The sequence below is a fragment of the Rhinopithecus roxellana genome, chromosome 20 (assembly GCF_007565055.1).
Source record: "Rhinopithecus roxellana isolate Shanxi Qingling chromosome 20, ASM756505v1, whole genome shotgun sequence".
In the NCBI taxonomy this organism is placed as follows: Eukaryota; Metazoa; Chordata; class Mammalia; order Primates; family Cercopithecidae; genus Rhinopithecus; species Rhinopithecus roxellana.
In genome coordinates, this window is record NC_044568.1 from 31,614,631 (window position 1) to 31,686,719 (window position 72,089).

Consider the following 72,089-nt stretch of genomic DNA (forward strand, 5'->3'; position numbering starts at 1 on the left):
TGCCAGAAGGACCCTGTTTCACCCAGGTTGTGTGTGTCTCACTGAGGGGGCTCTCTCTGCAGGTCTCCCCCTCACATAAAGCCCCTTTGAAACAAGAAAGAGGGCCCCCGGGCTACAAAATGGAAAGCACAGCCTCCAGGATGCGGAGGGGAATGATGGTGCTGTGCTCAAGTTCCTTCTCTCTGCTGGTTGCTGGCTGTGACAACCCTGGCCTGACTTTATTCATCTCTGGTTTTTCTTGCCACCCCTCTGTCCCCCTCCCATCTTCACCCTGAGTCCAAACAGGCCCTGCCATTGACCTCCTGTCCCTTTGCACACTTGTAATCCACAGGCGAGGGACAGGACCTGTTGAGTCATTAGTCATCATGAGTGTTTTGTCAACTGTTGGTTAATGCGTTTGGGATATTTGCCCACAATCAGGGGTTGAGGAAACGAGTAATTAACTGTGGGCAAGGAGCTCTTGCCTGATGAATCCTTTTCCTTTTTGGCCCCAGTTTGGGTGAAAGCGGGTAGAATATCTTGTATTGGGCAGTTTGGGGGCTGGGGAGGCAGAGAATCTCCTGGGGAATTGATCTTGGGAGTCTTGGGGGTGATGCTGGTGCATTCTGTTTCCTCTTGCTCTCAAAGTACAATGCGGATTTGGGGACCAAAGGTCAGGGACACGACATGGAGATTAGAAGACCTTCATTTGGGAGAGTGGTCAGTGGTGAGAGGAGGGCCCAGAGCAGCAGGAAACAGCCTGTTGTGGCTCAGCTTAGTTTTCCTTCCCAGACAAGGGGAGCCAGCCATAGAATCTTGCAGGCAGGCCCTCCCTCTACTCTTTCTGTCCTCAAAATAGGGGCCATTTTCTTACACATCCCCAGAGAGAGGAGGGACCTTTGCACTGGTGCTGAGGGGCCCAGACTCTACCAGAGCCATCCATCCCTAGAAGATCAGAGAGCCCTAAGGGCTGGTCTTCCCTACAGTTCGCAGAGGTCTTTCAATCAATCTACTCCCAGGAAGGAAGATGCCTGGAAGCTACAATGTGAATATAACTTTGTGGACCAATAATAAAACGCAGGAAGCCCAAGGGTGAGAAAAGTGAACTCTTCTAACACTGCTTCCTGTTTCCTCCCCTTCATGTCCCTCCAGGGAAAACTACTTTATTGCTGAATTTCTGCCTTTCCCCCCTCATGTAACACTTTTGGGCATTTTCTTGTAGCTGGAATAAACAAAATCCCACCCCACAAACCAGTATTTAAAAAGAAACAGAAATGACCGTGTGAGATGTGCCTCTGTGCACATCATTGGGGTGTGTCTCTGTGTGTGTGTGTGTAGCCACTCATTCATCTCTTTATATGGGGTATTGCCTTTTTTCAGTCTGTTTTGGTGTTCCCCTCTAGGGCTTTGCTTGGAATCAAACCTTTCTGTTCTGTTACATGATTCTGAACACTTGATTTGAACCACAGGGAATCTTTCTGCTGGTGACTCAAATGAAAATATAATTTAAAAAATAAAAAAGTTTAATACAACCGGTATATAAGGAATAAAACAGAAATTGTTTACTTAAAACATTAATATATAAACAATATTTTAAAGCATTGTCTTGAAAAAGTTTGATAACCTTTCCATTTGAATAATGCATGAGCTGCCAAGTACAGCATATCTTTCACTGCTAATAGAAAATAATCTAAACTTTCTGTGAAAAGAAGGAGACCCCACATCAAAGAAAAGATAGATGTGTTACTAATTTAAGGCGACATGGAGATTTTTTTCTGTTTGTTTTTTTGAGACGGAGTTTTGCTCTTATTGCCCAGGCTGGAGTACAATGGCGTGATCTCGGCTCACCACAACCTCCACCTCCTGGATTCAGGAGATTCCCCTACCTCAGCTCCCAAGTAGCTGGGATTAGAGGCATGCACCACCATTATGCATCAGATAATTTTTTGTATTTTTAGTAGAGATGGGGTTTCCCCACGTTGATCAGTTAGGCCAGTCTCGAACTCCCAACATCAGATAATCTGCCTGCTCAGCCTCCCAAAGTGCTGGGATTACAGGCATAAGCCACCGCGCCTGGCCAGATTTTGGTATTCTTGTCAACACTTGGTGGTGTCAGTGTTCTGGATTTTGGCCATTATACTAGATGCATGCTGGTATCTTGTTCCAGTTTACAGTTCTATGAAAATGATGTGGCAAATTATTTTATATGCTTATTTGCCATTTCTATATCTTCTTTGGTGATGTGTATGTTAACATCATTGGACCATTTTTAAATTTTTATTTTGAGTAAGGTTATGTGTTTATTGTTTAGTTTCATTATATATTTTGGATAAAAGTCATGCATTAGATATGTTTTCCACAAATATTTTCTCCCAGTTTGTTTTCTCTTTTTTTGCGAATGTCTTTCACAAGTCAGAAACTTTTAGTAAAGTCTAGCTTATCAATTATTTTATGGATTGAACCTTTGATTTTGTATCTAAACAGTCATTGCTAAACCTAGGGTCATCTCAATTTTCTACTATGTTATCTTCTGGAAATTTTTATAGTTTTGCATCCTACATTTAGGTCTATAATCCATTTTGTGTTACTTTTTGAGGATGTAAGAATTGTGATTTATGTTTTTGTATGTGAATATCTAGTTGTTCTAGTACCATATGTTGAAAAGATTATCTTTTCTCCATTGTATTTTTTTTAATCCATTGTCAAGGTTCATTGATTATATTTATGTAGGTCTACTTCTGGGCCCTCTATTCTATTCCATTGATCAATTTGTCTTTTTTTTTTTTTTCTTTTTTTTCTTTTTTCTTTTCTTTTTTTTTTTTTTTTTTTTTTTTTTTACCAAGATCACACTGTATTGATTAATGTAACCTGATGTAAATTTTTTTTTTCTCAGCTTTTTAAATGTTTGAACATAGCTACCATTTCTCAGCCTTTACTTCTGGTTATTATAATCTTTTTTTTCATTTTATTTTTTTTTATTATACTTTAAGTTCTAGGGTACATGTGCACAACGTGCAGGTTTGTTCCATATGTATACATGTGCCATGTTGGTGTGCTGCACCCATTAACTTGTCATTTACATTAAGTGTATCTCCTAATGCCATCCCCCTCTCCCTACCCCATGACAGGCCCCAGTGTGTGATGTTCCCCTTCCTTTGTCCAAGTGTTCTCATCATTCAGTTCCCACCTATGAGTGAGAACATGCAGTGTTTGGTTTTCTGTCCTTGTGATAGTTTGCTGAGAATGATGGTTTCCAGCTTCATCCATGTCCCTACAAAGGACATGATGGTAAACTTTGAAGTTGAGTAGTGTTGCAGTTGTCCAATTCTGTTCTTCTTTCAATATCGTGTATTTTCAAAATGGCCTGTGTTCAAGCTTACTAACTGTTTTTTCCTGCTTGATCAATTCTGCTATTAAAGGACTCTAATGCACTCTTCAGTATGTCAATAGCAATTCTCAATTCCAAAATTTCTCAATTTCTAGAATTGACAATTGCTATTGACATACTGAAGAATTATTTTTACATTTCTTTTTACAATGTTTTAGTTATTACTTTGGCTAAATGAATAACTATTATTTTACAGTTACATGTGATCCTATTTTGATTGTATTTTAAGCCATTGATTTGTTTCACAGGCTTACCAAAATCAAATGTCAAAATCAAAGTTATGTCTTTTTGACCTCAAACTAACTATGGGTTGCTACAGAGGGCCCTGAAGGATCCAAAAGAATGATAAACAGGCTTATTCAATATGTTAAATTATATAAAAAGCACTATCAAAATGTTCACCCCTTTTGAGTTATATTTTTATGTGTATATTATTTATGTATCTTCCAAAATTGCACCAGAGTCATAAAATTCTGGATATGTCTTGGCATGTCATAATTACGGTTGTTATGTTAAATTATTGCAGAACACAGAAATAACCAATTTTTTATCGATTGAGTCTTTGACCATTTAAAGTCATTTGTATAGTTAATTTCTTAATTCTGATGCATTTTCTAAAAATTTCTTAGAAGCAAATATAGTACTAGAGTCTTAGGTACTAAAGTACTGTGTCTTAAAAAGGATTCATGGAGAGGATAAAAGGACCCTGAGAAGCAGTCTTGATTATAGGGTATTTTTTTTAATAACTTTAAGATTATGTTATTTGGATTGGATAAAAATTTGTGGAACTTTAATGAAGAGACTGACTCATATATAAAAAAAGCCTGCCCAAGCAAGACATAATTTAATACCAAAAATCTCTGTGAGATTGTCATGCTAAATCTGCTGGTAGTAAAATTGTTTGTATATGCAATCTGAATAAACTCCAGGATCCATGTCAAATCACATATGATAATTCATCTAATAAACAATGATACTCACCTGAATTGGAGAAAAGAAATTGGTGTTTAAGAGCATATAAATTCAGAGTAACATGTGGACTCATGGAAAACCTGAACAGCCACATTTTTTGTCATGAGTCCTTAAAGATTTCATTATTAAAAGCTCCACAGTTCATGACACATCATGGAAGAGATCAAATCATCCAGATAGAATAGATGGATAGATGAATAGATAGATAGATAGATAGATAGATAGATAGATAGATAGATAGATAATAGACAGATATGTGGTAACTTTTCTAACTTGTTAAATAATGACCAACGTTTGTTTCATTAAATCGTGAATCTCAGAAGACAATCAAAACTTACAGTATATTTATGGTACCCAATGGACTATGTAGCTATTTATAGAGGGTTTCCATTTAATTGCAATTTTCTTGTCTTTTTTTTTTTTTTTTGAAATGGAGTTTCACTCTAGTTGCCCAGTCTGTAGTGCAGTGGCATGATCTCAGCTCACTGCAACCTCTGCCTCCTGGGTTCCAGCAATTCTCCTGCCTCAGCCTCCCAAGTAGCTCGGATTACAGGCATGTGCCACCATGCCTGGATAATTGAGACTGAGTCTCACTGCCCCCCCAGGCTGGATTGCGGTGGCGCGATCTCGGCTCACTGCAAGCTCCACCTCCCAGGTTCACGCCATTCTCCTGACTCAGTCTCCCGAGTAGCTGGGACTACAGGCGCCCGCCACCACGCCCGGCTAATTTTTTGTAGTTTTAGTAGCGATGGAGTTTCACTGTGTTAGCCAGGCTGTTCTCGAACTGCTGACCTCATGTGATCTGCCCGCCTCAGCCTCCCAAAGTGCTGGGTTTACAGGTGAGAGCCACTGCACCCAGCCCGTTGTCATTTTCATTTAATACTCTTTGGCTATACAGACGCTCTCCCATGCAAGAGAGCTGATACCGTAACAATAGCTAAACATTATTTAAAAATGTATTTTCAGTCGGGCGTGGTGGCTCACGCCTATAATCCCAGCATTGTGGAAGGCTGAGGTGGGTGGATCACCTGAGGTCGGGAGTTCGAGACCATCCTGGCCAACATGGTAAAACCCCATCTCTACTAAAAATACAGAAATTAGCTGGGTATGGTGGCGGGTGCCTGTAATCCCAGCTATTCAGGAGGTTGAGGCAGGAGAATCACTTGAACCTGGGAGGCAGAGGTTGCAGTGTGCCAAGATCACGACACAGCACTCCAGCCTCAGCGACAGAGTGGGACTCCGTCTCAAAAATAAGAAAAAAAAAGGGAGGGAGGCTGATCTTTCTCATGTGACCTTTCTGGAGAGATCTTCAGTGATGAAGGTACTTGTCTTACTTGATAAGTTACAAAACAATTAAATATTACAGATAAAATAACATTAGACTAAGCTAACTGAATTGACTGGATTGTCTTGATCAAAGGTATTACATATTGATGAGAATCAGATCCACTTGCAGTGGAAAACATAAGTTACCCCTTATGAAATAGTCACCAGAAGAGCTATGCTCCTAATAATAGAATCTCATGCATCTTCTTCTAAACTCTGATATGACCAAATGCCTCCAAGCCTTAATGCATTATGTATTTTCACCAAGTAAAAACAGTTTGTTGTGGTACACCAGTTGAGGACAATCAAACCATTCATGATCTGAAACCCAGAGATTGTGTCTTCTGGAGACAACATCGGGGAAATACTGCCCTTGTCACTCACACTGTAGGGGAGTTTCAGGACCAGAAACCTTGGGTTTATAATCTAACAACTCAGAAGGTCCCATCAAGACTTTTGGAACTGTGCACTCATTAGAGACCTTAATTAAGGTAAAGCTAACGAGGAAACTTTCTCCCCAGATGCAGATAACATCCTGAACATAAACAGCCTTTCCAAGATTACAAATCAAGACTTCTCTACTATTATGACACTCTTACCTCAATTTTTTTCTTCCTCATGCCTCTATAAACAAAGTACAAAATGGATCTTGTGTAAAAGGGATATACTTAATATTTGTTTAGGATTTTACAACCAAGCTTAAAAGGTATGACTTTACGCCTTGATATGTAAATGATGAAGAGAGAAAATGGGTGAGAAATGGAAAAAATATGTATTTGTTGCCTCAGACTCAGAAACAGAACATTGGTCTACTTCTCTGAACTTACATCATAGGTTAGAGAGAGCAGTGCCAAGAGGCCTTCACTCTTCTGGCTGTGCATTGTTTGTTTGATCTCTTTTTATGGTTTGAAGTAAATGAAGCAATGATGAAAAGTTTATCTCTCATAAAACTCCCTGAAACAGATTCTACTGTAAAGGCTACAGTTGCACAACAGGCTTCTCGCAATTATCTAGCTAAAGTTGTACTAGATAACATACTCTCTCTAGACTACTTACTGGATGAACAGAAAGGAATCTATGCAGTTGCTGATGCTTCTTGTTGCACACAGATGAATACAGTAACTATTGTACAGACCCATTTGTAGCTTTCCCACCTCTGCACCACCTCCACTAAAGATGCAAATGCATGCATGCAGGCTGGGAGCCCCACACCCATGATTGTCCCACTCTCACCATCGCAGGCATAACTGCAAACATGGACACCAGCATCCCCATCCCAGCATGCACCCCATAAGCATGAGCAGGAGCAGGAGCACTGCAGCCTCATTTGTGCTGGTATCTTTCCCCAGCCAGTGAATATCCATACTGTTGCACTGCCATGACTGCTGCATGCATGGATGAGAATGAATCCTGCTGCCATCATCCTGATGAAGTGCTTTGGCTAGCACCACCCATCAGAGTGTTGTGGCCAGAGGACTGAGAACAACTCTAGTCCCTCCAGCACAGCCGCTTTTTATCCTCGAGAGGCCGGAGAACAAAGCCAAGGTTCTACTATCAGCCCCCAAGTGTTAGACTATGCAGGCCAGGAGTGCTGAATTCAGCCTTGGCCCCTTAAAATCTTCCAGAAATGAACCCAGTCAGCTGCACCCACATTATGGTACAATTAAACTCAATAGGGAATCATGCAAGATGAATAACAACAACAAAAAAACCCTGCAATGGACAACAACTTGAACTCTTTTGCCACTTAGAAGAGAAAAGTGCAGCTTACTGCAAGCATTCATAATTCTACATAGACATACTCTTTGAGGCTGAAGCAAATCTGACTAATTTTCAAAGTGAAAATAAAATAGAAAAACTGTTCTTGAAGTTATTTATAAACAGCAAACCTCAGAATCATTTGAATAATCAGAATCATCTATTTCAGAAAAATCAGATTTATCACATGAATCTTCAGCCAACAATTGTTTGAGAATGATGTTAACATCACTCATAGAAATGCTGTTTTCTAGGATTGGTCATTTTCAGCAATCAAGAAATACTATATATTTTAATGAAAATACCACTACTAAAAACAAAATGCTAAAAATATAATAATGTCTTTTGTTTCCAAAGTCAATATACAAGAGTGATGCAAGAATAATAATAAAAGTGAGATATTCTGTGACAAAGTTATCTTGGGCTAAATGCTGCAGCCACAAGCACTGCTGGTGAGTATTCTCAGGGCAAACAGGAAAAGGGTTAAAGATTGAAGGAACACTAGCCCACACAGATGAGAAGAAAACACTGCAAGAACTGCAGCAACTTAGAAAGTCAGAATGTCTTTGTCCCTCCAAAGGATCATACTAGTTTTTCAGCAATGGTTTTTAATTAGGTTGAAATGGCTAAAATGACAGAAATTGAATTAGAATACAAATAAAAATGAAGATAATTGGCATCCAGGAGGAAGTTAAAACCCAATACAAGGAATCTAAGAAACAAAACAATAGAGGAGACAAAAGACAAAAATGGACATTTTAGTAAAGAATAAAACTGATCTGATAGAGCTGACAAACTCACTTCAAAAATTTTATAATACAATCACAAGTATTAACAGTGAAATGGAGCAATCTGAGGAAAGAATCCCAGATCTGAACGACTTCTTCTCTGAAATAACTCAGCCAGACAAAAATAAAGATAAAGAAGTATGAACAAAACCTTTGAGAAATATGAGATTATGTAAAGAGAAAAAAATCTATGGCTCATTGGCATCCATGAAGGAAAGGAAGATAAAGTAAGCAACTTGGAAAACACATTTGAGGATATCATCCACAACGATTTCACTGATCTTATCAGAGAGGCCAACACTCAAATTCAGGAAATGCAGAAAACCCCTGAGAAATGCTTTCATATTCTCCAAGGTTTAAATGAAAGTTTACATTCAAATGTAATTTTATAACCCAGAAGAGATTAGGGGCCTCTATTTAGCATTTTTTAAGAAAATAAATTCCAACCAAGAATTTCTTGTCCAGCCAAACTGAGCTTCATAGATAAACAAAGGAGAAAGAAGACCCTTTTCAGACAAGCAAATGCTACGGGAATTCCTTTACCACCAGGCCTGTCTTACAAGAGGTCCTGAAGGGAGTGCTAAATATGGGAAGGAAAACCGCTACTTGCCCCCCACACACAGACACACACACACACACACACACTCATACTCATACTCATATACATAGACTATAGAGAGTATAAAGCAACCACACAATCAAGTGTCTGCATAATAACTACCTAACAACAAAATGACAGCATCAAATCCATACATGTCAATATTAAACTTGAATATAAACAGGCTAAACGCTCCCCAGTTAACAAGCAGAGTAGCAAGTTGGGTAAAGAAGCAAGATCCAACTCATCTCAAATGCAGTAACATTCATAGGCTTGAAATAAAGGGATGGAGAAAAATCTACCAAGCAAAAGGAAAACTAATAAAGCAGGGGTTGTTATTGAAATTTCAGTCAAAACAGACTTCAGACCAACAAAGAACAAAAAAGACAAGGAAATTACATAATGAAAAAAAACCTATCCTTAATATATATGCACCCAACACAGGAGCACCCAGATTCATAAAGCGAGATCTTACAGCCTTATGAAGAGACATAGATAATCACAGAAAAATAGTGGGGGACTCCAATACCCCATTGACAATATTAGATCATCGAGGAAGAAAGCTAACAAAGATATTTGGGACCTTAACACCTACCTAATGGTCCTAATAGACTTCTAGAAAGCTCTCCACCCCAAAACAACAGAATATACCTTCTTCTCATCTGCACATGGGCACATAATCTAAAATTGAACAGACATCCAGCCATAAAACAATCCTTAGCAAATTTTTAAAAACTAAAAGCATACCACACACACTCTGAAAACATAGTGCAATAAAAACAGAAATGAGTACTAAGAAAATCTCTAACAACCATACCATTACGTGGAAATTAAACAACCTGCTCCTGATTGACTTTAGGGTGAAGAATAAGATTAAGGAATAAATCTAGAAAATCTTTGAAAATAATGGAAAATAATTTGAAAGAATGAATGAGATTAGTAGACTGCTAGTTAGACCAATGAAAAAACCCAAAAGATTCAAAAGAGAAGATCTAAATAAACACAATAAGAAATGACAAAGGGGACATTATCACCTACCCCACAGTAATACAAAACTTGTGTGATTTAAAACGCACACACACGCACAACCTCTATGCAAACACAAACTAGAAAACAGAAGAATTGGATAAATTTCCTGGAAATTGACAATCTCCCAAGATTGAACTAGGACAAAATTGAATTCCTTAACAGACTTATAATATGAGTTGTGATATTGAATCAGTCATAAAAAGCCTACCAACTAGAAAAAGCCCAAGAACAGATGGATTCACAACCAAATTTTACCAGGTGTATAAATCAGATGTAGTAAGATTCCTACTAAAACTATTTCAAAAAATTGACTGGGAGTGTTGGATCCCTAGCTCTAGGGGATATTCAAGCAGGATACTAAAGCAGACCTGTGGAGGGGTCTAGGTGGAAAGGAACACAGACCTCCTGCCAATAGCCATGTAACTGAGACATCTTACAAGGCGATCTTCCAACCTCAGTCAAGCCTCTCAGTGCCCCCTAATATCTGATTTAAAACTAATGAAAGATCTCAAGCCATAATTCTACAGTCAAGTTGCTCTCAAATTTCTGACCCATGGCAACCATGATAGATAATGAAATTAACCAAGCTATAAAATTTCAGGGAAATTTGTTATAAACTCTTCTAGCTCCACCCTTATTACTTAATCACCTATCAAATACCTCACCTCCAAATGTCATCACACTGGGTGTTAGGTTTGAATGTATGAATTTTGGGGAAAAGGCATAAACATTCATCCTATAGCACAATAAAATCATGTCAATGTAAAAGCATTAAGAGAAAGGAGAGTCCATGTATTTTGTGATTCACATATTGACTTAACAAAATATGTCTAGTGAAAGTGTAGAAATACTACAAGTTAAGATGAATATTTCATTATAACTTTATAAAATAAGTATGTTGTTTAATAAGGCTATCATATTTCTCTTTAAATTGCCTTCACATATTTTCACTTACCCGATTTTTCTTAAAAATCATATTATGTGGCCGGGTGCGGTGGCTCAAGCCTGTAATCCCAGCACTTTGGGAGGCCGAGACGGGCGGATCACGAGGTCAGGAGATCGAGACCATCCTGGCTAACACGGTGAAACCCCGTCTACTAAAAATACAAAAAAAGCTAGCCGGGCGAGGTGGCGGGCGCCTGTAGTCCCAGCTACTTGGGAGGCTGAGGCAGGAGAATGGCGTAAACCTGGGAGGCGGAGCTTGCAGTGAGCTGAGATCCGGCCACTGCACTCCAGCCTGGGAGACAGAGCCAGACTCCGTCTCAAAAAAAAAAAAATAATAATAATAATATTATTTACTGTGATTGTTTTAATGCGTGTCCAGAACCAATTCATTATATTTATTATATTTCGATTTATAGAAACAAAAGTCTTAGGATGATGAGTTTAGGATAAACGCTCAGCAAATAAGCTTCTACTTCCAAGTGTAAACTAAGGAGTGGTGTCCCCTCGCCCTTTTTCCAGTCTTCTTCTGCTTTCAGTTGCTTCTCACCATCACTGTGTGTCATCATGAGTACTGGCATTATCATCATCTTCCCTAACAAATATTGTTCTGATTTTTCTGTATGAACAAACTTGCATAAAGCGCAAATGATTTTACTTGTTAAAAATATAAGTAACGTCTTTAACCTTTGATTGACTCTTTTTCTAATTAATGTTATTGACAGTACGCTTCTTAAAATGAAATAATTTTCCTAATCTTTCACTTTTTGATGAGGAGTAATTCAACTAAAAATTGGAAATATTTATCCATAATGATGAGATGCCCAGAAAAGCATCTTTAAGGTATTTATCATCGAGCAACAGGAATGTCAAAATGCCATCTGTTAGTGAATCATTGTTCTTTAAAAGATTAGTGACGGCTGTGTAGTCTTTCCGTGAATACTTTGAAATATCAGTTACAGCTAGCTCTTTTAATTTGAAAAATATAAAACAGTAATAAATTAACAGCTAGAATTCTAAAATACATTACATAGAGAAAGAAGGAGAATTAAATAAAGCAGTGTCTCACATATTCAGCATTTTGGGAAGACTCATACAAGGGAATTTTCTAGGATGAATATGTGTATTTTTGAAGTGGTCAGATTTAAAAAATTGTAACTTTATTTTTCTTTGTTTCTTAAACATTATACACTAAAATCATGTCAGAAGTATACCATATTCTAACATAAAATAGTTCTGTCTCTACTGAAGGTCAATCTCCTGACAGTGTGACTATTTAATATAGATAGTGAGATTTGTGATCGCTGCTTCCAATTTGCTGAGAATGAGAAATTTCCAGTACGGTTGGAATTCAGCATAAACGGAGAGTCACCGTGCTCTGAATGATGGTCTGAAGGCAGGGATGCTGGTGCATAAGGTAGAATTTTGCTATAACATTGGATGCATTAAAATATGTATCTTTCGGATTATGTTTATTACATAAACAATTCTAGCAACCTAATTTCTTATGTTCCCTTCTGTTAACTCAGAGATGTGCCTTGACTTATTTATTTTTTTTCTTGGTAGTTATCTGAGCTGTTTAATCTTTCAGACAACCAGTTTGTGTCTGAACATATGTATGTGTATGTGACGCATGCACGTCACAGAGTGAGCTGTTGCTGTGTGTGTGTGTGTAGATGGTTGAGAGGCACCAGTGACAGCCTGTCCGGGTGCAAGCAGGCCAAGCCCCACTCCTCAAGATGGAGGAGGAGCTGCTGCCCCCTGCGGGGACTCCCCAACAGGCCACTGGGGGAAGCCCCACGACCCAGACAGCAGGTAGAGAACAGCAGCTGGCCAGAGACCAACTTCAGCAAGAAACTGTGCGCCAAGGCTGATCTCACTGCCCACAGCCTAGGGCCCCACCCGCCCAGGACTTTGGAACCTTTACCTACCAGCTCGCCTAGCGACCAGGCCAAGAGAATGGTCTCTGAGGAACCCGCACAGGAAGGCAAGGCGACGCCCTTGGAGAAGGATGTGGAGCCTGTAGATCTGAGACTTCTAGGAGGGGGACCTGCGCTGGGCCCCGCTGGCGGCCCCAGCGCCCAGCACCTCAGGACCTGGAGACGCTGCTGAGCACCAGGTGGCGCCAGCGGATTCCTCCAGGGCGCCTGCAGGCAGGCATGGGGTGGCTGTGTCGGGATCCTGGAGTGGCTCCTGGCCCGGAGCAGGCAGGGGCCCCAGAGGCAGCTCATGCAGCAGATCCGCAGCTCCGGGTCCTCAGGAAAGCCCGCTGTTGCCTCCCTCCACTCAGCCCCTAGCGCTTCCGCTGTGGCCCAGCCAGCTGCCCTCGCTGAACCCCCGCTAGGCCCTCTGGCTCTCCGCTAGGGTCCCTGCCCACCCCGCGGGCGGGGGCTTGGGCTCAGGGTTCCTGTCCCAGTTCCAGCCACTACAGTGCCGCAGGCTCCCCAGCGCTCCTCCCCACTCCTAGCCTTGGCCACTCCCCAGGGCAGAACCGACCCCGCCCCTGCCTCTAGCGTCGCACGTCTCGCCTCTGGCAGCCTCTTTGGCGTTCGCGCCTCAGCGCTGAAGCTGGGGCTTCTCCTGAGCTCGGTGCCCAGCCTGCCAAGCCCACTTCTACCTCAGCCGTCACTACAGCGTCTTAGGTGCCCGCTGGTGGGCATCGGGCTACAGCCAATGTCTCCTGTAGCTCTCTGTCCTAGGGAAGCTCTGCAAAGGCCAGCGCCCAACCTGTCGCTGCGGAAGACCCGGGCACAGACCCTGCCCTGGTGCTGGGCAAACGCTTCCGCCCTCAGTCCCCTACCTGGGCAACTTGGAGGACCCCAGGGAATAGCGCTCAGGACCCGGAGGCTGGACAGCCCGCCCGCGCGCCCTTGGCCACTGGGCGCCCAGGACCTGACCACCGCGCCTGTCAACTCCACCTGTGGGCAAAGAGGGTCCCCTTTCAGCCTACAGTTCCTTAGCAGAGAGGAGGGCCCTCCACAGGCCCTGCGCCCAGTCCCACACTAGGGAGAACCAGTTCAGCGGCACTATCTGTGGCAGGGTCTTCACCAGCAAGCGCAACCTCCAGGTACACTTGGCACTCACATGTAGAATAAGGACCCCCCACATCCTCCCCCAAGGTGAGCTGCCTGGGTGAAACAGTCCATGGCTTTGCTAGGGAGTGATGGCCTGAAGTTCTCGGAAACATTCCAGAAGGATCTGACAGCCCGAATAGTGAAATGGCGACCCCAATTTTTGGAACCAGGAAGTTGCAGCTCTCCCCCAGGAGCTTGCTGTAAAGAATGAGATTTCCCTCATTCAGAGCACAGGCTTTTCCCAGCTCCCAGGAAGTTTTGGCTGCTGCACCCTCCCTCTGGGTACCCTGGGATGCAAAAAGCGCAAAATAGCCCTCCCACTATCAGCCTGGACAAAGCAGGCAGCAGTCTGCACAGCAGGCAGCGTCCATTCACCAGGTCACCCAGGAGAACAAGCAGATGATCTAAACTAGCTGAACATACAGGACTTGGGTCCTTCCACAGTGAGTCAGACTGTTCTTGAGAACTCCGCAATGTTTTAAGTAAAAAAAAAAAAAAAAAAAAAAAAAAGTGATTGGAAAACGGCCTCAGGAACAGAGAGCCCAGACAATCACTTCTTTTCTACTAAATCCCAGTAATCCCTAGAGGGAGAAAGGGCGTCCCCTGCAGAATTCCAGTGAAACTGACTTGCTGGTTTTGCTCGAATTAGATACTTGAACTATGTTTTCAGAGCTCTTCATGTTAAAAGAGGTGGTTTAGTAGTCCAAATGCTGTGTACAATGTCTTCCTCTGACGTATTTATAACACTAAGTTTATGTGGGTAACAGACAGTGAAACAGCCCCAACCTTAAATGAAGTTTATCTACTTCAGAATACATCTGGCTAGGTAAATTTTTTTAAACAAGATTTGTTTTACTATAAGTAAGTGGATTATTTCAATGCAATGTAAAGTTCTATTGGGAAAGATAGCATGCTTTGTCTCTGCAAGTACCTGTCAGTAACAAGCTTTTTCTTAAAATTTAAATGTTGTAGCCTCTATGTGGACATTTTCTAGTGTGGTCTGTAGCCCAGTGATTGAGGAACAAGTTACAGACAAAATATCGTAAATTATTGACCGTATTCTAAGCAGTTGTGAATAAATATTTTCCATTATTAAATCTGTGCAATAATAAGATAGTGTTTCTGGGTGGGCACAGTGGCTCACACGTATAATCCCAGCACTTTGGGAGGCTGAGGCAGGTGGATCACCTGAGGTCAGGAGTTGGAGACCAGCCTGGCCAATATGGCGAAACCCTGGCTCTACTAAAAATACCAAAAAAACCAGGTGTGGTGGCAGGTGCCTGTAATCCCAGCTACTGCGGAAGCTGAGGCATGAGAATGTCTTGAACCTAAGAGGTGGAGGTTGCAGATCGCACCCCTGCACTCCAGCCTGGGGGATAAAGTGAGACTCCGTCTCAAAAAAAAAAAAAAAAAAAAAAAAAAGATAGTGATTCCTCTAACGTGATTGCAAACTTTTAATGTGTGCTCCTGTACTTTTTGTATTTTGTGTTAGAAAGGTTTGTTTACAATTTGAACATTTAAAATTATGTGAAGTATTTCATGAATTATACTTTAAGGAAAAGTTAAAAAAAAAAATGTTTCATTTGTCTTAAGATCAAACAATGTTAGAAATCTATGCTACTTTAACAGAAAAGTCACCAAAACTTGTTAACTCCTCAATGCAATAGGGGCTGCTGTTTCTTAAAATGATTTAACGTTTCTATACAGCCCATTTGAAAACTGTGATCATCCCTAATGAAACTTTGATGAATTACTCTTAGGACTGTGACATCCGTACAAACCAGGAAGGAGCTAGGACAACACTGTTACATTTTACTGTAAGCAGATCTGTCTCTCTCTCTCTCACATTCCCACAGACAAGACTGTGGCTGTCTGGTAGCACTGGTAATGTGTACAGTTAACCTGAGAAAAATAGCCAGTGTCTGACATTGTGATCACTCATGGCTTTGACATTTTCTGGTTTCCTGATTTATTTATTATCTTTTTAGATGAAAGCAAAACCCAATGTCCTCTGATTGATCAGAGAACAAACACTCTGATGCTGATGTCCTGTCCATTGCATCCAGTGAGAAAAGAGGTTAGGACACTGAGGCAGGCTGAATCAAAATTCAACAGGAGTGTTGTGTGTCACCTCATTTTCACGCATTTCAAGTGTGCTGGCACCTGACATTATAAACTTCCAACAACAGAAGTGTTCAAGAGATATTCCCAGTAGCTGAGTGACAGTGCAAGAGGTGCATGGTTCCTGAAGAAAGAATCAGGCAGTGAAGACTTCTCAGTTGAGACAGACAAATAGAAAATCTCTTTCTCACATAACTACAGCAATAACAGAAAATATTGTAAGAGGATGAGCTATTTCTGCCAGTGAATCATTAAACAAAAAAGTTTCAAAGACTCATTAGCTGTTTACTTCTGTTGGAAATCAACGCTGAGCTCTAAAAGTTTTCCGTGGCGTTGAGATGTAACTCCCCCATGTCGTACATGTTGTTCCCTGTATTTTCATAAGATAAGGGATTGGGCGTATTGCAAGTATTTGGAAAAGAAAACCGAGGTGCCTTAATGTTGCTGTGTTTCAGCAGTTGAATGTTTTATTATTTATCTGTGTTTTTTTGGGTTTTTTTTTTTTTTGGTTAGTATTTGGTACCATGTAGTGCTGTGTCTTCTCCCAGAAAGATGTGTATTTAACTTAGGAAAGAGATGTAAAGTGTGGTGAATAAGACGGCTCATGAAGGTACAGTGAGACTGACCCCATCCTATATTCAGGGATAGGCCATCCCTCTCTGACAGTGAAGAGAGACACTGTCTTTATACCATAATACCACATAGAGCTAGGGATTCCCTGATACATCTGGGGATTGTTACCTACACCCAATATTGTTTATTATTAAATCTGATGGCTTGAAATATCTACTGATTGAAATGGATGTCTTAGTCTAGGTTACTATTTTTGATATATGTAATTTAAAAAAACAGGATGTATATTTTAATTTTTTAAAATTTACCATTTTATTTTAAGTTATTGTACCAAGCTCATGAAATGTACTACTATTTGTCACAAAAGTGAGGTTATGGCACATGTATTCTACGATGTAATACATTGTTTTTAGGGAAGTTGAAATACAATATCCTTAATTTTAAATATTATACAACTTTTAAACAATTTGGCTTAGTTGGAGATGGCTGGGGTATACTTAAGAATGTTATGTGTTCTACGTTACTCCTTAAGAAACAGATTTTCAAGCTGGGTGTGGTGGCTCATGCTCATAATCCCAACACTTTGGGAGGCCAAGGCAGGAGGATTGCTTGAGGCCAGGAGTTCGAGAGCAGCTAAGGCAACAGAGCAAGACCTGGTCTCTAAGAAAAAGAAATAAAAAAAGAAAACATGCTTTTGAGATAATAGTGATAACACCTGACTCTGTCACATATCACTAATTGAAGGTAAGGAAAATCGGTTCTGGAGACAACAAAGTAGACAGAACACATTCATTATTGATGTAACGTAGTCAGTGTTTGAGGAAACTGTTTATGGAAAGTGAAGCCAAAGTACTTTATTTTACCGAGGTACCTATTAATAACCCAACTGTTAGATAAATAAAGCTTTTTTAAAAATTCCAAGCAAATGTTACTCATCACTTGGAGTCTGGATATCCCAGTTCACAGGGTCACTCCTGAAATGTAGAGCACATGCAGCCTTCTGATCAAAGGAGAGTGAGGGGATTGCCCCTGGCAGGCCTCAGTTCAGGCCCAGGACGCCATGGCAGCCCATGGTCTTGGTCCATGCTGTGGGAGCAGTACAGGATTTATTCGCTCAATAAACATTCACTAGGGGCTTACCATGCCATGGAGCCTAGGGGTCTATAAAACACATCCAGCTGAAACCCTCTTCTTACAGTAGGCTTTCAATTATTCAAAGACTACTCTCAATTTCTTCACTGAAATGTCAGTCATTCTCAGGGTAAACATCACTTGTTTCTTTAACCAGTCCTCACTCATTGTGGTTCTCAGTTCCTTCATAATCCAGCAGTCCTGGAAGGAAATGGGAGAAATGGGGAGAGGGCTTTCCAGTCACTGAATGGAAGTTGGGCTTCCAGTACCAAGGACTTTGGGAAGCAGGTCACACCCTTTGAAGGAATACATTATAAATGCAGTAATTCACACAAGTATTAGACATTACCTCATATACCGACTAAGTTTTTGTGGCTAGAGGACTCACTGGTGTATTCACGGGGAAGTGAATACTTTTGTGAGTGAGCTGCTTATCCTGCAGAAATGCTTTCAGACCACATCAGGCTGCATCACATTGACTGTCTCATGTTATTTCTCAAAATTGTTATAGATTCCATGTGGTTAAATCACCCATTTTGAAAGCAAAGCCAAGTTTTTTTCCTATGACCATATTTGACCATATGGTCATATTTCCTGTGACCAATATGACTGTATTATTCCACATTTCCTGTGACCATAGGAATACCTCAGGGAATCACTAGACAAGTAAATTATGGTTTTGACAAGTATCCACTGATATAGAATAATTGAATGCTTGAGCTGGTCAGGGCTTTAAAAAGTCATCTATTGCAATGCTGATAATTTGCGAAGAAAGGGCTGAGAATCCTAGTGATTACGTAACCTGCCCAAAGTCACCAACAGTGGTTAAGTAACCACATTGGGACTCATAACTCCATACCTTGAATTATGGACCAGAGCTCTCTTTCCTAAAGCAATGTTAGAGGCACTCTGTTTAATTATAATAATAAAAAGTAATTTTTTATGCAGACTGGGTCTCACTGTGTTGGCCAGCCTGGACTCGAACTCCTGGCCTTTAGTGATTCACCCACTTTGGCCTTCCAAATTGCTGGGATTACAGGCAAGAACCACCCCACACCTGGCCTTTGGAGGGACTCTTGCTTCGTGTGTTCGGGCTGATCTTCCTGTGTAGTCAGTAAGATGTTCCTGCAGTGTACTTTGGGATCTTTCTGCACAAATTCAGTGAATTCTGTGATTTTTCATGTAATAAAATGTATTACAAATAAATTTGCAATAAATAAGCTAGACAATTAATTCACAGTTAGTAACTTATGGCCTAGAAAATTTCATTACTTTATCCACACATGTTTATAAGGAGATGATTGAAGAAGTAGTCAAAATATGCAGATTCCTAATCATCCCCAAGAAGAAGGGAACCACTGAAAGGCAACCTGGAAGGGTGTGTGGGATTGTTCTGAAGTTGTGAAAGCCACTGAAATTCACACACAAGGGTATAGAAAAAGGGAATCCACATCTTTTGAGTACCTTCATGTGCTGGGTATAACTTGGTTTTCGTTAAGATGACGCACCACTTTTGGAGTCATTACTATACGATCGTGAATGCATTTTTAACTCCTCTGAGTCTCAGTTTTCTCACCTATAAAAGATGGGGTTGTTATGAGGCTTACATATGGTACATGTGTAAAAATCTAGACACAATGCCTGTAATTTTGTAAGTGTTCAATATATGGAGGAAGGAGTATTGTATTTCCCTCATTTAATTTTTCGAGCAAGTTTATAAAATTTGTGTTATTCATATTTTTTAGATAAACCAAGGATGAGAAAGATTACATAAATCACTCCAGCCTGGGCGAGAGTGAGTCCCTATCTTTAATATATATATATCCTATGTATAGATAGTTTTAAGATTATAGATAAAAAATATCGCCAAAATTTAGATACCTGTTCTGAATTAATCAGTGTCCCTGCTAGATGATTTAAGTTAAAGTTTTACATCTGATACTTGCTTTAGTTGTCTAAAAATTCATGCCCTTAGACTTGATCCTTCTAGATAAGCAGAAGTGTAACTCTAGGCGTTGTTCTTTGTGTGGAGCTATACACCTAGTACATAATTAAAAGTGCTTACCTGTCTGACCGCAGTGGGTCATCACGCCTGTAATCCCAGCACTTTGAGAGGCCGTGGCGGGTGGATCACCTGAGGTCGGGAGTTCTACACCAGCCTGACCAACATGGAGAAACTCCATCTGTACTAAAAATACAAAAATAGCTGGGCATGGTGGTGCATGTCTTTAATCCCAGCTACTCGGGAGGCTGAGGCAGGAGAATCGCTTGAACCCAGGAGGGAGGTGGAGGTCATAGTGAGCTGAGATCCTGCTTTTGCACTCCAGCCTGGACAACAATAGCAACCCTCCGTCTAAAAAAAAAAAAATAGCAATTATAATCACATTTAAAATCTTATTATATGGTGATTTTCTCTCTCTCCTTCCTTCCCCTCCCCTCCCCTCTCTTCTTTTTTCTTTCCTTCTTTCCTTCCTTCCTTCCTCCTTTTTTCCCTCCCTCCCTCCCTCCCTCCCTCCCTCCCTCCCTCCCTTCCTTCCTTCCTTCCTTCCTTCCTTCCTTCCTTCCTTCCTTCCTTCCTTCCGTCCTTCCTTCCAGGTAGTGTCTTGCTCTGTCACCCAGGCTGGAGTGCAGTGGTGCGATCTTGGCTCACTGCAATCTCCGCCTCCCGGGTTCAAGCGATTCTCCTGCCTCAGCTCCCGAGTACCTGGAACTACATGCGTGTGCCAGCACACCCGCCTTTTTTTTTTTTTTTTTTTTGTATTTTTAGTAGGGACGGGGTTTCACCATGTTACCTAGGATGGTCTGGATCTCCTGACCTCGTGACCTGCCCTCCTCGGTCTCCCAAAGTGTTAGGATTAGAGATGTGAACCACCGCACCTGGCCTGGTTTTCTTTTACATAAGCCTCTTCCTTTGTTGAAAAGGTAAGATCTTCCTCACAGCGGAGAAACCTGAATGCTCCCGGCAGCCAGCAGTGAATGAAAGGTGGGGGCGGGACTGCCAGCAGGGCGGGGCCTGGGGTGCCTAGGCTCCCACCTCACAATGGGGGCGGGGGTCGCGTGGAGGGTACTCTGGGCCTGACTGGTTCCTGGGAACCAGGAGGGAGCTCTGGCGGTTGGCAGGGCAACCTCCTTCAGTTGGTGGGTAAGAGTGGAAGGAGGAGGAGGAGCTCCTCTGCTCTCTTCTCCCAATCACAGCTATTAGGCTTGTAGCATCTAGACCCATTCTAAATAAACCAAGCAGGTTCCCAAGGGACCCTTGCAGACAAGTCAGCTCAGGGGAGGCGGTTGAGGCGGGGTGCGGGCTGCTAGTCGGGTGCAGCCCCATAGCCAGGGGCTGGCCCTGCCAGCGTGCCTTTGCTAGGAAGAGGTGGAAGTGCTGAGCTCTGCAGACTTGGAAGCAAGGGAAGGCCCAAGCTGCTGGAGAGGAGCGGGGCTACCCCATGGGGAACTCGCTGAGCTGTTGCTTGGGCACCAAGGCCAGCCCCAAGCGGGGCCAGCGCAGGAGGTCTGGGGAGCTGTACTGCAGCGCTGACATCTATGAGGCAACATCAAGCAAAGGTGTAGGCCAAGGCAGAGAGGAGCACAGGCGCTGCAGATGGAACCTGCTGCTCCCTAATGCCAGCCCCAAGCAAAACCAGCGCAGGGTGCGGTGGGCGGAACCGCCCTGCAGCTATAACATCACGGAGGCGGAGGTGGCAGTAGTCCACACCCTGATGCTGTGGAACCTGCACAGCCGGATTTGGGAGCAGACAAGGGCCATGACCTGCAACACATCAGTGACCAGGAAATGCCCAAAGGTAAGGAGGCAACTAATACTGTTTGTCCTCAGGCGCGCTTCTGGCCAACGCTGACACAAGGTCCCCCCCTAGAGGCATCCACAGCCTGGGTTCCTCGCTCCTGCCCCTAGCCAGCTTTCGGAGGCCCAGGCACCAGGCAGGAGGACTGGATCTGCCTCCTGCCTATCCACTCCCACCATTTTTTTTCCCTGCTGCATCTGGCGTTTTCTCTCCTCCTTCCTACCCCAGTGGCCAGTTCTGGCCCCTTTCTCATCCCCCAAGACTAGGCAAAAAATAAGTTTTCAAAATAGAAAATGTGTGCTACAGATTTCATTCCTATAGAGGAAGTGTCTCACAGCTCTTCTCTTTAAACTTTGGCCTTTCAATTTATTTAAACAATAGAATAATTAAGCTTCACGATGAATGTGACTTTCTAGCTGGAAAGTACTGTACTCTCGGAATATTCAAAAATCGTGAAAGAATGAACAAAGATTAGAATGTGAATGAATTGTACCTTTATACACAAAGCGTGCAAATGCTTGTGAATGTTCGTTGTTTGGTGGTGTAAGGTAAGCCTCTCAGTGGTTTTACACACTAGGTAGTAGATGGGTAGTGTTGGATGAGAGTCCAAAATAGACTATATCGTTCTTTAGGATTTACAACACATTTCCATGTATGTCTCATTTCATCTTGGCTCTACAAAAAAAAAAAAAAAAATAGTTAATACTTAGCCAGGTATGGTGGCTTGCACCCATAGTCTCAGCTGCAAGAGGATCTCTCGAGCCCAGGAGTGGGAGGCTTCAGTGAGCTATGCTGGCTCCATCGCACCATTGCACCATGCCAGCCCAGGCAACAGAGTGAGACCCTGTCTCTTTAAAAAATTGTTTTTTGTACAAAACAGCGCTTTGTTTTAACATATTTGACATATTGAGCCGGTGTCTGACAGTAATTGACCACAGCATCACTTGCTGCTTGAGACTTTCCCTGAAATGTGCTGGTAATAGCAGCGTAGAGGAGGGCCGGTATATTTGATAAGAAGAAGGAGGAGGGCATGTGTATGATTCATCTACAAGTTGCATCGGTTATATTTAAGTGCAAGTGTTAAAAAGAAGTCCCAGACACAGACTGGTTTTATTCCACATATGTGGAGAACTTCTGTGATTTTTGCATTCTCCAGTAGAATTGGGACATTGTGGCCTTTATTTTCTTTACATTTATTACTAAAAACTTTTCTCAAGACTGTTAAAAGTGATTAAAAGGGATGGGTAGCTTTAAAAAGCATCTTTTCTACTCACTTAAATTATTACATTTTTCCTTCTTCCTCTACAGATTTTGGTTCTGACCATCCAAGGGAAAGCACACTCTTCCTGAGAAAATATCAAATGAGTGGTAAGACAATATTGCTTCTTCCTCCAAGCAAAAAACTACAAACTTTCTGTTTTGCGTATTACAGAAAGTATTTAGAGGAACTCAGATATTAGCTAAAAGTTTTCAACTTTTCATATATTTACTTGTCTTATGTTAATATGTGACATAATTTCCTTTAGTTGACACTGTTCGTGGAAACATTCAGACTTTGTGTTTACACATTTGGTGACATTTTTATCAATGCAATTAATTGGCCGTATGATTTAGTGTAGTAGTCATGGATTTATGCCTTTTTCTTCATAGGTCTTTGCCATTTTTCCCTTGCTCCAAAAAGTACGTTTTAATGATGAGTGATGGGATTTAGGGTACAGCTTGGATTTCACTTGAACAAATCAAAAGAATTTGTTGTTCTAGATTGGATCTGTGATGTTGGCCTCCTTTTTACACAGTGCTCTAACCACACGAGCCTATCACATCCATGCTCATGCTTCTCAGAACTTTTTTTTTTTTTTTTTTTTTTTTTTTTTTTTTTTTTTTTTTTTTTGAGACGGAGTCTGGCTCTGTCGCCCAGGCTGGAGTGCGGTGGCCGGATCTCAGCTCACTGAAAGCTCCGCCTCCCAGGTTTACGCCATTCTCCTGCCTCCGCCTCCCAAGTAGCTGGGACTACAGGCGCCCGCCTCCTCGCCCGGCTAGTTTTTTGTATTCTTTAGTAGAGACGGGGTTTCCCCGTATTAGCCAGGATGGTCTCGATCTCCTGACCTCGTGATCCGCCCGTCTCGGCCTCCCAAAGTGCTGGGATTACAGGCTTGAGCCACCGCGCCCGGCCATTCTCAGAACTTTTTCATTCGAATGTAATGGAAATGTAAACATGGCCTGTGCTGTTTTCCAGGTTAGCCTTAGTGTGTGAAAGTAGTGTAAAGTTTCCACATCCTGCTTGTTTTAGGAAGATAATTAGAACTGTAGGAGTTTTCTGTACTCCTGCTTATTTTTTGTAACATTCTGTTAAATCTTACTTTATTTTCAAAAAAACCATGCACCATGTTTTTCAGTTACTTTCAACAGCAAGAATACAAGAAGTGGGGGTTCTATAACATCTGACGTAATGCTGCACAATAAAAAATGGGTTTCTCCTCTGCATTTTCGTAGTTTGTGTGGACTTTGCCTGTCTTGAGCTGGTAACTTCTGGTTAGGATTGTTGTATTTCTTCCAGAGCCATGGGATTGTCACACATAGAGTGTATGGAAGTGAAAGAAAACCTACCCCATGTCCCCGTCTCTTCAGCAGTTAGAAATGTGTGTCAGTGAGACCAGTTCAACTTCAAAGGAGGAGGCATTGTAGGGAACAAAGTGTGGCCCAAGTCCCCCTTGTAGCTTTTATTCTTCTGACCTGTGTTAGAACAAAATGGTTTTGTGTGCTGAGGATGCCATGTTCAGTTAGGCTGGCACACTCATTTTAACATTTGATTTTAAGATAGGCTACTTTTCAGTTGTGTAAAGACCCATTTATTTTTTCAGTAACATATTAATAGATGCCCGACAAGTCATTTGGGATGCTTGCAGGGATTCTAGTGCATCTGGAGACTGACTCCTGGTCAGAAACTGGTTCTTAGAGCTGTCAGCTATTAGATCCTGGTAATGAAAGTAAACTATGTGTAAATGTAGAATTAGACAACACTACTACTTAAGGGTTCAGATATACAAAGGTAAATTTTTTATTAGCTAAATTTCCCATCTCTCCTGTATTTTGGCCGTATTTTGGCCTGTCTTTTTATTAGCTAAATTTCTCATCTGTCCTGTATTTCTATGAAAGAATATCTGAGACTGGATAATTTATAAAGAAAAGAGGCTTTATTGGCTCACAGTTCTGCAAGCTGTACAGGAAGTGTGGTGCTAGCATCTGCTTCTGGAAATTGCTTCAATAACCTAATAATCATGGTGGAAGGTGAAGTCATCTCTCACATGGTGAGAGAAGGAGCAAGAGAGAGTGGGAGGTGCCGCCTGCTTTTAAACCAGCAGATCAGGCCAGGTGTGGTGGCTCACGCCTGTAACCCCAGCACTTTGGGAGGCTGAGGCAGGGAGATCACTTGAGGCCAGAGTCTGAGACCAGCCTTGGCCAACATAGTGAGACCCTGTCTCTAGAAAAAATTTAAAAATCAGCCAGGTGTGGTGGTGCATGCTTGCAGCCCCAGCTACTCCACAGGCTACGATGGGAGGATCACTTGAGCCCAGGAGGTCAAGGTTGCAGTGAACCATAATCACAGCACTGTACTCCAGCTTGGGCATCAGAGTGAGACCCCATCGCAGAACAACAACAACAGCAAAAACCCAAGAAAGATTATGCGTGAACTCAGAGCAGGAACTCACTCATCACCAAGGGGATGGCACTAAGCAATTCATGAGATATCTGCCCCCGTGATCCAAACACTTCCCCACTTCCAACACTGGAGACTACATTTCAACATGAGATTTGGGGGACACACACGTTGCCTAATTTGTTTTGCCTTTCCTTGTGTACGTGGGGATTCTTTCAGTTTTTTGTAATAGAATTTCTGTTAGGTCAAAAATAAAACTATATTTTTAGATTTTACTTTATGAGATTCATCATGCCAGTTTACTTAAATTATAAATTTTGTTGGTAAGAATTTTATAAACAAAATTTTATCTCTTTTTGATAGTGATAATCAGATGATTAGTAACTACTTTTTTATTCTATGGTATTTATACCAGAATTGATTATTTTTTCTTTCTTAGTGCAAGAAAAGAGGAGGATCTCTCACCTATATTATGTAAGTAAGCTTTTGAAAAGTTAAGAAATTGTTTGAATTAAAAGTCTATCTGTCGTGATTCCTTAAAAATTTAACAGAGAGTCAGTGCTGTTAGTATGATCCTTTTTTTGGTGGATTTTCTAAATCTCTTGTATTTTCCTAAATATCAGATTCATGCAGGAAAGTCTTTAGTTTACTGTGCCCATTTTTAAGGATGTCTGACATTTAAGTTACACAATTAGGTTGTGATGTAAATATCTGCCTTAAATATTTAAGCTTTTGTATTCAAATAAAAGTAAAAATAGCTGAGTCTACTTTCTTCAACACTTTCTGCTGACTTCCTGTCATAGCAGGTGAAAGCGTAGCTTCCTCACTCCACTGTGACCTTATTTCCCTCCCCGTTTCTTCCACCTGTAACACATTTTTTGTTATATCACTAATTGATATTTACATGATTATGACTATGAACATATTATTCACAGCTGAGTCATATAGTATTCTGAATATGCCTCTTCCTTGTACATCCTTCATTGTTTCTCTTAAATATTTCTGAGATCTGAGCACTTCTGCACTTCCCCAGATAACCCCCTTTTTCCTAACCCATGATAGCTCATAAAGCCAAATGCTACCATTAGCCCCCAACTGGCCTCTTTGTTTTTGCATCCTTCATTATTTTGTGTGTGGAATTAATTTTCCGACTATGTTCCTTTGCCTCTTTTTTGACAGTTACTCTTCCCCAAGTGTTGTGACATTTGTCACATGCCTATCAAAAATAATGTTTTATCTACTAAAACATCTGTTCCATGTTTTTTCTTGAAGCAATTTTCCTTGGCCTTTGGTTATCCTCCTCCAGTGTTTCCCTAGGCTGCCGTGAGCCTGTCTGCCTGGGAGCCCTCTCTGAACTCTTCTGCGACCACTCTTGTTGGATCCCTGAGTCCTAGACTGTGCCTTGCCCTCTGCCTTGTGTTACTCCCCGGTGGTGCTGGAGCACAGTTTCTGAGGAAAGACTCATGAACACACATGTATAGAGATCTAACCTCTCTCAAAACCCCTCCTTTGTTATAGAGTGTAAAATTCTAGAGTGAAAACTGAATTTCATGGCTCTGAAGACATTTCTCTATTGTGTTTTCGTTATACTGTTCTTGAAGCTATTGCCATTGTGTGATACATAATATGTAACCAATTTTTACATTTCTCAAGCTTTTTAGGACCTTCTCTATTCCTGGGATTCTGAAATTGTATAATATAGCTTCACGGGGACCTTTTATTTTATTGTGGCCATTAAGCCTGCAGAATATCTCTTTTAGAGAATTGTCCTATTTTCTCTATTTTATTATTATTATTTTAGTATTCTTATGATTCAGATGTTGGGACTCTTAGACCAGTATTTCTGCATTGCTCTTTAATTTCTTCCCCTCCTATTTTCCAATTTGTCTTTTGTTATGCTTCTTAGAGATTCTTTGACTTTCTGTGCTAACCCTTTTATTGAATTTTTTTTATCTCCTTAAGGGTATTTTAAGATTTTTTAAAAAGTTTTGCTCCTGAATTTTTACTGGTCCCAGGAATTCCTTTTTCCTGTTGTTTTGATCTCTCATTGGAAGCTTCCCTCAGATGTGTGGTGGTCTTTGGCTTTCTCTATTTGGAAGCAGGAACTTTGTTCACTGAGGGGTCTCGTTGTGGGGATTTGGAGGTCAAGCCAGCTTTTTTTGGGGGGGGGGAGGACCTCAGTGTATTATATGAGGGTATGAGGGTATTTTCTTTGCAATGTTTCAGTTTTCTTCCAAGAAGGATCTCCCAATTTTTTGCCTTGGCAGTGCAAGAATGGCTGCTGGCTTTCCAGAAGCAGGGTTGAGAAGGAAGGTGGCGTTTCCCTTTGTATGTGCAATTTTAATCCCATATCCCAGGTTTCAGCCCTTGTAGCTCTAAGCCCAGAAACCCTTGGGTATAATATATCCAAAGAATACACATCAAAATTCCTTAAAAGATGGGAGGAGAGGTGGACTTGGGGCTCTAGGCACAGATTTACAGTTGACCTTGCTGGCTTCTGTTGTATGTTTCACCCTACCTTCCCAGGTACCATGTGCCTCTGATTTTGGAGCCTGGGTTGGGTTCTTCAAAACAAATAAGATTGCTTGTTTCTGTTCTGGTCACTCCCCGTCAGCTCCAAAGTTGTGCTTCCATGTCAGTTGCCACTCCTCTATCTGCTTTTCACCTTGCAGCATTGACTCAGAATCATCTGCTGTCAATCCTGTCTCCTGGTCCTGTGTATAATAATGTTTATTTTATGACTAATACTAATGAGATTTCAGAAAGAAAATAAATTTCTGGTCAATCCATCGTATTTAATCCAAATTTAGAACCCATATATAAGTGCAAATCTAAGTTTAAATTCAATATGATTATGACATTAATTCAGACAATTTCTGTTTATACCTACAATAAGCATATTACACTTTTCCACTCAGGCCTTGTGTAAGTATTCTATTCAAACTCCATACATGCCATGTGGTCCCATTGCTGTGCAACACAGATGGAGCTCTTTTCGTTAGTACACAAAGTGTTAGAAATTTTTAAGTTAGCTAAAAGTCATTAATTATTTAAAAAATATCTGAAATGTCTCGTAAAAAAAAAATGGGGACAAAAAAGTGATCTTGAGAGCTGGGCATGGTGGACTCATGCCTGTATCACAGCACTTTGAGAGGCTGAGACAGGTGGATCACTTAAGGCCAGGAGCCTGGCCAACATGGTGAAACCCTGTCTCTACTAAAAACACAAAACTTAGCCCAGCGTGGTGGCACACGCCTGTATTTCCAGCTACAGCTACACAGGAGGCCGAGGCAGGAGAATTGGTTGAACTTGTGAGGTGGAGGTTTCAGTGAGCTGAGTTCAGGCCACTGCACTCCAGGGTGAGAAATAGAGCAAGACTTCCAAATATATATATATATATATATGTTCATTATATGAAATTTTAAATAGAACAAAATGGGGACAGATATCACCTAATGCTGTACCAACTAGTCTGTGTTTTGGTGCATTTATTTTTCTGTTCTTTTTATTCTCATATATGGATTTTCCTCAGAAACAAGTTTTTTTATGGTGTAGTATTATGCTGTATTACCCCTAATAGTAATGACCTTAAGGGATACCTTCTTTCACTTTGAATAGAAGTATCCGAATGAGTCCATTTTCATTTTTCATGCTATATTTGTTTTTTGAGTCAATAAAAGTATATACATTGACCCACATACACTGTTAATGTAAAGTATACACATTAATAGAATCGCTTAAGAGACATAAGAGTTTAGCTAGAGTTAAAACATTTCTACCTTGAAGGAGAATTTGGTCCTTCAAATAGTACTATTGTTCAAGAACATCTGGAAATTTTGTTAAGAAGTAAGTGAGCCCAGCGCGAGCGACACAGAAGACCGGGGATTTCTGCATTTTCAACTGAGGTACTGGGGTCATCTCACTAGGGAGTGCCGGACAATCGGTGCTGGTCAGCTGCTGCAGCCTGACCAGCGAGAGCTGAAGCAGGGCGAGGCATCGCCTCACCTGGGAAGCACAAGGGGGAAGGGAATCCCTTTTCCTAGCCAGGGGAACTGAGACACACAACACCTGGAAAATCAGGTAACTCCCACCCCAATACTGCGCTTTAAGCAAACGGGCACACCAGGAGAATATATCCCACACCTGGCCAGGAGGGTCCCATACCCACGGAGCCTCCCTCATTGCTAACACAGCAGTCTGCGGCGATCTATCCGCAAGGCAGCAGCAGGGCTGGGGGAGGGGCGCCCGGCATTGCTGAGGCTTAAGTAGGTAAACAAAGCCGCTGGGAAGCTCGAACTGGGTGGAGCTCACAGCAGCTCAAGGAAACCTGCCTGTCTCTGTAGACTCCACCTCTGGGGACAGGGCACAGCTAAAAAACAACGGGAAGCAGCGGAGGCCTGTGCAGACGCGAACGACTCTCTGATAGCTTTGAAGAGAGCAGTGGACCTCCCAACACGGAGGTTGAGATCTGAGAAGGGACAGACTGCCTGCTCAAGTGGGTCCCTGACCCCTGAGTAGCCTAACTGGGAGACATCCCCCACTAGGGGCAGTCTGACACCCCACACCTCACAGGGTGGAGTACACCCCTGAGAGGAAGCTTCCAAAGTAAGAATCAGACAGGTACACTTGCTGTTCAGCAATATTCTATCTTCTGCAACCTCTGCTGCTGATACCCAGGCAAACAGGGTCTGGAGTGGACCTCAAGCAATCTCCAACACACCTATAGCTGAGGGTCCTGACTGTCAGAAGGAAAACTATCAAACAAGAAGGACACCTATACCAAAACCCCATCAGTACGTCACCATCATCAAAGACCAGAGACAGATAAAACCACAAAGATGGGGAAAAAGCAGGGCAGAAAAGCTGGAAATTCAAAAAATAAGAGCACATCTCCCCCTGCAAAGGAGCGCAGCCCATCGCCAGCAAGGGATCAAAGCTGGTCAGAGAATGACTTTGACGAGATGAGAGAAGAAGGCTTCAGTCCATCAAACTTCTCAGAGCTAAAGGAGGAATTACGTACCCAGCGCAAAGAAACTAAAAATCTTGAAAAAAGAGTGGAAGAATTGACAGCTAGACTAATTAATGCAGAGAAGGTCATAAACGAACTGACAGAGATGAAAACCATGACACGAGAAATACGTGACAAATGCACAAGCTTCAGTAACCGACTCGATCAACTGGAAGAAAGAGTATCAGCGATTGAGGATCAAATGAATGAAATGAAGCGAGAAGAGAAACCAAAAGAAAAAAGAAGAAAAAGAAATGAACAAAGCCTGCAAGAAGTATGGGATTATGTAAAAAGACCAAATCTATGTCTGATTGGGGTGCCTGAAAGTGAGGGGGAAAATGGAACCAAGTTGGAAAACACTCTTCAGGATATCATCCAGGAGAACTTCCCCAACCTAGTAGGGCAGGCCAACATTCAAATTCAGGAAATACAGAGAAAGCCACAAAGATACTCCTCCAGAAGAGCAACTCCAAGACACATAATTGCCAGATTCACCAAAGTTGAAATGAAGGAAAAAATCTTAAGGGCAGCCAGAGAGAAAGGTCGGGTTACCCACAAAGGGAAGCCCATCAGACTAACAGCAGATCTCTCGGCAGAAACTCTACAAGCCAGAAGAGAGTGGGGGCCAATATTCAACATTCTTAAAGAAAAGAATTTTAAACCCAGAATTTCCTATCCAGCCAAACTAAGTTTCATAAGTGAAGTAGAAATAAAATCCTTTACAGATAAGCAAATGCTTAGAGATTTTGTCACCACCAGGCTTGCATTACAAAAGACCCTGAAGGAAGCCCTAAACATGGAAAGGAACAACCGGTACCAGCCATTGCAAAAACATGCCAAAATGTAAAGACCATTGAGGCTAGGAAGAAACTGCATCAACTAAGGAGCAAAATAACCAGTTAATATCATAATGGCAGGATAAGTTCACACATAACAATATTAACCTTAAATGTAAATGGACTAAATGCTCCAATTAAAAGACACAGACTGGCAAACTGGATAAAGAGTCAAGACCCATCAGTCTGCTGTATTCAGGAAACCCATCTCACATGCATAGACATACATAGGCTCAAAATAAAGGGATGGAGGAAGATCTACCAAGCAAATGGAGAACAAAGAAAAGCAGGGGTTGCAATCCTAGTCTCTGATAAAACAGACTTTAAACCATCCAAGATCAAAAGAGACAAAGAAGGCCATTACATAATGGTAAAGGGATCAATTCAACAGGAAGAGCTAACTATCCTAAATATATATGCACCCAATACAGGAGCACCCAGATTCATAAAGCAAGTCCTTAGAGACTTACAAAGAGACTTAGACTCCCATACAATAATAATGGGAGACTTCAACACTCCACTGTCAACATTAGACAGATCAACGAGACAGAAAGTTAACAAGGATATCCAGGAATTGAACTCATCTCTGCAGCAAGCGGACCTAATACACATCTACAGAACTCTCCACCCCAAATCAACAGAATATACATTCTTCTCAGCACCACATCACACTTATTCCAAAACTGACCACATAATTGGAAGTAAAGCACTCCTCAGCAAATGTACAAGAACAGAAATTATAACAAACTGTCTCTCAGACCACAGTGCAATCAAACTAGAAGTCAGGACTAAGAAACTCAATCAAAACCGCTCAACTACATGGAAACTGAACAACCTGCTCCTGAATGACTACTGGGGTACATAACGAAATGAAAGCAGAAATAAAGATGTTCTTTGAAACCAATGAGAAAAAAGATACAACATACCGGAATCTCTGGGACACATTTAAAGCAGTGTGTAGAGGGAAATTTATAGCACTAAATGCCCACAAGAGAAAGCTGGAAAGATCTAAAATTGACACTCTAACATCACAATTAAAAGAACTAGAGAGGCAAGAGCAAACACATTCAAAAGCTAGCGGAAGGCAAGAAATAACTAAGATCAGAGGAGAACTGAAGGAGATAGAGACACAAAAACCCTCCAAAAAATCAATGAATCCAGGAGTTGGTTTTTTGAAAAGATCAACATTGACAGACCGCTAGGAAGACTAATAAAGAATAAAAGAGAGAGGAATCAAATAGACGCAATAAAAAATGATAAAGGGGATATCACCACCAACCCCACAGAAATACAAACTACCATCAGAAAATACTATAAACACCTCTACGCAAATCAACTAGAAAATCTAGAAGAAATGGATAATTTCCTGGACACTTACACTCTCCCAAGACTAAACCAGGAAGAAGTTGAATCCCTGAATAGACCAATAGCAGGCTCTGAAATTGAGGCAACAATCAATAGCCTACCCACCAAAAAAAGTCCAGGACCAGATGGATTCACAGCTGAATTCTACCAGAGGTATAAGGAGGAGCTGGTACCATTCCTTCTGAAACTATTCCAATCAATAGAAAAAGAGGGAATCCTCCCTAACTCATTTTATGAGGCCAACATCATCCTGATACCAAAGCCTGGCAGAGACACAACAAAAAAAGAGAATTTTAGACCAATATTCCTGATGAACATCGATGCAAAAATTCTCAATAAAATACTGGCAAACCGGATTCAGCAGCACATCAAAAAGCTTATCCACCATGATCAAGTGGGCTTCATCCCTGGGATGCAAGGCTGGTTCAACATTCGCAAATCAATAAACGTAATCCAGCATATAAACAGAACCAATGACAAGAACCACATGATTATCTCAATAGATGCAGAAAAGGCTTTTGACAAAATTCAACAGCTCTTCATGCTAAAAACGCTCAATAAATTCGGTATTGATGGAACATACCTCAAAATAATAAGAGCTATTTATGACAAACCCACAGCCAATATCATACTGAATGGGCAAAAACTGGAAAAATTCCCTTTGAAAACTGGCACAAGAGAGGGATGCCCTCTCTCACCACTCCTATTCAACATAGCGTTGGAAATTCTGGCTAGGGCAATCAGGCAAGAGAAAGAAATCAAGGGTATCCAGTTAGGAAAAGAAGAAGTCAAATTGTCCCTGTTTGCAGATGACATGATTGTATATTTAGAAAACCCCATTGTCTCAGCCCAAAATCTCCTTAAGCTGATAAGCAACTTCAGCAAAGTCTCAGGATACAAAATTAATGTGCAAAAATCACAAGCATTCTTATACACCAGTAACAGACAAGCAGAGAGCCAAATCAGGAATGAACTTCCATTCACAATTGCTTCAAAGAGAATAAAATACCTAGGAATCCAACTTACAAGGGATGTAAAGGACCTCTTCAAGGAGAACTACAAACCACTGCTCAGTGAAATCAAAGAGGACACAAACAAATGGAAGAACATACCATGCTCATGGATAGGAAGAATCAATATCGTGAAAATGGCCATACTGCCCAAGGTTATTTATAGATTCAATGCCATCCCCATCAAGCTACCAATGAGTTTCTTCACAGAATTGGAAAAAACTGCTTTAAAGTTCATATGGAACCGAAAAAGAGCCCGCATTGCCAAGACAATCCTAAGTCAAAAGAACAAAGCTGGAGGCGTCATGCTACCTGACTTCAAACTATACTACAAGGCTACAGTAACCAAAACAGCATGGTACTGGTACCAAAACAGAGCTATAGACCAATGGAACAGAACAGAGTCCTCAGAAATAATACCACACATCTACAGCCATCTGATCTTTGACAAACCTGAGAGAAACAAGAAATGGGGAAAGGATTCCCTATTTAATAAACGGTGCTGGGAAAATTGGCTAGCCATAAGTAGAAAGCTGAAACTGGATCCTTTCCTTACTCCTTATATGCAGATTACTTCAAGATGGATTAGAGACTTAAATGTTAGACCTAATACCATAAAAACCCTAGAAGAAAATCTAGGTAGTACCATTCAGGACATAGGCATGGGCAAGGACTTCATGTCTAAAACACCAAAAGCATTGGCAGCAAAAGCCAAAATTGACAAATGGGATCTAATTAAACTAAAGAGCTTCTGCACAGCGAAAGAAACTACCATCAGAGTGAACAGGCAACCTACAGAATGGAAGAAAATTTTTGCAACCTACTCATCTGACAAAGGGCTAATATCCAGAATCTACAAAGAACTCAAACAAATATACAAGAACAAAACAACCCCATCTGAAAGTGGGGAAAGGATATGAACAGACATTTCTCAAAAGAAGACATTCATACAGCCAACAGACACATGAAAAAATGCTCATCATCACTCGCCATCAGAGAAATGCAAATCAAAACCACAATGAGATACCATCTCACACCAGTTAGAACGGCAAACATAAAAAAATCAGGAAACAACAGGTGTTGGAGAGGATGTGGAGAAATAGGAACACTTTTACACTGTTGGTTGGATTGTAAACTAGTTCAACCATTATGGAAAACAGTATGGCAATTCCTCAAGGATCTAGAACTAGATATACCATATGACCCAGCCATCCCACTACTGGGTATATACCCAAAGGATTATAAATTATTCTACTACAAAGACACATGCACACGTATGTTTATTGCAGCGCTATTCACAATAGCAAAGACTTGGAATCAACCCAAATGTCCATCTGTGACAGACTGGAGTAAGAAAATGTGGCACATATACACCATGGAATACTATGCAGCCATAAAAAAGGATGCGTTTGCGTCCTTTGTAGGGACATGGATGCAGCTGGAAACCATCATTCTTAGCAAACTATCACAAGAACAGAAAACCAAACACCGCATGTTCTCACTCATAGGTTGGAACTGAACAATGAGATCACTTGGACTCGGGAAGGGCAACATCACACACTGGGGCCTATCATGGGGAGGGGGGAGAGGGGAGGGATTGCATTGGGGAGTTATACATGATATAAATGATGAATTGATGGGTGCTGACGAGTTGATGGGTGCAGCACACCAACATGACACAAGTATACATATGTAACAAACCTGCACGTTATGCACATGTACCCTAGAACTTAAAGTATAATAAAAAGAAAAAAAAGAAAAAAAAGAAAAATAAAATAAAATTAAAAAAAAAAGTAAGTGAATTTACAGTAAAAAGCATCTGGAACAAGCAAAATGGTGTTAGATTGTATGGGTATTTCTGATTATTTCCTACAGGCATTTTTAAAATACTGTCTACTTTTATAAATAACCGCTAGATCTTCTCCCTTCCCTGTCTTTCGTCTGCTTGTGGGAGACCCTGACGGAAGAGGGTGATAACATGATGCAGACAAGCATATCCCAACAGGAGGGGAAGAAGGCTCATCTGAGTTATTTTTTTAAAGCTAAAATAATTGGTATTTTGCAGTTTTAAATAATGCTGTTGATCTCTTCAACTATTTGGTGACTAGGATTTGATTACTGCCATTATTTTTAAGAAAGAACTTTTCTTTTTCTTGCTCTGTTGCGCAGGCTGGAATGCAGTGACATGATCCCAGCTCACTGCAACCTCTGCTTCCTGGGTTCAAGCAATTCTCTGCCTCAGCCTCCTGAGTAGCTGGGATTACAGGCATGCCCGCCACCACACCCAGCTAATTTTTGTATTTTTAGTAGAGACGGGGTTTCACCATCTTGGCCAGGCTGGTCTTCAACTCCAGACCTCATGATCCACCCGCCTCAGCCTCCCAAAGTGCTGGGATTACCGGAGTGAGCCACCGTGCCCGGCCAGGAAGAGCATTTTTTAACACATTGATGGGCAGTTTCCATATTGAGTGTTCCACTCTCAACAAATGAACAGATACTTTTAAAGTGTTTTAGAGAGAGTTTATTTTCTAGAGGGCTCAAAAAGTTCACTGTCATCTCTCTGATAGCACTGCAGATAGATTTTCACCGATTTGTAACTGTAGGAAGATTTACCTTCCAAATTGAAACTGATTTAAATAACTTGTCAAGCGCTTATTGAACTCCTTAATTTCTCCCACATCCTGTGCTCAGCAGCTGCAGGTAGGAGAGGAAGGGCCCTCCCTCCCCTGGAGAGGCTTACTTTCTCACCAGGAGGATGCTCTGCAGGCAATTGCTATCATGTAACACTCGGTGCATTAGACTGACAAGTACACAAAACTGGAAATGTTTTGTGGTGTGGCTGCTGGCAGAGGGATCCCAGAAGGCAGAGGAGGTGCATCTTGCTGGGACAAGAGGGAAAGAAATAGGTATTCTGGACAGAGAGCAGCATGAGTGGAGCAAGAAAGTACCATAATATGTGTCAGATAACTTACAGAATAAAATCAGTCAACTTTTGAAATGAATGCAAAGTATTCTCGGAAGTTCTCATTTGAGTAATGTAACAGCAGTCTTATGTAAACATGAAGTGAAAGTTAAATTCCCGAAGTTGTTTCCATCATCTGATTTTCAGATGTGAGGGAGTCTTAAAGCAGTAGTTTCTCTATCTTTCCCTAAGGAAACAGGCCCAGGGAAACCTATGTCCCCTCACTTGTTTGGTCACTGAGCCACCCTGGCACACAGAGTCTCTGACACTAAAACGCTGGTTCCATCACACTGTCTCTTGAGTGAGTACACTTATTATTAGTAACTTAGTGAATATAGTATGAGGTGTTTATTTGCTGCAATAAAAATGCTCGTGTCAGTATTATTTAATGCATGACATTTTGTTTTAGTTAATGAATAATACAAATAGAAAATATCAGCTGCTTTTTACTGCGTATTAAAAAAACAAAAAAGAAAAAAAACCATGAAATCTTATTTTAAACTTTTCCCGTTATTTATAAAGGGAATTCATAATAGAGGCTTGCCAGGTTTGATGATTGGTATCATAGCAATGTCAGCATTTTATAAACCATTCCTCGAACATCATCTGCGGAAGTTAAGCACCTCCAGTGAGTGTCCCATAGAATTGCTCATGATACCACACTCAGGCAGGTCATGGGGCATAAGAAATACCTTAATGCTTTATTGTTTGACATTTTGACTAAGGAAAACAGCCCACACTTTTGCAGGTTCAGCCTACTGTGACATTTTTCTCTATCTTCCTTCTCCTTCAGATACCTCCATGGCATCTTGATAGAAAATACAGCTCATGTTCCACCATATTGCTAGATAACAGCACAATCAGCCAGCCTGATCTTAGACATACATTAGAAAGATGAGTACGGTGAGACTGCCAAGGGCTGAGTGACAGACCCCCATATGCTAAAAGCATCCCGGCCATCCTCTGTCATTTCATCCGTTTGGTTGCCCTTTTCAGCAAGCAGTTTAAGAAATTGATGTCAATTATATATGGATTTCCAGGACCTAAATATGAATTTTCTGCTTCTCTTTTAACCTTAGACGCTGTGTGGTAGAAGGGAAAGTCAGACAGCAAATAAGCAATCCCAGAAAAAGCATAGCTCTTCATTTGATGCATTTATGTTATGACAGTGTTGAACCTAATGGGAAGGAGAGGTGCTTTTTACTGGATGTTTCTGGGAAAAATTATTAGTTCTTTATGGGCTACAGGCCTAAGACCATGGGTACTACTTTGGAAACTGCTCTTGGAAGGAGGAACGGCTTGTCCTCCAGTGGTGCACAGTGTATCTACATTGAAATTTTCCCATCATGCATGAGCACTTCATAGACCACAATCAGACATGCCTTTTCAAAGCCCCCTCGAACGATGGGTTCAAGTTTATTTAAAAAACCACAACAAAGCCCAGTTCCATGGGATGTGTCCAGGGAACATCATTAACATCTCCTTAGATTGTGAGTGTTGATTTTGGGAAAACAATTTGAGAACTTAGCATGTTAATGTCGTTATTCCTAACGTAACTTTCCAGTCTATAAACATGACAAACTTACAGGCTTAATTTTGTTTCTAATGTACTAGCTTTTTAAGCTCATTTGTCGGTAACTTCTCCTTTAACTAATAATGGTAAATTTACACTCATAATAATGTCACTTTCTTCTCTCCTGTATAACAGTTACTGAGATCAGATTGTGTTTGAGCAGGAACTGGACTCCATCTGTGTCTAAAGCCCTGAGTTTTGGCCTCTGTGGAGTCATCATTTAATGTTTGTATTCAACCCTAAGTAAAAAGCCACTCTCTTTTGACTAGAGTCCCTGGTTTGTTCTGATTTCAAAAGATTCCGATGTTTCAGTATGCAATTCAAAAGTAATTTTTAAGCTTCACCTTGCTCAAACAAGTAGAGGTTCTGCTTTTTCTTCCAGCGTAGTCTAATTCTTACAAGTTTTTTTAAATAGAATTTTTTTTCTTTTTTAGAGATGAGGTTTTGCTGTGTTGGCCAGGCTGGTTTCAAACTCCCGGGCTCAAGCAATCCACCCACCTCAGCCTCCCAAAATGCTATGGTTACAGGCACGAGCTACCAGGCCTGGCCTAGAAGTCTATTTTTGAAATACAGTTAGTTTTAATTTGCTCTCAAATTTTAGAAGGGATCATTTAGTATATTTACCTTGATGAAATAGAGATTTACTGAGCAAATTAATACAGCAAATTGGCTTTTGGAAAGATTTTGAAAGATGTTTTTCATGGTTAGTAGTCCATTGTTCTCCAAGGGATGGGTGAGCCATATTATAATCACTTATACATGTTTCTTCAAAATATGTGTCTGCAAACAAATGCATCTTCCCAGCTCCACATTTCCTCCATCTCTGGGCACTCACAAGCCTTTTAGAAAAATGGTTAACTCTGTGACGTATCATTATATGGATAAAAGCATCCCAGGTGATTCTGAGCTTAACCCTAACTCAATCATTCTCAAACTTTGTTGCACATTAGAATCACCTGGGGGAACTTTACCAACAACCCTGATGCCCGAATCATGTCCAATGCCAACTAAATCACAATATCTCCAGCTGGTGATGAGGCCATTTTTAAAGCTCCTCGGATGGTCCAGTGGGCAGCAAACGTGGGGGCCACTGCTTCCTTTGTGCGGAGGAGTGATGGTTCTAACATAAATTACACGTTTTCCCTGTCATTTGCTCTTCTTTCTACCCATAGAGCCTTTCGTCTGTGCAGGTCATTTCTATGTATGTGTGCATATGCTTAAATTGAAACCATACCATAGTGTTTTGTGAACACCTGCAGTTCACAAAAGCACTATGTGGGTACCTTGGACAAATAAGTTTGAAGCCTTGGTTCTCTTATTTGTAAAATGGGTGATTCATGGAGTGTCATGTAAGGTTCAGTGGTCTTTTCAGCATGTAACTTCCAATTCTGTGATTTTGAAATCAATTTGGAGATGAAACTTTTTGAGGCACTATAGAAATATCCATCTTAGATGCTAATAATGTTGTATGGCCTACTTTTTACAACTCGAAATTTGCCTTCTCAAGTTATTCTGAGCTTCATTTTAAATGCTGAGGGCAAATGGAAGCACAGAACTTATCCAAGAGAAGCTCCTGTTTGCTGACATACAACATCTGAGGATGACTTAGGACCACAGTAACATACATCTGAAGAGTTGTATTTGTTCACTAATATTTTGTTTAAACGAATGTGGAAATACCTGTCATAAATATTGTATGATGCGGTATTATGCTGTGTGTTTAGTGCTGTTTATTTCAGGATAGCTACAAGTGTCATCAAAATTTTTGTGTGTATTATGTTGACTAATAAATTTTCTGCTAATAATTATGCATAGGTGATTTTAAACTACTTAGTTGGTATAAAGCACATTCATTATGTGCTTTTAGGGAAATAATGACAAACGGGTGAGTGATGGTGAACTAAATCATTTGAAATGCAGGGCCTAGCCACTCAAAAAGCAAAACATTACTGTATGGCCTAAATGTGAGCATATGTACACATGGATGTAAATGACTTGCACGGAATGAAAGATTTCATGGGTAGAAGATCAAATGACAGGGAAGATATGTAATTATGTATATACACTAGCCATCAGCAGAAACATCTTCTAACAGCATATTGCCTAGCAGTTTGGTTATCCTATTTTCTCTATAAAGCCAGAGAGCTAAAACAAAAGAAACGGGCTCATGTAGTACTATTTTGAATGAGAGGATTTCAGGGCCACTGAGAGAATTCCCTCCTACCCCTTTTAAAAACATATATTAAGGCCTAAGAAATGATAGAATCAGTTCTTACAAATGTATTTTTTCCCTCTACAGTGTGACTTTGGCAATATATTACAACATAAAGCACAGGTGAGCTCTTTGAAAACCTGCCTTGTTACTCCAGCTCATCACTTTGTATAATACGACACACGCTGTTAGGTGTTAACTATAGACATAAGCTGTAAAGTGCATATTTCACAGTGTGAAAGTGAGTCATCTGTGGGCTGGTCTGTAAGACGCTGTTCACTCTGAAATTATTGAGGGTCCCACCATGTATTTGCTTATGTCTTGTTTGAAATTTATTGTAAAGAAGCACTAAAAAGATGACCTAGCCTCATGCAAATATATAGTACAAAAAAAAAAGGGGGGTATTTTTAAAGCTTTCAGGTAATTGTGGGTATTCTTTAACCACACCAAAACTCCACAAGCACTGATTTATTAAAATAGTTATAATGGGATTGTACATATCAATGAATTCATTCCACTAATACTCACTGATCTTTCTTGTACACCGAATGGATCTTTTCCCTTACCGCCTTTTATAATATTATGCATTGGCTCTTTGGAAAATATTAATTCATGTTCATTTATAGTGTCAAAAACTCACTTTCATTAGTATCACCATGATTATAAAAATGTCTTCCAATATTGAGATGCTGCCAAGCTCACAGTTTGTAGGTATGAGTTTTCCAAGTCCTGATTTTTAGCTGGAAAGCTTTAGATTTATTATAGACAACAAATACTTGTTATTTTTCCTTGAAATGACAGACTCACTTGGCTTCTTTTAGAGAATGACAGTCAGTCATACTTTCAAATAGAAATGGTGTTCTGTGAAAAATTGTCTTGTTCAGCTCACAATTAAATCACAAGTGCTTTCTTTTAACATGACCGTACTTCAGTATGCAGAAGTGTTTTATGTGAACTTCTTTCTTAGAATACTAAAAAGAGAGTTCAGGATTTAATAACACCATTAATTTTTACTGTTTCATCAAGGACATTCTTAAGCGAAGCTGGCTACTTTAATAAAAACTGCAAGGGGCAGTGAAGAGCAGAATGAATACTAGTATAATTCGGTACCACGGCCCTTATTCATACTGAGAAACCAGCAGTTTTACCCACTTTTGCTTTTATGCAATCATTACAAGTGTTGAACAGTGAGATAGCAAGCGATTTCTTAATACTTTTAGAAAGTAATACATTATTCTTATGTTTTATTTTCAATCAGCTTCTCAGGTTGAATTAGTATTCTTATAAGAATCTTTTGGGCCATAGGTTGACACATGTAATCCCAGCACTTTGGGAGGCCAAGGTGGTAGAATTACTTGGGACCAGGAGTCTGAGACTAGCCTGAGTAATGTGACAAGACCCCATCTATACCAAAAAAGAATTAAAAATTAGCTGGGCATGATGGTGTGCACATTTCATCCCAGCTACTTGGGAGGCTGAGGCAGGAGGATCACTTGAGCCCAGGGAGTCAAGCCTCCAGTGAGCCATGTTTGTACCACTGTGCTCCGTCATGGATGAAAGAGCAAAACCGTGTCTCACAAAAAAAAAAAAAAGAAGAAGTTTTGACATCATGGGCCTCCTAGGGAATCTCAGGGTCCACAAACCACATTTGGAGAACCACTGGTTTCCTAAGTGAGCACACAATGTGTTAGTTTTTTAAAGTTCATTAAAGACTGGCCTCTTTTAAAATAAAAAGGCAATTAATTCTGTAACTCAAACTACTTAAACAAATATGATAAAAGTATAATAAAGGAAGATTTGGGAAATCTGAATCTCATTCACATTTATTAAAAGTTCTAAAAACTTTATTGCCAACCACTACTGCTTTATAAAGTGTTCTTGTGTTCCAGCATGAGGGTAGAGGAGTGAAAATAGATGTAGTTTATTACCATCGCCTGTTAGTGGGGGTCAATATTTAAAGGCAAATCTGGTTCATCAATGTAGAAAAGACTTCACAGTTCAGGACATTGTGTGCTGAAGAAAAAGAGGTCAAGAAATCCTCTGAAGACCAGGATCCAGGAGAAAAAATTGCAAAAACTGTTTTGGTGAACGAATATTACCAAAGCAAACATGAGGTATCTCTCTCCACCCTCCATGCCCTACTCCCAGCAGATACTTTACTAAGATATTAACAATTCCTGAATTAATTTCTTAAATGCACATTCTTATTTTATAGATACGCAGATAGATCTCTGGATATTTTTGAAGAGCCAATACATCCACTTTCAGTAAGTGTCGCTTTCTTTGAGGTTCTACTTTTGTCTCATAGAGCTGTATTTAGTTCATGCTTGAAGTCAAAATCACCCACCTTTAAGTCTTGCCTCTGTTGTGTCTAATCATCTTATATAAGGAGTGTTGTCAAGTGGGCATGCTGGAGTAAGAGGTGACTTGCAGCTTTAATTCGTGTGCTAAGGGGAGTAAATATACCATCCAACCAACAAAATGTGTCATTTAAAAAAATAATTTTCTATAGCAGCAAACAATATAAATATTTGTAAATAGTCCTAACAAATATGCACAATCTGTGTGAATAGAATTAGAAAACAATTTAAGTTCAAATCAGTTTAAATGCTATAAAAATTTTTTAAATTCCTTCTTCAGATACATAGTAGCCACAGGACCAGCCTCGGGCCTATGTTTGCCAAAAACCAAAAATATTTTAAAATCCTACTATTTATATTTTTAAAATTAAAAGACATTTTATCCTATCAAAATTGTTATAAGGGACACATGGGCCCAAATGTGAACACTGCCATCTTAGGAGCTCTTAAAATGCTTTCTTGAGTGGATATTTATATTGCCTTTTTTTCTTCTTTCAGCAAGAGAAGGTTCCAGGGAAATCCTTTGAGCATGATCCCAAACGCGACTGTATTTTGAGATATTTCTGTACTCTTTTTCAAATCATAAAAGTAACAGCTCCATGTGCAATCGTAGCTTTGGTAAGGTATTTCTTATCTATAAAGCATCTTTAAGAACTGGCCTCCACACAGCATATGGCCATGTTTCTAACTAAAAGTAGATTCCTGAAATTATCATCAGATCTTTTAAGAGAAACCTGTGCAAGCAGCTAAACACACATATATGAGTTCAATCATCAGTATGGCTTAAAATGATGTCACTGCTTTTCTTATCACAGAATAATTGCTATTAAAGGCAGCAGGAGAGATTTCTGGTTTCTTTTTCAACAGATTCCAATGTAGGTCTAAGCTGAGTCCCAGGCCATATTCCCCGGGCACTTCTGTTGCATGCAGTGACTGGGAGCTGCTGCTCTGAATGCTTTGTTGTTCCTGCTGACCTCTTGTGCCTGCTCAAGATATTGCCCAGGAATGTGCTACCAGTTAATACTTGGACAAGGGCTTTGCTAGTGAGCTGCTTAGCCGTAGCGGTGTCCTCACCTGTACAATGTTCTCACAGAATTCCTGCAGTGAGACTCATTCTGAATATGAAGTTCTCTTCAGATGGCTGGGATTGGTTTACCCCTCCCCACACTAACCTGTAGAGGAATGTCAACCACGCAGCAAGGAGAGAAAAGATACTTAGAGCAATACCCTGTCCTTTAGCATCTGGCTAGAGCTTTGAAGAGAAGGCTTTTGCTGGGCACCTGCATGGAAACCCCTCCATGGGCAGTGGATCAGACGCAGGCCTCTTGATCGAGCTGCAGGCCCTTTGGAATGCTCAGCACATGCTGGTGGGAAGCAGGAGTGGAACTTCCAGCTGGAGAGAGAGAGAACTGATGCAGGAGGGAAAGCTGGATTGGAAGAAGGGGGAGTTCACTGTAGACAGGCTAAATTTGGTGTGCCTGTGAGATACGAGAGTGACCGTGTGCAGTCATTATTTGGATCTATGGGACTTGAGCATGAATCTGAACTGGAAATAAGGAATGAGGTATCAGTACCTGCTCAAGGCTGGGCACAGTGGCTCACACCTGTAATCCCAGCACTTTGGGAGGCTGAAGCAGGCTGATCACGTGAGGTCAGGAGTTCAAGAGCAGCCTGACCAACATGGTGAAACCCTGTCTCTACTAAAAAATACAAAAAAATAGCTAGGTGTGGTGGAGGGTGCCTGTAATCCCAGCTATTCAGGAGGCTGAGCAGGATGGGAACAGGAGAATCACTTGAACCTGGGAGGTGGAGGTTGCAGTAAGCCGAGATCATGCCACTGCACTCCAGCCTGGCCAATGAGAGCGACGCTGTCTCAAAAAAAGAGAGAGTCGCTGCTCAAATGCAGAGAAAGTGTTTAGAATGAAAGTGGAGAAGCCGGGCATGGTGGGACACACCTATAGTCCCATCTACTTGGGAGGCTGAGGCAAGAGAATCACTTGAGATCAGGAGTTTGTGTCCAGCCTGGGCAGCATAGGCAAGTCCCCATCTCTAAAGAGGAAAAGAAAAGAAGGTGGACAGAAGATAGCTCTGTAAGGACTACCAGCCTGTAAGGGACAAGCCCCCAGTAAAGTGGCTAGAGGGGGAGGAGGAAGAGCAGGAGAGGATAATAAAAGAAGAACCAAGGGTTCAAGATAGGAAAGGCTGTGGTCACAGTGCTAAATGCTGCCAAGAAGTTGTCTGTTCCATAAACACCCCCTGGATGCCGACACTGTGCCACTCTTCTAAGTGCTGGAGTAGAGAAGACGACAGGTTGAAAACGGTCCTTTTCTTTATGAACTTATGTTGTAATGAGGAAAGCATTTTTTTCAGGTAATAGCAAATAGCAAAACAATAAAGTAGGATAAAGAGAGAGGGATGGGAGGGGCTCACTAATTCAGATAGAATGATCAGGAAGAGCCTCTGTAGAGGGTCACATTTGAACAGTGACCTGACTATAAATCGAGGATGACATGACAGGCAGTGGGATGAGTGTGAAGACTGAGACAGGAACACATTTCATGTGTGTTCAAGGAACAAACAGCAGGGGGCCCGCGTGGTGACAGGAATGAAGGAAAGAATGGAAGAGGTGAGGCCGCACAGGCAGTGCCACAGCTCACAGAGCCCTTTGGCTTGCAGGCCTTGGGAAGAAGTTCAGATTTTATTCTAGTTTGATGGGGATACTCATAGTAGATCTTGAGCAGTGGAGTGCAGTGTTCTTAATTTAATAGGTTATGGTGACTGCTCTGGGGAGAGTAGACCACAGTTGGGAGGAAGGTTGGGGCAGAGAAGAGGACCAAGAAACAACTAGGGTGATATAGGTGAGCTGTGACCTGTGGCGGCTCAGAATCTGAAGCAGGCAGCCTACCAGTGAAGGTGGGCACAGAGTGTTTGCACACAGATTGGAACAGGGTAACTCACATGTAAGTATTAGTCCCCAGGAGCTAGGCCAATGACAATTCCCTGAACAAGATTAGGGTCAGTTTGGGGAGTGGAGCCTTGGGGTGAAGGGCTGTGGTTTGTAGGTGTCAAGACTGAGGACCTTGGCAAGAAGGAGTCTCAGGAGAGTGATGGGGGTGGGTGAGGTGGGTTAAGGAGGATGGGAGGTGAGGAGCTGGCAACAGGGCCTGATACTGTGAGGAAATGAGAGGATACTTCTGGGGAGCTGCGGGGAGCAGGGTGGGAACAGGAAACACATTTGTATTGGGGAAAATCTCTGGCAGAGAGGGAGAAAGTCTCCAAGAAGAGGTGGTTTGGGGCAGCAGTGTTCTGCAATAGTGGGATGGGATCCACCGTGCTGATAGAAGAGTTGGTGTTAAAAAAGGAACTTCCTCACTGACCCAGGAGGACAAGTGGTATCTGTGAGTGTCAGCAGGTCCAGCTTACTAGTAAAGGTGACAGGAAGTTGAGGGCTCGCCAATGCTGTTTAAGTGCTCTCTAATGAGTGCTGTGGAGTTGAACCCTGGGAGGGAGTGTCATTCCTAGGATACCCGCTAGTGCCGAGTTAGGGGGAAAGAGAGCAGAATAAGAACATATCGTGTTTACCAGCCATTTGATTTTGAAAACACAGTTGAGTTCGGAGAACATTGCCAGATCTGAGCCGCCAATCTGATAACCTTCAGACAAGAAATGAACTCTCTTAAAAGGAACTGTTTTCCTTTGGTCTTGATACAAAGACGTCAAGTAGCATGGAGACATACTCTTCTGCAGAGCACCCTCTGGGATAGGAACGCCTCCCAGCTCACCTCTGTCACCTTCACTCAGCTGGTCCCTCACCCAGTTCTTTATAGGATAGAGATTGGATAGATAGAAAATACTTCCTGAGATTGTCTCACAGACTGCTTGTCTAGTTGAGAGGACCCCCAGGGATACAGAGGCCGACAGCTGCCTAAAAACCAACCGAATTGACTGAATGCCGATACTGTAGGACAAGAAATGAGTATTCATGAAGTGATTGTGGAGACGTGGAAAATAGGGGCTGTGAGCAGGACCCTCCTTTCATACACATGCATTCCTTATCAAGCACTGGATACGGAGATTATTTCTCAGCCACAGAGACCTGCACTTGCCATGCTATCTGCACGGCAGGCATTGGGAAGCACTCTTGAAACACAGTTCTTCAGCTGGTGTCCCAAGAGTGGGTTAGTACTGTGAAAAGGAGAAAACAGCAGTGTCCTCAGCATCACTTGGGTGTTACATATTCAAGCATGGCACACCTGTAAAATTTCCATCTACCTGCCAGCCAGGTGTGACACAGCACACGGACGGCACTGGAGTGTTTCCTGAACAACCTTAATCTGCACTGGGCCTGAGTTTGTGCTGCCTTTCATGAGTGTGAAGGTGCTGATGGTGCCTCTCTTCATGCTCAGGAATGTCCAGTCATCCCTGTGACCGAAATTGGGCTGGAAATGTCTATGGGCAGAGTAGGCTGCAGAGGTATCTGACTATGACTGTGATTTGGTCTCTTACTTTGAGCAAAGTCTCTACAGAACATAAGAATAAAAACACTTACTTTCTGGTCAAAACCAGAAGAAATTTTTCATTCTTAAATGTTCTTATCACCACGCTTAAACTGAAATGAAATTAAAGACCAGCATTCTATTTTGCAGGTGTACATCGAACGACTTTTAACTAGTGCTAACATCGATCTTTGTCCTACTAATTGGAAAAAGATTGTCCTCGGAGCCATGCTTCTTGCCTCCAAGGTTTGGAGAAACCATGGTCTGTGGAGTGTGGATGACAGCCAGATTCCCCAGGACGTTGCAGTTGAGAACATGTGAGTTTGTCAGATTTTGGCGAAATGTGTAACCAGTTTCCATACCTCATTGCTCTCCAACTTAAGACTGTAAAAAATATCTTTTTAGGTTTGATTGTGCAGGTAGAGGAAATAGGCATAAGACCACAGACTTCTCTCTATCCAGCTTTAGTGTAACAGTTTGTATTTTCCAGCATTAATGGGTAGGGCTTGATGTGTTATTCTTGTAATTACCTCCTGGATAAACTAAAAAGGATTTTTCTGATTGTGTTTTGGCAAACCTCTTGCAAGTGTACTATCAGAATGCCAGAGTACAGTAAATGTCTTTATAGCTTTTTAGAAGCTATCTGCAAGTTTCAGTCCCTTTTTAAGGGGCAAACATTTGGCCTTTGAAATAATTGGCCACTATTATGTTCCTAGAGACTCTGGACTATGGATAAGTTATAGCTTCAACCTAAGTCACCCATTGTGTAGTTGCTTTTGCTGGTCCTTTCCTCCCCTTTTATCTGAAGATCTGTTTTTATAGGAACCTTGAGATATGAAGTTAAATAGCCTCAGATTCCTGTGCCCGGGCCCCTCCCCATTGGGAGTGTTGCATGTGTTTGGAAATCAGCCTGATCAATTAGAAGCTCCAACTTTCACCTCCCGCAGCATGAGAAGCATTTCTGGGGCGTCTTCCCGTGCCCAGCACACTCACAAGGCTCCATGGGTACTCAGACATCCACAGCAGCACACTGAGGTCTGGAGTTGCCCATGACAGTGTGAGGAGCCTTGCAGAGTCATGGGGTTCTTCCCAGATGCACCAACATGACACTGAAACACAGGTTCACCAGGGCTCCCTTCCAATCCAGCCTCATGACTGCTGTGAAGGGAAGGGCCCTGGAGCTGGCAGGCAGGGTGAGCAGGGAGGCATTTCCAGCACAGCCTTCCTGGGTGCCCGCTAGACAGTCAGGACAGCTGTGTGGGCTGCATCTGTGCAAGATGAGGGAGCAGCTCTTGTTCACATTGAGCAACAGCAGCAGATCAAGATCATTCCAGGCATGGCACGAGTTAGTTTTGTGACCTTTGTCCGTGACTCCATATAATACTGTCATTCTGAATCACCTCAGTATGTGTCTGCAATTGAAGATACAGTGTCTATTGTAGATATACCTCAGTGTATATCTACGTTTAAAAATCACCCCTTTGCGGCTGAGCTCAGTTTCTCATGCCTGTTATCCCAGCACTTTAGGAGGCTGAGGTCAGTGGATTGCTTGAGCTCAGGAGTTGAAGACCTGCTGGGTAACACAGTGAGCCCTGTCCATACAAATTATTTAAAAAAAAAAGATTAGCCGAGCATGGTGGCAGGCAGTAGTAGTCCCAGCTACCTGGGAGTCTGAGGTGAGAGAATTGCCTGAGCCCGGGAAGTTGAGGCTGTAGTGAACTGTGATCACATCACGGCACTCCAGCCCTGGGTGATGGAGCCAGACCCTGTCTCAAAAAGAAAAACAAAAAACCATTTTAGCCACCACTTTGCTAATAGCGTAGAGCCAAGTGATCATGGTGATATTTCTGGTAGCCATTTTAGCAAAGAGTGTTACAGCAAATGAATTTGAAACTAATGGAAGTACTTTGGAAGTTCCAAATGCTAAAGTGGCCTTGATCATAGTCATCCATTTGTAAACTGGTCCCTTGAAGGAATCAAGATTTGTGACTGCCTGAGTTCTCCTTGCCTGCTGCCTAGCCAGAGCTGATTTTATTACGTCAGGGAAATTGCAATAGAGAAAGAATTTAGTTCATGCAGAGAGACCAGAGTTTTACTATTACTCAAATTAGTCTCTCTGAAAACTCTGGGATGGTGTTTTAAAGAATAATTTGGTGAGTAGGGGGTCAGAAAGAGAGGAGTGCTGATTGGTCGCATCAGAGATGGAATCAGAGAGAGTTGAAGCTGTCCTCCTGCACTGAGTCGGCTCCTGGGTGGGAGCCACAAAACCAGATGAGCCAAGTGTATTGATTGAGGTGGTGCCACCTGATCCCAGTGCAGAGTCTGCAAAATATCTCAAGCACTGATCTTAGGTTTCACAATAGTGATGCTATTCCCAGGAGTGATATTGGGAGGCTCAGACTCTTGCAGGCTTCAGCCTCTTGACTCCTAAACCATACTTTCTAATCTTGTGGCTGATGTGTTAGTTCTGGAAAGGCAGCCTAGTCCCTAGGCAGGAAGCAGGTTTGTTTTGGGAAAGGGCTGTTACCGTCTTTGTTTCAAAGTTAAACTATAAACAAAGTTCATCCCAAAGTTAGTTTGGCCTCTGCCTAGGAATGAAAAAGGACAGCTTGGAGGTTAGAAGCAAGGTGAAGTCACCTAGATCAGCTGGCTTTCACTGTCATTATTTTCTCAGTTGCAATTTTTGCAAAGGCTGTTTCAAATTTGTAATCATGAACACTTAGATCTACCATCGTGGCAGCTGAATTGTTCTCAAAACCTGCAGCTCAGCTGACTGGGGCTCTGAGTTCTAGTCACAGGATCAGAGAGCATGCAGGGATCTGTGCAGGTTTCCACAGAAGTGAGCTCCAGGAGCAGTGGGGCAGAGCCCAGCTCCAAGAAGACCAGTTCCAAACAGTGCTGTTGCTGTGTGAACGGAGAAACACCAGGAGCTATGCTCTGAACAGGCTGCTTCTGTTTATGATCTTGGGAAGTTGAAAAGCGTATGTCAAAGGTTTAATAGACATTTGTCTCTGCCCCCTGCTGTTGACTGTTTGCAATGGTCCCATTTTGAGTGTAAATTTAATAGTTTAAAAAGTGGTGTCTATAAGATTTTTCTTAAAACTTTCGAACATCTATCTGTCTCCCTAGAATGCATTTCCTTTCTAAAGAGTAAGTTAAACTACGTAGCCGCTATTTGGAAAATTTGCTGTCTCTGTAAATGGTATGCTATTCAATCATCTAGCCATTTTAAAAAACCACAAAGCCCAGAAGATGCATATTCTGTTATACACAGAATGCTTTTCTTCAGGATTAAATTTCTATTAGTATGTTAATTCTGTGAAGTACTGTATTTCTACACAGTTACAATGTACTAGAGAAAATAAAAAGGCATCGTGAAGGACCTTTAATTCCTGTAATAAGTCTAGTCCTCATTAGCTGTCTATTCATATACTATTTGAATTATAAATATATATATAATTCAAATTATAATATAAATCAACTTATATACACATTTAAATTTCTACAGACTTATGGACATGTGAACAGGAAATTAATTTTGGTAGGTTCAGCTGGGTTTTAAGCAGCAAATGAGATCACCAGATCTTGGCTCGTGGTCTAACTGTCCCCCTTACAGGAGAACATCAAGCATTTGTTGACTTAGCCAGTAGGTAAAATATTAAAACTTTCAAACCAAGAAACCAAATGTATTGTTCAGATAGTGATCATGTTTAAGCAATTAACTCATTACAGGGGTTACTCTGAAAGCAACCAGATTTACTCTGTGTACCTATTAATTTAGCCTTGGTGAGGGCTGCTGGATGACCGTGTGGCAGAGGAAGGCTCCCAGCCCTTTCCTCTCCCACTGCATTCAACTCCCCCACATGCTGTTCTGGCCAGGGGCGACAGATGCTGAGCACTTCAGGGTTGCATTCCCAACTCAGGAGCAACACTGTGTGTATAAGGCCAGGGCACTCCTGGAAATCACATCATAAAATGGGTTTAGTCTAGCCAAAATGTCTCTTCTTGTTTTTTCTGCCTTTCAAACTTTAAAGAATATCCTTGCCTGTCATAGTGGCACTTTCAACTCTTCATAATACTGAGGTGAGCAGAAACCTGCATTCTGCCCCCTTGACATAGCCTTGTGTGCTGGAGCAGAGGGAAGGGGATTCTTGTTGCCATGGAATGTAGCTTGCTTACGTATTTATTTGGGATGAATCCTTCTTGTAGCCTTAGAATTTTTCCTCCTCTGAGATAATAGGCTGGTTCTCCATGGGTCCATTTGTTGCCATGGAGATGCGCCCAGTCCACTTGTTGGTGCTTCTCTACTTCAGTAAGCTCCTTCCTGTTGTCATCCTGGTAAAAATGCCTGGAGGTCCTTCAGAGCTAATAAATGGCACCCGTCATTCTTCTCATGGGATTGCTATTGCGGGGCTTGTGAGTGAGCATGGACTTTGAGTTGTGCAGCTGCCCTAAGGGAACTCTGAAGAATGAGCCCCAAGCCTGCAGCAGGAGTACAGAAGAGGCTTCCACCTTTCCCTCATCCCAAACTTCGGGTGCTGGGATGCAGAAGAGACCCCAAGCAGCTGTGTCTCGTTTGGACATTAGTGTAGGGACCTGACCAGGCAGCCTTTATTTGTTTCAAAATAGAATTTAGAGCATCCTAGTAGCTCAGAATGATATTTTAAAAGATAACACACTTGACTAGAACTGTTCTATGTTGGTTTTATTGTGTTTCTCCTCCCCCAGGAGCAAGATGGAGAAGTGTTTCTTAGAGCTACTTGAGTTTAATATTCATGTATCTGCCGGTGTTTATGCAAAATATTACTTTGACCTGCGTGCCTTGGCAAATGACCATGACCTGTATTTTCTATTTAGTTTTCTTCACAAAGATAAAGCACAGAAACTGGAGGTAAGGATGTGAAGTCACTTAGTGGACTTTTCCATCTGCCACAAAAGACAACATCTGTTACAAAATCATATTAAGTAGTGATTAGGAAAATGAAAGCCTTAAAATTAACAGACTGAAAAGCTTATTTCTTTGGCATCGTATTTCTTATCTTTTTCGGTTTATAAAAGGATCCATATATATATATGGATCCATATGTATATATATATATTTTAGATGGATTCTCACTCTGTTGCCCAGGCTGGAGTGCAGTGGCGCGATCTCGGCTCACTGCAAGCTCCGCCTCCCAGGTTCACACCATTCTCTTGCCTCAGCCTCCCGAGTAGCTGGGACTACAGGCACCCACCACCACGCCTGGCTAATTTTTTGTATTTTTAGTAGAGACGAGGTTTCACCATATTAGCCAGGATGGTCTAGATCTCCTTCACTTGTGATCCACCCGTCTCGGCCTCCCAAAGTTCAGGGATTACAGGCATAAGGATCCATATTCTTAATTAATTAATTAATTTTTTTGTTTTTTGAAATGGAGTTTCACTCTTGTTGCCCAGGCTGGAGTGCAATGGCGTGATCTTGGCTCATGGCAACCTCCGCCTCCTGGGTTCAAGCAATTCTCCTTCCTCAGCCTCCCAAGTAGCTGGGATTACTGGCATGCAGCACCACACCAGCTAATTTTTGTATTTTTAGTAGAGATGGGGTTTCTCCATGTTGGTCAGGCTGGTCTCAAACTCCCGACCTCAGATGATCCACCCTCCTTGGCCTCCCAAAGTGCTGGGATTACAGGTGTGACCCACCACACCCAGCCAACGATCCATATTCTTTTTTTTTTTCTGAGATGGAGTTTCACTCTTGTTGCCCAGGCTGGAGTGCAATGGTGCTATCTCGGCCCAGCACAACCTCTGCCTCCCGGGTTCAAGCAATTCTTCTGCCTCAGCCCCCCGATTAGCTGGGATTACAGGCATGCGCCACCACACTGGGCTAATTTTGTATTTGTAGCACAGACCAGTTTTCACCATGTTGGTCAGGCTGGTCTCCAACTCCTGACCTCAGGTGATCCACCCTCCTTGGCCTCCCGAAGTGCTGGGATTACAGGCGTGAGCCAACATGCCTGGCCAATGACCATATTCTTAAAGAATTATTGATATTCTTTCTGCTATGACCACAATGCAGAATATTTTAATTAAATTTAATCTGATTTTAATGGGTTTTGTTTTTAACCTCTATCTGTTCACACAGCAATACATGAGTAAATGCAATTATATTCCTGATTATACCTAGATACACAATGCACTTACCACTCTTGACTGTCTTTTACTTACAAAATTTGCAAATTTATGTCATTGTCTACTGTATGTATCATGGTGCAGTCCCATGAGTTTATTAGACAAAGCAGAAGTGGCTGAGAGACTTGTACCTAGACTGAATAAGGTACCAGTGTTTCAAGTGCTGATTAGGAAGGACATAGGTTTTTAATGAAAATGGTAACTTTCATGGGGCAATGTCAGATTTATGGCTTATGAACCTTGGTGAGTATCCAGGAAAATTGCAACTGAAATAGACACATACAAAATTGGCATTTCTCTGGTATCTTGGTGGTACTTTAGAATAATACTTTTTTCTACCACAATGTGCAAGTAAAGTAGCACCTTATGGTGCTTCAGTCATTAGACTTCTTGGATGTTCCAAAACAGCCCAGCATACACCTGTCTCATTAAAATTTGCTTTGAGTATGTAGTAACTAATAAGGATTGGGTAGAATTTGAACCACTGAGTAAATTGGTTTTTTGGCACAAGTGCATGTTTATTGTGTCAAAGGAACAAGTGCACAGGTAACAGATGATATAGTTGTTAGGTTCTTGTCACAATACTCTTGAAATCTTTGGGAGTCCTATTTTATTTTTTATGTGACTGTATCATCAAGCGATGAGCCCAATTTTAAAATAACTTAATAAAGTAAGTTCCTCTTGGTTCTGGCAATTTATTCACAGCCCTTAAAGGAGATCACCTTAGTGAATGGGCAAGGAGTAGCATCCTCAGAACCTGGCAGTGTAAACCTCAGCCAAAGCAGTTGCAAGGGGACCATCTAAAGGAATCTGTATGTGTGGCTTCTCATCAGTGATGCCTTTTAAAAAATGCTGGAGCCTGGCCGGGCGCGGTGGCTCACACCTGTAATCCCAGAACTTCAGGAGGCCTAGGCGGGTGGATCACAACATCAGGAGATGGAGAGCATCCTGGCTAACACGGAGAAACCTCATCTCTACTAACAATACAAAAAATTGCCGGGGTTGGTGGCGGGCGCCTGTAGTCCCAGCTATTCGGGAGGCTGAGGCAGGAGAATGGTGTGAACCCGGGAGGCAGAGCTTGCAGTGAGCCGAGATTGCACTACTGCACTGCAGGCTGGGCAGCAGAGCAAGACTCTGTCTCAAAAAAAAAAAAAAAAAAAAAAAGGTTGGAGCCCTTTTTTAAATTGTACCTGTTTTCTCTTTGACTTACTTTCCTAGGCTATGTCACAGCCATGTGAATACAAAGACTTACATCAACATGCCGCTGCTATGAAAAGGGCTATCAGCATGAACATCATTGGTATTCGGTGCTCTAATGCCATCTTATCTTAAAGAGAAAAATTAGCCTTATAAGACCCTGAACTTCTCAACTGTGAAGACTAGAAAACATCACTTCTGCTGAAAGAAACAAAATTAGGATTTTCTTTTTTTCTTCTTTGTTTTTTTATTTGTTTTCTTGTTGTTGTTGTTGTTGTTGTTTAGGATTTTCATCAAGAGGAAGCATCTTCAATTTAGCCGCATTGTGGAACTGTGTCATGGTGGTATGAACCGTGGGTGCCAGGTGCTTCCTGCCCTTCCTCTTCCACTGGGTCCATATGGCATTCCTAGGGCACCATCTTCTTGAACAACTCCTGGGGAGAAGGAGTGTCACATGGACACAGCACATCCCAGCTCAGAGTCCACAGTCACCCACAGTCTCAAGCAGGTACCAGTGGTGTCCATAGTCACCCACAGTACCTAGCAGGTGACAGTGGTCTGAGCTGAGCTGGAGCTCAAAAAACTTTAGAATTGGCTCCAGATTTGTGAGAGCACCTGGGTTTGGTTCTCTGTCCACTGACGCACTGAATGCAGGATGGCCCAAAACTCAACAATGGTGTCAAGCATCAGGGCAAGGCTGTCATTACTGCAAGCACCAGGGTGGCTCAAGCCTGCTCATCTTGTCTTCGGAGGGAATCTGTGCATGTGAAATGAGGCCCCCACGTCGTGGTCATAAAGGGAGAGGTGAAATTAGCTCATCTTCCCCCAGGTTGATAATGGACAGGCCACCTAGGGAAGCAGTAAAAGACCTGGCCTTGGGATTGTTAGGGGAGCTGCAGAAGTGAAAACTGAATGTACCCAGTTCTGGGAAAACAACAAAGGAGGAACATCTGGGTTCAAAAGGTTATTAGAAGCTCATTTTCCCAGCTAATCTTGCCCTGGTGCATTGTATGGTCTCAGCACTTGTCAACAAGTCAAAAGCCCCTCAATAATTCTAACACGGACACACTGTGACACATTTTCCAGTGCACCTCAGTGGTTCCAGAGATTGCTGGTGCTGCCTGCATCTGTCAGTCTGTTCACATATGGAGAGGATTAGCAGTTCTCACAGGAGCAGCTTCTGCATCCTGAAGAAGTTTGCCCAGACAGTTCTGGTTGTAATAACTGATGGCACCCACTGACATGCAGTCAACAATGGGACTCCTATGGTGCACAGGACTGCACCCCTTCTCCATCAAGAAAGAATTTTCTGGCTTCTGAAATAGAAGCTGCTGAGGATCAACCTGCCTCAGAGTCTACAAGGGAAACACTTTCTGAGACTTTCTTTTTTCTTACAAGAACACCAGATCCCCACCAATGTTAGATGTTAGATCAGGTTTTTGTGCAAGGGTGGATGTGGGGGGCAGAATCCTAAGATGCCCCATGATCCCTGCTGTCTTTTGTTACACCCTGAATCCTCCATCATTCATTGGGTACGTCCAGACCTGTGCTTTGTTCTAGACATTTGAATAGGGTAAAGTGAGGGAGTGGCTTTCTGGGAGTTACCCTTCCTTTCCTTTTATCGGGAACAATAGGAATCCCTATTTTCTTTCTTGCGTTTACTTTCACAGTGCAGTGGTCTGGAATATCCCACTGTCGATCTGCAATTTCCTCCTCCAACCATAATCTATGACCCTTTATATGTAATTGAATATTTTCATGTATTGGCATTTTGTGTCTGAAGATAAAATATTAGACTAAACATGTTAAAACATTTCATGCAAAGCCTTCAGTGTTTGTAGAGTCTACTCTTTGGTGAATACACAAATTTATCTATTTTATATATTAAAAATTGTATTGTGATATTTTCTATCTTCACTTGTTAGACATCGTTACTTAAATTTTTCCAAAATTAATGATATTATTTCTTATATTTGATTTAAAATACGACTAGGATATTTGGATTGATAGTTGAAAATAAATGGCAAAATTAGAATTGCTGAAACCTAGCAATAATGTACTTAGGATGGGTTTATTATCTGTTATCTGTATCATTGTTAAATGTTTAAATTTCCATGAAAGCCTATACATAAGAACTTAAAATTTTGTGTAAATTTCTTCGTGTCCTGCACTTTAGCTCCACTGCATAATGAATAAAAGGAAAATGGATAGTCCTGAGGGAAGTTCTGCTGGACTCCTTCTTTTCCCTGCAACATGCAGAGAGGGTTTTCAGGTCTCCATGGGGTGAGGTGGCTGTGAGTTCCCGGAGAAGTCAGTGTGTGGAGATGCATTTTGTGGCCTCGTTTCTCCCTTGGGTCTTTCTGGTTGTGGTGGTGGCTTTCAGGATGGTGTCTGAGGATCCTCTCCAGGGGAGTCCTTCGCTTGTGAGGTCACCATCTGGGGAGGGCCCAGGATGTCTTGGGAAGGATTTATAGGGTCACCCCTGTGTGAGAGAGGTGCCCTGTGCAGAGTCTCTGGGAAAGCATCTTTTTAGGGGTGGTTGGGGGAAGCCATGGCCTGAGTGGAGAGTGAGGCCTGGTCTCCCCTGCAGGGTGGGCGGGATGTCTGAGGGAGTGCTGGAGGGTCGCCCTGTGTTTTGGGGTGGCTGTGCGGGGTCTCAGTACAGCCCTCCACCCGAGGAAGTCATTGTGGAGACTCGGAGGTGGTTGGGACTGGGAAGGAGACAACCTGGGCGGGCGCCGCGTGTGTCAGCATGGCTGATGCCAGGAGACAGGTTTGGGAAGGGTCTTTGGAGGGGAATAATCGTGGAGTCCCCACGTTCCGGGTGGGGAAAACTCAGGGTGCTCCAAGGCCAGAGGTCAGTGCGGGGTGCGCAGGAATAACCTAGTGGGGCTCACAGGGGAATGACTTTTCCCCGAAGGGGTTACCGGTGGAAGGAAGGGGCCTCAGCATGTCCGGTCTTGCACGGCCCTTCTGTAGGGAGTCTGGGAGATAGATCCGTGGGGCCCCTGGGGTCGCCCCTACCCTGGGCGGGTGTTTTCCCATCGTCAGACCTTTCTGGGTCCCAGAGGAAGGAAGTGAAACCTGCTTCGCCTTGCGCACCACCCGGTGGAGGGGGCCAGGAGGCCTGGGCTCCCGCCTGCCACACATGGCGCTGGGCAAACTCAGTTCGGGGGAGTGGCCGGGCTCCTGGGCAGGGAAGCTCCTCCAGCCTAGGGGACAGCGGAGCCACCCCTCAAGCACGGGCAGCAGGAAGGGGCGGAGCTAGTCGCGCACCTCTGTATCCTTTTATTACGGAATTGGAATTGAGTTTACTTGGCACACAGTGCGGAGCAGAGGGTGGGACCTGCGTGCCTCTGCTCCTTCTCTGCCAGGCGCAGTTTCTAGCACAGATCCCAGCCCCTGGGGCGCCTGCTGACGGGAGCGCGGCCTGATGCGGGGCTGGACCAGGGGCTCCGGGGACTGTCAGGGGACGTCTGGGCCCTGTGAGGGCCGAGCCCGCCCCACAGGTCCTGAGCCAGCCAGCACAGGAGCCCGGTGCAGAACGTGGAGCTGCCGAGGTGGACAATTTTGCTCCAGAGTGAGCGGCGACAGGTGGAGCAACAAACAGAGGGAATGCGGAGGGCTGGCCAAAAGATGAAAAAAAAAAAAAAAAAAGAAAAAAAAAAAGGCGGCAAGTTATTGAATGTGGTAGTCATGGAATGTGGAGTTTTGTATTAGATTTGACTGTTTCATTGGGTTTACAACGAGTAACTAGAACACACCTTTAGGACTGGCGGTAGACAACTGTAAAACTCCAGACAACTGCAGAAAGGAGAGTCCTTGATAACCTTTCTGTGAGATGGCTCTTTTGAGCTGTGTTTGATAAGAAATATGCCCAACTCTACGAGTACAGCTTTCACATTCCAAACAATCTGAGTCACTCTGAGTCAGAGTGATCTTCAATAAATTACAATCATTTCCTTTGCTTTTCTGACCTGGTTAAACGATTCACATGGTTCCTACCTATTAATACCCCTGCATCAGTAACCAAAGCTTTGCGTGTTAGCTTGACGCCTCCCTTTTCTTTATTATGCTTTGAAATGGACAAGAAATAGACTTCATTTTTACAATCTGTGACTTGGGTTTCTGAAAATCTTAAACAACCTTAGTGTATGTGGACATATTAATTTTTTAAAACGCTTTACTGGTGTATATATCATATAATCACATATTTTAAGTACAACTCCAAGCTATTTAGTATATTTATAGAGCCATGCGAGCTTAATTACAACCTAAGTTTAAAATATTCCTATCCCTTAAGAGGAAAATGCATCCTATTTGCATTCACTTTTGCCATGTCAGATCTAGACAACAAGTTTCTAATAGCCAGGATCATGAATTATGTGGTGTTTTGGGTCTGGTTTCTTTCACTTAGCCTAATGTTTTTGGGTTTCATTTCTGTTGTAGCTTGCATCATTGCATCACTCCTCTTGGATGGCAAGTAGCATTCTATTGCAAGGACATTACCACGTTATGAGCATTCATATGAGAGTCTTTGTATGATAATAGGAATTTCATTTCTTTTGCATACTAACTTTGTGTTAGAATTTCTGTGTCCTATAATGATTTTATGTGCGACATTTTGAGGGATAGCCACATTTTTATTTCATTTTGTTTTCAAGGTGGCTGCAATATTTTACATTCCTATTTGCAGCATATGTGAGTTCCCTATTCTCCTGGCCAACCATATTGGCCAGGCTGGTCTCGAACTCCTGACCTCAAGTGATCCACCTGACTCCAAAGTGCTGGAATTACAGGAGTGAGCCACCGCACCCGGCCCGATTTTCTTTTACATAAGCCTCCACATTTGTTGAAACCATAGATTCTAAGTTGTTCTATCAAAGTGATAATTATAAAAATGTGATGTACTTAGTGTATAAATTTTAGGAAATTTCCCCTATTACTCTTGTTAGATTGAACGTGAGTGTTATTTTCAAAAAATGTAAATTAAATATATATGTATTGGATCTATATACGTATTGAAAATATAAATTGACATCACAGAGTAGACAGTTCATGGCAATGCTTTTTCTGAAAGCACCTGCAGAAATTTTCTCTCTCTTCCTTCTAGTTTCTAAAAAACTCAGAGACCACAGGGGAAAGGGGGTTCCTTGGATGCCAGATAATGCATGAAGCAGATTTGGTTACAGTAATTTTAGTATAATTCATTGTAAGGTGATGATCTCTAAGAACTTCCTTACAGTGGAGAAACCTGAAAACTCCCAGCAGCCAGCTATGTATGAAAGGTGGGGGCGGGACCACCGGCAGGGTGGGGCCTGAAGAGCCATATGCCTGGGCTCCCACATCACAATGGGAACGGGGCACGTGGAGCGTACTCTGGGCCTGATTGGTTCCTGGGAACCAAGACAGAGTTCCCCTTGTTGGCAGGGCAACCTCCTTCAGTTGCTGGGAAGCAGTGGAAGGAGGAGGAGCTCCCTCTGTGCTCTCTTCTCTGCAATCACAGCTCTGAGGTTTGTTGCATCTAGACCCATTCTAAATAAACCAAGCAAGTTCCCAAGGGATCTTTGCAGACATTTCAGCTCAGGGGAGGCAGCTGAGGCTGAGGTGGGGTGCGGCCTGCTAGTGGGGTGCAGTCCCATAGACAGGGGCTGGCCCTGCCAGCGTGCCTTTGCTGGGAAGAGGTGGTGTAGCAGGATGAACCGCAGACAAAACTCCTCAGACACTGGATTAAAGAAGGAAGTGGTTTTTATTCCGCGGGAGCATAGGCAGAGTCCGTCTTAAGAGCCAAGCTCCCAGAAAAAGAAGTTCCTAGCCCTTTTAAGGGCTTACAACTCTAAGGGGTCCACGTGAAAAGGTCATGATAAATCAAGTAAGCGTGAGGAACGTGACTGGGGGCTACATACATCAGCTAACACAACAAAAAGTTTTACGGTGCTTTCTCATACAATGTCTGAAATTTACAGATAACACCAGTAGTTTTGGTCAGGCGTTATTGTTGTTGTTGTTGTTGTTGTTGTTGTTGTTGTTGTTGTTATTTTAACCACCAGGGCCAGGTGGTGGCGCCAAGGTCATCTAGCTATTTATCTTGCTTCTGTTTCTTTCCAACTTTTTGCTTTCTCCCTTTTCTCCTGTTTTATAAACTAGGGAAAAGGGGAGGTAGGGGAGAAGCTGGGAAGGACAACAGGAGAAGTGTTGGTCATTCTGGTCTCGAACTCCTGACTTCAAGTGATCTGCCTGCCTCAGCCTTTCAAAGTGCTGGGATTACAGGCGTGAGCTACTGCCTGGCCAATATATTCTAACCAACCACAGGAAACAGTCTGGTATCAGGAAAGCAACAAGGATTACACATACTAGCAAACAAAGGTTTAAACCAGCAAACAAAGGTTTAAAACAGTTCTGAAAATGAAGTTAACTGTCTCGAGTCAAAGAAATAAAAAAAAAGTCAGTTTTGACCATTTATAATCTCTGACCTTTGTGGAGCTGGTAAGAATCTGTTGTAGCGCAGCTGCATACAGTACAGTCAGGCAGTTTTTTTTCACTTGGGTTCATTTTGTATCTTAATCTTGTATCTTTTGATTTCACTGAACTTTTTCTACTGGATTTTAGTTACTTTCTTACAGATTTTTATATAGAAGCTTATGAAATTTGCAATAAAAAGGAGTTCAGGGTAATACTATCAGCTTGAGTTGAATAAAGTGGTCAAAGTGGACATTCTTGTCTCATTTGCAGTTATAGATAAACATCCAGTCTTTATATATATATATACACACATATATATATACACACATATATATATATACACACATATATATATACACACATATATATATACACATATATATACACATATATATATACACACACACATATATACACACACATATATATATACACACACACACACATATATATATATAGAGAGAGAGAGAGAGAGAGAGAGATGAAGTTTCACCCTTGTTGCCCAGGTAGGAGTGCAGTGGCGCGATCTCGGCTCACTGCAACCTCCGCCTGCTGGATTTAAGCAGTTCTCCTGCCTCAGCCTCCTGAGTACGGGGATTACAGGCGTGCACCACAATGCCTGGCTAATTTTTGTATTACTAGTAGAGACGGGGTTTCATCATGTTGGCCAGACTGGTCTCGAACTCCTGACCTCATGTGATCCACCCGCCTTGGCCCCCCAAAGTGCTGGGATTACAGGCCTGAGCCATCACGAAGGCCAGTCTTTCAATATTAAGTAAAACATTAGCTGGAGATTTCTCTATAAGTGCTCCTTAGCAGTTCTGGAAAGTTTCTTAGTTGTTAAGGGTTTTATAATGAATGAGTGTTGTACTCATTATAAGGTTTCCCATGTCTACTGAAAGATTGCTTTGTTTTCTTTATTCTATTAATATTGTGTATTGCATTGATTTATTTTTGAATGTTAAGTAAACACGGCATTTGTGAAATAGTTTCTTTGGTTGTAGTATATAATTATTGTTATATATTGCTGGATTCAATTTGCTAGTACTTTTTGAGTATTCATCAGGGATAATTATCCAGATAATTCTTTACATATGATTCCTTATTCTGATTTTGGCATAATAATACTGGCATGGCCTGGTGGGGTGCCTCACGCCTGTAATCCCGGCACTTTGGGAGGCTGAGACAGGCGGATCACCTGAGGTCAGGAGTTTGAGACCAGCCTGACCAACATGGAGAAACCTTGTCTCTACTAAAAATACAGAATTAGCGGGGTATGGTGGCACATGCCTGTAATCCCAGCTACTCTGGAGGCTGAGGCAGGAGAATCGCTCAGGTAGGAGACTTGGGGGGGCAGAGGTTGCAGTGAGCCAAGATTGTGCCATTGCACTCCAGCCTGGGCAACAAGAGTGAAACTCTGTCTCAAATACAACAACAACAATAATAATAATACTGGCCTAATCAAATTATCAGAAAATTGCCCTTTTTCTTTACTTTAATTTTTTTTTTTTTTTTTTTTTTGAGACATAATCTTGCTCTGTCACCTAGGCTAGAATGCACTGGTGTGATCTCGGCTTACTGCAAACTCCCACCCCCCAGGTAAAAGCAATTCTCTCTCCTCAGCCTCTTGAGTACCTGGAATTAAAGGCATGCCTTACCATGCCCAGCTAATTTTTGTATTTTTAGTAGAGATGGGTTTTCACCATGTTGGCCAGGCTGGTCTTGAACCCCTGCCCTCAAGTGATCTGCCCATTTCAACCTATCAAAGTGCTGAGATTACAGGCATGGGTCACTGCCTGGCATTATTTGCTTCTTTTCTATGTTTGAGGAGGGCTTGTGAAAAATTGGTATTAATTTTCCATTAAGTGTTTGGTAGAATTTACCTTAAGCATTTTGACTATCAGTGTTTGCTTGTTCTTTTGTGGAAAGATTTTTAAAGTTCATGTCGTGGGCCGGGTACAGTGGCTCACACATGTAATCCTAGCACTTTGCAAGGCTGAGGCGGGTGGATCACCTGAGTTTGGGAGTTCAAGACTAGCCTGACCAACATGGAGAAACCCCATCTCTACTAAAAATACAAAATTAGCCGGGTGTGGTGGTGCATGCTTGTAATCCCAACTACATGGGAGGCTGAGGCAGGAGAATCACTTGAACCCGCAGGGCAGAGGTTGCAGTGAGATGAGATCGCACCTTTACCCTCCAGCCTGGACAACAAGAGTGCAACTCCCTCTCAAAAAAAAAAAAAAATAATAATAATAATATCGTGTTATAGGTCTACTCATATATTCTATTTTTCTTGAGTTTCCTTTGTTAATTTGAGCCTATCAAGGTATTTATTTTTAATTTGTAAGAGTCTATGTTTCTAGATTTTCTAGGCAGTTGGCATGAAAGATTCAGAAAGATGAATGCAGGAAAATAAGGCTTTGGGAAAACCAATAAATTATCCAAAGCTTCCCGAGTTGTAGAATTGAGAAAATGACTAAAACTGCTGGACTTATCACTTGCATTTATTGCCTGAGTCAGAAAGGCTACTTCTCTAAAAGAAAACAGTGAAGCACGCCACTTGAGATTAAATTTTATTAAGATGGCATATTAGCCTGTTTCATCTTTTTCATAAATGTTTAGATATGATAGATAATAAATTTGAATAAGAACAAATACAAAATAATTTACCAAATGAAAAATGATATGAACAAGTAGAAATTTAATGAATCAGAAATGTTAGTACTTAGTAGCCTCTACAAAGTATTAGGGATTATTCTAAGTCATTTACACACGAAAACAATACATAAGGATTCAACATGTATAAAACAAATACATAAAAGAGATAGATAGACACATTTACAATATTAGGTGACATTAGAACCACAACTCAAATGTTTTGGTATACAGTAACTAAATGAACATACAAATGTTAGATAACATTATTAGATAACTTCACTAATTAGGCATAGAGAAAAATGGTTAGAATTCTTTATCAGTAAACAGAAGATACACATATTCCAGTATCAGAGGGGAAATAAATGCTGAGATTTTAGTCTTAACAATGCCATAGACTTTATGAATAGAAATTCACCACGTTATATTTTGTAGGCAACTGAAATGACACTAGAAATTATGAATTGTGTCCAGGTGTGGTGGCTCACGTCTGTAATCCCAGCATTTTGGGAGGCCAAGGCGGGTGGATCACGAGGTCAGGGGTTTGAGACTAGCCTGGCCAACATGATGAAACCCTCTCTCTACTAAAAACACAAAAAATTAGCCAGGCGTGGTGGTGTGTGCCTGTAATCCCAGCTACTTGGGAGGCTGAGGCAGGAGAATCACTTGAACCCAGGAGGCAGAGGTTGTGATGAGCAGAGATCGTGCCATTGCACTCCAGCCTGGGCAAAAGAACAAGACTCCATTTCAAGAAAAAAACAAATAAATTTTGAATTGGAAGCAACGAGTCATGTCTAGCCACATACAAATTCTATTTGTCTCTTTTAATTACTTTATAAAATAAATAGAAATTGCAAACAAATTATTTTTATAAAGCCAGGCTCTATAATCAACATGGCAAATGAAAAAACAGTTAAGAATATGCTACAAGGGCAGCATGGTTAACTGGAGTGAAAAGAGAGAATTCACGTGAATAATTCTATCATGTTAACTTAATGTTATTAAAAAAAAGTAAATTTTGGTTGTATCCAGTTTAATTTAGTTCCCTGCAGTGAGCTATATTTTCAGAAATGTGTGTAAAATATAAGATACATTTTTAAGTATCAAATAAATTACCCTTTACAAATTACTATTACCACATGGCATATTTGAGAGAGATGTATATTCTGAGTGAAGAAGCTTGAGATATCTCATAAGGTGCTGTTATATGCTATAATGTTTTTGTAAAATATTTTACTCATATGTACATGGTGGATATTTGTAACTTTAGAAAAAATGCTGTATATTCTTAAATCTTTTAATGTAGACAATTTAAAATTCTCAAGAAGTTACGAAAACACTTAAAGTGCAAGACAGAGTTAAAGGAAAATATAAAACATTTCACAGGAATAGAAGTAAATCAAGAGAACAACCCAGAGGAGTAGTAGACTTAAGAAGCATGTGCTTAATTCAGGTAGTGATTGATCACAAGGATGTCAAATCTACGTGGCTGTCCATCTTGCTCCCAGGGAAAATGGAATAAACACAAAAATAACAAGACACAAAATTCCAAAATGTGGTATTTTCCAAAAGTGAGAACCAAATTAAAAACAGTGGTGGACACAAATAAACAAGAAGGAAGTATGTGAAGAAAATATACAACAGCTTTTCATATTGAAATTATGTTTAAAATGTTTACATAAAAACAATACAAAACATCTTTTTATTTTATTTTATTTTATTTTTTTGAGACACAGTCTTGCTCTGTCACCCAGGCTGGAGTGCAGCGGCACGATCTTGGCTCGCTGCAAGCTCCGCCTGCCGGGTTCACATCAATTATCCTGCCTCAGCCTCGCAAGTAGCTGGGACTACAGGCACCTGCCAGCACGCCCGGCTTTTTTTTTTTTTGGATTTTTAGTAGAGACGGGGTTCGCCGTTGGCGTAGGCCATGCAGGAGAGGGACGACCGGGACCCTGATCGCATAAGGCTGCTTCTGAGCAAGGCTCAGAGCCCTCTGGATGTTGGCAAGGCCACTTCCAAGGCCTGTGCAGCAGGTGGCGCTGGTGGGCTCTTCTGTATCGCTGGAATAAGCTATGCTATTTTGCTTTGCATTTGGTTGATCATTTATATGCGGACAACTATTGGAGGGGATTCACGGTGAGGTCTGGGGAGTGTTACTCATTCGGTAATAGTACTGCCCACCCCCACTCCAGATCTTGGAAAATGGGGCAATACCCATGAGCTGGAAAGATAGAAGAAAAATCTTACCACATTACCCTCGGAAAATTTGGCCCTGGGCCTGTCCCTACAATATGGGTTAATGGCCAGTGGGGGTATGTGATGGGAACACATAAGGGAAAAAAGGAAATATGGTATTCCCCTAAAGGCAAAAATTCTATGCAAAATTTGTCATGGTTAAGCTCCCAACTTATTTCATATTCTGAGAATTATATAAATGGTGAAAAAATGGTGTGAATAGATGAGAGGTTAATTCTATGAAAAGATTTGAGTTTGTGGGACACAGTAAGATGACAAGGATATTAAATTTGGTGCCCTAAACAAAAATGAAAAGTTAAATACTAAAATTAGAAAGAAGAAAAATTGTTATACATAGTTATATAATCAATGTTAAAGTATAATCTTGCACTTAATAGAGACTGCTGTGCCAGTTCTAAGCCTATAACCAATTGTGCTGCTACAATTGTCCCTATGACCATTTCCTCAAAGACCACACAATGGACCCGTCTAGCACCTGTAACCGCAAGAGCCACCAAGTCTGATATAAGACTTTGTTATGTTAACCATTAAGCCTGCTTATTCCCCAAAAGGGTAACCAAGGAAAGAAGAACAAACTGACCATCCATGAAGAGAACTGTTCTTGATACACTTCTGAAAATATCCTGATAATCTATATCTAATTATGTCGCCTGATGCTCTGCTGATTGACAATTGTTCTATAAGATACTATATAAGCCTGTAATAAAAATCATTCAGGGCTGTCAGCCCTTTGCTGGGCTGCAGTCTTGTCTGTGTCCTCTTGCATGTTGTGTCTGGTGTCTTTATTGTCTCTCGCCACCTTGCCTCTCCCCTTTGGGGTACCTTGGACACGCTAGGGCTGGACCCCGGCAGCCGTGTTAGCCGGGATGGTCTCAATCTCCTGACCTCGTGATCTGCCTGCCTTGGCTTCCTAAATTGCTGTGATTACAGGCGAGAGTCACTGCACCCAGACAATTAATATCATTTTTGTGAAAAGAACAAGAAGCTGTACAATTTAAGGCCAACTATGGTGGCTCACGCCTGTAATTCCAGCACTTTGGAAGGCTGAGGAAAGTGAATCGCTTGAGCTCAGGAGTGTGAGAACAGCCCAGGCTACATTGCAAACCCTATCTCTACAAATAATGCAAAAATTAGCCAGACATGGTGGTATGCACCTGTAGTTCAAGCAACTAGCAAGGGTGGGGTGGGAGGATCCCTTGAGCCTGGGAGGTGGAGGTTGCAGTCAGCCAATTATCAAGCCACTGCACTCCAGCCTGGGTAACAGAGTGAGACTGTCTCAAAAAAAAAAAAAAAAAAAAGTTAAAGGCATATTTGAACAGCAGTGAAAATGTATATCAAGTTAATCCACAGTGTGTGAGTTAACCACTAAACTAAATTGAAATGATAAGAAAACTAATGACTGAAATATTGAGTGTAATGAATACAGCCAACTACTGTAAAAAGAGACAAGATTTTATAAAATATGAACATAGTTTTAACTAGATGAAAACTATAAGAAGGAGTAAATTGTGCCTATTTTTTAAACCACAGTAAAATGAATAAAAGAAAGTAACGATATAAATGGTAACTCACAAATTTCTAAGTTAAAACCAGACATAAACCCTTGAATTCCTAAGTGCAGTGTTTCAAAAAGAGATAAAAAATACTTAATAGAAATAATGTTCAAACTTCCTAAGGGCAAGAGAAAGAAAAAATCTGAGAGTGAGAGAGAGATAACCTACCAAAGTGAAATCAAAATACCCACAGCCTATAGAGTCAGGAAGCAGCAAAATAAACATGAAAAGTGCTGAGAGAATTTGCTACTGTGAATAGCAATTGCAATAAACATGTCAGTGAATTTTTTTTGATAGAATAATTTACTTTTCTTTGAATATGTACCCAGTAATGAGACAGCTGGGTCAAATAGTAGTTCTGTTTTAAGTTCTTTGGGACATCTTCAAACTGCTTTCAATAGTGGCTGAATTAGTTTACAGTCTCATCAATAGTATGTAAGCATTCCTTTTCTCCACAACCTCACCAGCATCTGTTATTTTTGGCATTTTAATAATACACCTTCTGACTGTGCTAGAATAGTATCTCATTGTTTCTACTGTCTTTAATTGTAGTTCTTTATGCTATCTCTAACCTACTCCGATCTATCACCAGCCATCATTATTACTATGGCCTTGTTGTTTAATCCAGTCAGTATTCGTAGGTCTTGATTTGTTTGTCCTCTTGGAAACTTTCCACTCCTTTATAACTTCTTTGTGCAATGCACAAACAATAAAACTGTCCACCGAGAATCTTGTGCCCAAAAAAGTATCTTTTAGAAATAAAGGTGAAATAAAGACATTTCAGATAAATAAAAACTGATGCAATTTTTTTGCTAGCAGACAGACATTATATCGAAAACACTAAAAGCAGTTCTTAAACTGGGTGTGATGGTTCACGCCTGTCATCTTCATGCTTAGAGACCCAGGGTACTGCCCTGAAAGTCTCCACCCTGAATTCCCACAACACACCCCCTGCAATACCCCGCGATTACCTTCCATACCCTCGGCATAGTTCTCCACTCCCAGATCCGCGTCGGCTTGACCAGAGCCCTTGAGATCCCTTCCCGCAACATCCCAAGACCCCATGCAGGAGGTGAGGCATCCCGATTTAAGGGGAAGGAGGAAGCTGCCCAGGGGGCGGGCATAAGTGCCTCCTGGGGCGGGATTTGGAGGTGGAAATGAAGCACAGTTGGAGAGCCGGAAGGCGCTGGGATGACCGCATCGCCACCCTTAGTCATTTGAGAGTTTGGGCAGGACTGGCTGCACCCCCGGCCAGGGCTGTTCACTCCACAAAGGGCCTGTGGAGGCCCCAAAGAAGGCTATGGCGCTCTCTGGCTGGAAAGGAGGAAATTCTAGAAGACTTCCTGAAAGAGGCTGCAATCCCAGGGAGACTGGAGCTGCAGAAAAGTAAAGTACCCCAAGCAAGGGTCACGTCTTGGAGGAAGGTGTGGCTGAGAGAATGTCTCGGGCGAAAGAAAAGGTGCCCCAGAGCTCCTCTCCTGTTTCCTCTGTATGTGGCGCCTTCTGGCTGCCCATGGGAGCCTTCCAAGGTGGCCCGGTGCTTCCCACTGAAGACAGGGCACCCGGGGCCCCAAGAGGGAAGCCATAGTCTCAGTCACACGGTAGAGCTGGAAGGCTCCAGGCTCCCTCCTGATAGGCTGGGCAGGAGCTGCAATGTCCTAGGTCGGTGTCAGGGGCTGGGGCTGGGGCTCCAGCAGGAGTGTCCCTGGAAGTGTGAATCAGCCAGTCAGGCCAGTGTTCCACCGTCCACCTGGGAGCCCAGACCCTGGAGCGGCATCTAGGCTCCCGGGAGGCGGATGAAGTGCCTTCCCAAAGTGCCCCCTACCCCCGCCTATTCCTTCAGCCAGTACCCGGGTCCCCTCGGTCATGGCTCCGCCTCTTCCAACCCAGACTACCTAGGGTCGCTGACGAGCAGCAGCACCGGCGGTCCTGCAGGCGCAGGCGCACCCTGGGGTGGTCGTTCAGCCGCTGCGTGGTAGTAGAAGGGGCGCTCCTGGGGCGCAGCTGGGTGCGCAGGTCGCTGAGCGTGTCCAGAGGCAGTCCGGTCAGAGGCAGCTGGGCCTCATCGGCTAGGGTCTCCTTGATGTGGGAGCGTTTCCAGCGCGCCAGCCCCCTCCGTAGCACCCCTGACGGCGCCCACCCGGCTTTGGCTCTGGTCCCGGCCCTTCGTACCCACAGCGCACCCTCCCAACCAGCCCAGCTTCCAGTCCCCGCCTCCCATTGCCACCTTTTCTAAAGCTCAGGCTTCCTGCTCAGAAGACTGGAGGCCAGGAAGGTTATGAAATCTGAAGCTTTCAAATAATTGTAATTATATTGTTTTAATTTGCGAGTAACATATGTGTACTGTGTAAGTGTATACATATGTAAACACGCAAATATAATTCAGAAAGTGATATATATGTAAGGTTAAATGCAAATGTCCCTCAGAAAGGGCCAGGTCCCAGCACAGGGAGGAATCTCTGCCTGAGAACGCTGCAGCCAGAAACCTGCCGCACTCCAGAACTGCTTGAACCTGGGAGACGGAGGTTGCAGTGAACCGAGAATGCGGCCCTGCACTCCAGCCTGGCTACAGAGCCAGACTCTGTCTCAAAACAAAACAAAAACAAAAACAAAAAACCCCGCCACTCTCACTTCATTCAGCCAATGGTCCGAATACGTCTCCTGTCACTCAGGGCCTGAAGGGGTGTGGCCTGGAGCCCCAGCCAAGGGTGAAAACTGTCCAATCAGATTCGCAGCCAGAGAGGAAGCGGCGGCTTCCGCAAGCTGGAAGGGGTCTTTGTCTCCTGGCCACGGGGCTCTAAGGTCAGTTCCTGTCTTCATTGTTCCGTCTTCTACGCTCTAGGATCTCCTAGGTGACTCTACCACAGCCCCTCTTATCCTGTGACCTGCAGGTACTGGGAGATCCCTAGGGAGGACGTCGGAACATCTTGAGGCTGGAAAATGGTGAGGGCGCGGGTTGGACTTCCTGAGGAGGCGGAAGAGGCGGTTTGAATCCGGGCGGGAACTGGCTGCGGTGGGATCTGGGCCTCCTGGTCAGCTCTGGAGTCTGCAGACCCGAGTGCCTGGTGGCACAGCTCGGCCCTCCTTTCCCTCCGTGGCAGATTAGGGGTTGACCCAGCAGTCAAAACCCTGAGCCTCTTGCCCGGTCCATAAGCACGAATTACTCCCCTGCCCAGAACCCTTTCTGGGCAGTTCTGTGTGCAACCCCCAGTCTCCTTCAGATAATGCGGGGCGATTGGAGGGAATAAGGGGAGGGAATCCCCACTTGGGGTCCGGAGTTTTTCCGTAGAAGAAGTAGTGGTCCGTGGGGCCCCCAGTCCTTCCTTTCTCCTCTTAAAAATTAAGTTGAGGATTTTTTAGCATAATCAGGGCTTACTGCAGCCTCCACCTCCCGGGTCCAGGTGATCCTTCCACCTCAGGCCCCAAGTAGCTGGGAGTACAGGCGTGCGCCACCACGCCCCGCTAAGTTTTGTATTTTTTGTAGAGACGGAGTTTTGCTATGTTGCCTAGGCTGGTCTGGAACTCCTGAGCTCAAGTGATCCTCCCGCCTCGGGCCTCCTAAAGTGCTGGGATTACAGGCCTGAGTCCCTGCCCCTGACTACACTGAGGCATCTTTAGAATGTTAAGTAGTGATGTAATTTGGATGTGTTTCCCAGCCACAATCTCAAATTGAAATGTAATCCATAGTGTTGGAGGTCGGACCTGGTGGGAGGTGATTGGATTATGGGGGCGGGTTTATCATAAATAGTTCATCACCTCCCCTTTTGATATTGTCTCTTCAATAGTAAGTTTTCGGGAGAATCTTGTCATTTAAAAGTGTATATCACCCCTCATCCCCTTTGCCCTCTTTGCAAGCTCCTGCTTTGCCTTCCACCATGATTTTAAGCTTCCTCTGGCCTCCCTGGAAGCAGATGCTGGTGTTTGCTTTCTGTACAGCCTATGGAACCATGACCCAATTAAAGCTCTTTTCTTATGCATTACCCAGTCTGAGGTATTTTTTATAGCAATGCAGGAACGAATTGATACAAACCGTTTATTTGCTCAAACGGCAATTTATGAATGAGAGAGCACCCAGCTATGGTTTGTGGTTTGTGGGCTCAAAGGTGGGACTTGAAGAAAAGGCTTTTTTAAGAAGCGTGAGGAGGCAAACCAAATTAAATATTCGATTGGGTACAGTTCTATATCGCATTTGCACGGATCAGGTAGAAAATTCCCGGTTATGTAGTCAGAGCTTTATTGGCAGTTTGTGGTTGGTTAAGCCTACGTTTTGTTTTTCTCTAAGTTAGTCATTCACAAGAAATTCCTTTGACATAGTTAGGTTTCCTCAGGTAGAATCCCAGGGCACCGTGGCCATTTCAGTTGACTTGCCAGCTCGTTAATGCTCCACAAAGGGGCCGGTTTTCCTTGCATTTTTCAAATGTATGGCAAGGAGAGTCTCCAAATCCATGACTGTTTTCCTAGCCTAACTGTTGTAGGGCCTGTAGAAAATTATAAATTTACATTTTCTTCCCACATTCCCAAGTGCCAGCTATCCCTCTCCACATCACAAGATTATCATCTATTAGTTCTTTATTTAGTTTTAAAACAGACACAGTATTTTAATTGTTCATTTTCATTTCACAGAGCAGTGGTTGGCTCTTATTTTTCTGTTTGTGAACATTTCACATGACAGAAAAGCCAAGAATAATCACCTGACACTCTACTGTAGCAAATCTTTGCACCTCTCCCCTTACCTTGCCTAGGCACACACAACTTAACAGAATGTCTTTGGGTTGAGGTTGCGTTTTGGAATCTGCAGGGTGAAGTGCCCTCAGCTACTCTATCTCGGCTCACCACAAC

General features: G+C 42.2%; 1 protein-coding gene across 1 annotated transcript; it reads left to right on the forward strand.

Annotated features, from left to right (window-relative positions):
- Positions 1-21,119: 21,119 nt before the first annotated feature.
- On the forward strand, positions 21,120-54,456 carry LOC104674301 (putative cyclin-Y-like protein 3). The gene is given in 7 exon segments (XM_010378574.2): positions 21,120-21,476; positions 37,109-37,218; positions 42,316-42,367; positions 42,959-43,078; positions 47,107-47,273; positions 51,685-51,847; positions 54,343-54,456. Coding segments are annotated over 7 exon segments (1,083 nt in total).
- The last annotated feature ends 17,633 nt before the right edge of the window (positions 54,457-72,089 follow it).